The following is a 70294-nucleotide window of genomic DNA, read 5'->3' on the forward strand; positions in this document are numbered from 1 at the left end:
CTAGAGAGGTCGCGTCGACGGTAAACAAACAAACAAACAAACAAACAAACAAACAAAACGTCCTTCATGCCAAAATACATTTTTATTGAGCAGTTTGGGAACTAATCATTTATAGGCTGTACAACGTAAAGCAAGGAAAGTACTACGTGACAGCTCAATTTGTCGAACACCGTGTATTAACTCACTTTTTGTGCGCTTTTACTCACCTCGGTGAAGCCAGCTCCCTGGCTCGTTCACGTGACCGTGTTTTTTTTCATGCGCGTCTGGACGAAATGACGTCATCACGGCCGGACGTAGGTTAAAGCGTGTGCGCCGCCCCGGGAGGAAGAGCCGCACGCGTGATGTGTAGACCATAATGGTGGATAGGTAGGGGAACACACTAAAGCGCGGTAAGAGTAGCTCATCAACTGTTGGTTGATTTCCGGTCGTTATCTTGGACTCTCCGTACCCTTTGACTCGACAGCTGCAGCCCGCGTGGACTTAACGAGGCCCTGGACCACCACAAAATGCCGAATATCAAAATATTTAGCGGGAGCTCCCATCCGGACCTGTCTCAGAAGATAGCAGACCGCCTGGGTCTGGAACTGGGGAAGGTTGTGACGAAAAAATTTAGCAACCAAGAAACGTGGTGAGTTGTTTGCCCTCTGTTGGCGACTTTAAAGAAGCTTGTAACCACGGGCGCAACGCAAATGTGCCCGAGCGACATGTATTAATGTGAAACGTGGTTTCGCGGTGACGGTGAATGACTGGGAACTTGTAGTCCACGCGTGGCTCACAACTCAAGCTAGCTGGTCAACAACCTGGCCCATAATTATCACCAAAAAAAAAAAAAAAAAAAAAAAAAAATGCCACCGCAGCTGCTTCAAACTAGGATTGCAAAGTTATAACGCAGACCATCCTGACGCGGTCGTTTTCTGACTCCTCGTGTATCCTCCCATTTAACCCTTGTTCTGGTCACATCACACCTAGTCACAAGGCATTGTTTACTCTGTCTCATCTATCTCCTGCCTGCCGTCACGATGCCTCTAAAGTGCTTGTTTGTCTTGTCGCCTCTCTCCTCTCCCAGTGTGGAGATCGGGGAAAGTGTACGTGGGGAAGACGTGTACATTGTGCAGAGTGGCTGTGGGGAGATCAATGACAATCTGATGGAGCTGCTGATCATGATCAACGCCTGCAAGATTGCCTCGGCCTCCAGGGTCAGCGCTGTCATCCCCTGCTTTCCCTACGCTCGGCAAGACAAGAAGGACAAGGTGGGGGTGAGGGATATCCGTCTACTTACTTCTGTCATGCCATTTGCCGTCTAGCATCATGACAAGAAGCTTGCAGCCATTGTCCATCAGCAGCCACTCTCCAACGCATATTTACTTTCTCTTTTTGTTTGCTTTCCTTTCCCTCTTCTGTGTGCTTTGCTGAAATAACTGAAGCTCCAATATCAGTCTTTCTTGTGTAGCCATTCGCTTGTTATTTACTCTCATTTCAACATTTCAATCATATTTGCATGAATGGAATTTGTTGCACTTTGATCTCCTAAAATATAATTGTGTGTTAAATACACTGTTATTACCCAAGACTATGCAGTATCCAGGTCGGCAGTTGGGCCAAAGTTATTCATTTTCAAGTTATTGGACTGTTTTAGCTTCAACAAAATAAAGGCCTCTTTTTGCTTTGTCATTTGATATATATATATATATATATATATATATATATATATATATATACACACACACACACACACATACACTGAGGACTTATTTTTTCATATATGTATTAAATAATTGAAAGTTTCAGTCATGTTTTATATGATCAGTAATAATGTTTAGAGTGAAAAACGTTTGTAATATTTGACTGGTATAATTTAGCTGAATTGCTAAGCTCTCAGTTAAGTGTTATTTTTAGAAATGAGCCATGCTTGTTATCACGCTTATTCCATGTGACTGAAGAGATCTGTTTTCATTTCAGAGCCGTGCTCCTATCTCTGCCAAGTTGGTGGCCAACATGTTGTCGGTGTCAGGCGCGGACCATATAATCACTATGGATTTGCATGCCTCACAGATCCAGGTGAGCAGAACAAAAGCAGACCTAAACAGACGTGCATCCCACTCACTGTCCTGCCATTACTCGATCCTTTGAATAATCTGTTTGATGTGTATTCAAAACAAATGGATAGATGGAGCACGTACATTAGAAATCTGACTTCCATTAACCTGCGTTTACATAAATGTCAACAAAAGCTCCTGTAACCCCTGTGCATATGTCTTTATTATCTTTTCCCAGGGTTTCTTTGACATCCCCGTTGATAACTTGTATGCAGAACCGGCTGTGCTGAAATGGATCAAGGAGAACATCCCTGAATGGAAAAACTGCATCATCGTCTCACCTGATGCAGGAGGAGCCAAGAGGTATGCTGCTTGTCACAGGCCTTCGACCCTTGAGCGTAGCTTTGCCTCACTGTATCTCTTCTTTACTTTACATGAATCTTTTTGATGACTTCTCTGACAGGGCTGTAATTTTGCATCCACAAATAATTTTTGTAAATGCATATAAGCTTTAACTTATGCACCTTTTTACTTTTCCATTTGCAGGGTCACCTCAATAGCGGACAGGCTGAATGTGGACTTTGCTCTTATTCACAAGGAGAGGAAAAAGGCAAACGAGGTGGACCGTATGGTTCTCGTCGGAGATGTGACGGACCGGGTAGCCATTCTAGTGGATGACATGGCTGACACGTGTGGCACAGTCTGCCATGCTGCTGACAAGTAAGGCCCTTTTATTGACCTTTTGGAATTAATACATTTGAAACTTTACCATATAACAAAAGACACAGGCAGGTGGGCTAAAGTGTCATAACACAAAGAAATGATTACTGAATTCCACACCAAGACCTCTGTTACCAGATATATTCAGTCATGTGGAGACTTCTAATGCATTTTGCTGTTTTTCTCCTCTAGACTAATTTCTGCTGGTGCCACTAAGGTGTATGCCATCCTAACCCATGGCATCTTTTCTGGTCCTGCTATCTCGCGCATCAACAATGCCTGTTTTGAAGCTGTGGTGGTCACCAATACAATCCCTCAGGAGGAGAAGATGAAGCATTGTCCCAAAATACAGGTCAGGTGGCACTATCAGTGTCTTAACACATTTGCCAGAGCCAGAATATTTGTTGAAAATACAGAATGATGATATAAAATATCGGTATTTAAAAATAAAGAAGCAAATTCTCAGTATGAGATGTGTATGTCTTTGGGAAGCTGGTAGTTTGAATGATAAATGACTCGCAAGTGATCACTTTTTCTGTCTGTAACTATCCGTAACAATTTATTCTTAATCTGCCCCCAGGTTATTGACATCTCCATGATCCTCGCAGAGGCCATCCGTAGAACTCACAATGGAGAGTCCGTGTCGTACCTGTTCAGCCATGTTCCCTTGTAACAAATGAGATCCACCATCCACCGTGTGCTATTAACACCAAATAAGAAAAGAGGGAATTCCCCAATCCAAACATTAACAAAGATGATAATTAATGTTGGAAAAAAGAAAATGAATGAACTTTCTGTCTGTTACTAATGCTGACCCCACCTCACTTGAGTCCCTTCATGCGGTGTCCTTTCATGTCAAGGGCACCAAAGCAATCGCAAGCTACCAATTTAGGCTGGCGTATTTATTGTATATGGATAAATATGTATTTATCCACTGTGAACTTTGTCCTTCTTTCATCACATTTAGATACAGAGTTTCTCCTGACCATTTTACCCCTCCAGAAATAATTTCAGTCTGTTGAGCTTATATAAATTTCCCTGGCAGGGTCCAGTGGTCAGGAGAAGCATCTGGCATATAAAGCTGTTACAGTGCTTTTTTGTTACAATGAACGAGTGTAGTTTATCATGTTGCTGTTGTATTCTCTGCTGTTTGAGAGATTATAATGAATGAAGTGAATGTGTATTGAGCTAGTTTACAGTGCCACTGAAGCTCCACTCAACCAAGAGTGCCTCAACAGTCTGAAATGAAATGATGTTTTTTCCTCCAGTCCTGTTTCCCTCCCTCCCGTTGTGCTGTTTGTTTTCTTACTGGATGATGAGCTTACATGTGTCTTGGCAGGCTGTAAACAATATTTTAGGGTGTTTCTTTCAACTCTTGAGGTGCCCTCATTGAGTGGGGTTTGCCCAGTGTTTACCCCTCAAAGGTCTCCGGTGAAGATCTTTCTATAGAAAAGCTGTTGGGTTTTTAGCTTGGGGTCTCTGCAGGCTGGAGCTTCCTTCAGAAATGATCACCTGCTCATTTTATTTTTCTTTCCTTTTGTATGTTTGGAGGAAAGATTTGTCATTAATGTGCATAATCCAAACCTTGGTGTTTTATTTTTTCAGTAGGATGAATGCCCCAGTTATTTGAGGATGCATTCTTAATAAAACTAAATATGTGTAAAATCTTGAACATTGTGCTTTTATTTCTGGTTTCTGGTTCGGTTTAACTTTTGCAAACTATTAAAGCTACATACAACTAGGATTACAAGATACATGTTTTTGTTTGTTTGTTTTTATTGTAGCAGGAAAAATAAACAATACTTTTAATTGCATTAGATACATTACACCTTTAGTCCCTTGGTGGAGGCCACAAAAGATGGGATGTCCTCCTGAGAATGTTCCTTTTTTAAATGACCTGGAGAACTTTATCTACAATTAGAAACCCTTCATTTAGATTTTAAAAAGATTAAATAAGTTAATACAAATAAAATGATTCTTTATTTTACTACCAGATTTGAACTAGCAATGCATAGACCGGTTGAAACAGGATCATATTTGGAAGGAAAAATAAACGTAGTCCTCACAGTTGGGATTAGTTTACATTCTCACATTAAACTCGTGACCCTTAACTGCTTCTTTAATAACGACGTAAGCAAAGTGAGAAAAAAATATAGTTTGTCACTTAATAATCTGGAGAAAATACGCCTAAGAAAAACATTCTCACGTTTTTATCCGAAGAACGGGAAGGCTTTGATTGACAGACGGTGCAACCAATCCCCGACGACGTGACGTAAAGTCAGTCGTGACCAATGCTTATTCTCGACGAAGTGGGCTCATCAGAAACGGGCAGATAGATGCTGCTCAGTCCATCTTCTCTAGCACCGCTGCATATCGCCGACCCCACAGACATCCGCCGTAACCCGATTAAATACAAATCCTCTCCACGTGCAGTATTGAAATAGGATTAGACGCATGTGCTGCCTTCAACTTTCTGCAATGAACCGCGAAAAATAGTCTCCACCTTGAACGTTTTTTTAATTTTGCTTTCATTTTCTGAGATCTGATAAGGTAAGTAAATGTTTCTGATCACACACTATAAATTAAGTTAGTGTCTTTGGCTGTGGTTTTCCACCCTGTGATCTTTGTTTCATTCCTTGATAACCTGTCTTGGGTCAGTGCAAGCCTGACATGATTTGTAATTGAATTTTTCTTTGCTTTAAGAATGACAGGAAGTCCTGCCCGTAAACAAGATGAAGCGGGTGTTGGGGATCAAGTGTTTCGTTTCCAGAGCTATTTGCATGGAGGGATCTCGAGCTTGCTGTCCACCCTTCCTACGCTCATCGTCTTCCCTGTCTATAAGACTGTTTTCCGTCAACAAATCCACAACTCCTCAGTTCGCCAGGCAGTGGGACAGCTCTTCAAAGAGGGACCTGTAAAGCTCTACAGGGGTGTGGCTCCCCCATTACTGATGAGGACCCTGAATGGCACACTGCTCTTTGGCCTCCAGGACACACTCTTCAACCAACTCGCCCCATCATCTCAACATGTTATCTCTGCCTCTGCTCTGGCTGGGTTCGGTGCAGGTATGGTTGAAGCTTTGTTTTTCACTCCCTTTGAGCGCATTCAGAATGTGTTGCAGAACAGCCAAAATGATCGTCATCTGCCTTCCTTGAAGGGTGTTCTTGCGAGGCTGAATTCACAGAGGATAGCTTCAGGCTACTACAGAGCCTTCCTGCCCATCATGGTCCGCAACACCCTCGGCAGCGCCCTTTACTTTGGCCTGAAGGGGCCCATGTATGCTGTTATGGCAGGGCAGGGGCTCTCTCCAGTGACCTCCTCTTTCCTCACGGGTACACTGACGTCCATGGCAATCAGCTTGGGTCTTTACCCGCTGTCTGTGCTTGTTGCAAACATGCAGGCACAGGTCGGAGGGAAGGAGAAAGGAGCCGCGGCCTGTTGGAAGATGCTGTGGAAATCTCGGCACAGGAGTTTGGCTCTGCTGTACCGAGGAGGTTCGCTGGTTATTCTGAGATCGTGCATCACATGGGGTATCAACACTGCTATATATGACAGGCAGGAGAAGCGATCAGGCTAAAGAGACACCGACACACGATGGTGTGACGAGATTACGTTGACTTTTTGGCATTTTATGCGTTATATTCTTTTACCAACTATGCTACTCTTTCAGTGCACATTTGTCTGCAAAAAAGATATCATCCCCATTTTGTGCAGGTGCCCTCTTTTCAAGCTGTTTTCACTGCAGACATTTTGACTTATCATAGTAGGAAAAGCACTGGTGTTTCTGATGTGTGCCAATGAGCCATTGTGAGCAAATCGAGTACCCTGGAACTATATCAGCTAAATGGAATTAAGACATTATTCAATTCATTATCTACACCTGAGTTTCTCCACTCTTATACACCAAAATGTCTTCAGTGAAAGAAAATGTATTAAACAGTGCATCAGTGCAGTCATAGGGACATGATCCATCACCTGGTTCAAACCAACAAAGTGCCAATTTTATATGTCAAACTGCACTAGTAAGTTGACAACACAACAGCCAATATTTGAACCCTGGTGTCTGAGGTGCAGGGTGTCAACCTTTTATAGTTTTAGAAGATAACTTCCTTTTTGTCTTTAAAGTCATTTTGCACGTTACAGGAAGTTTGACTTAGCCACAGAAAACCGCTCCACAGTATCACTGTGATAAAATACACATGTTATGTGTACAGCCACACAGTAGTAAACTGACCTCTGTTTGTTGCATCACCATGCACTGGCCAAGCCTACTTAGGAAAGTGCAAACTTCAGGTTTTGGGGTATTTTGTGTTTATTTCTACCTTAATAGCATTTCTGTTTTTGAAACATTGCTTTAAACAGTATTTTGTAGCGGAGTTGTGTTGCAGGGCTTTGTGGTTTTGTATAATACGCTGTGGGAGTATACAGTATCAATCTCAGGTAGACTTTTTGACAATGGTTTGTTTTCTCAGGACTGTTGATTTCAAATGATGAGCCAGTTGATTTTTACTCCAGGATACCTGTTGCTGTTGTACCTTCATTTCTTAATCTTTTTAATACAGATTTTGCCATAGTATTTCTATGCTTTTGTTGCTGATATTTAATTGTTGTTCTGGACATTTAAAGCAACTGTATGTATTTTGTGTTATTAACACACCACTGGCCTTTTTAAACCTTTAATTGTCATTTATTTTTAAATGTTGTTTTCTAAATGTTAAACTCTATCTGATCCATCTGCTGTTTACGTAGCTGAACTATTTCCTTCTGTGCAAATCTCAGTTAAGTGCCATAGTAGATAGACCTCACAATGCAGGTTGAATGAATCAGAAATGTAACTGTTTTACAGCACTGTGGTACTGTCAACCAATTCATTACCAACATTATCAAGTGAGTTTATTTACAGTGTAGATCAATAAACTAATAAACCATGGATCCATTTTAATGTGAAAAAACAGTATATTGCCTGTATACTGAATAATGTAATGGTTATTGCTGAAGGTTATTTACAGATTTATTTGTTTTACAATGTGCATTAATAAATTTATCTTATCAGTCATACATGGTCAGTGTTTCATTTTGTACTTGCCGTTTTAATACTACGTACTTCATACATAATGGTTTGTCCAGTAGATGGTACTGTGTTAAAAATAAACACATGAAATCATCCCTACCAACCATGACAGGAGCTCGGTGCTCTGATCAGCCACAATGGCCGCTCATTCATTTCACCAGCAGGTACAAGGAGGGACAAATGATTTCACCACTGCATGACAAGAACTTTGTCCAAAGAGCAGTCTGTGATGTTACAGGGGAGGGCGGCGAGACACCAAGCGTGTCCAATTAAAATTCTTCCTCCGAGCTTTGGGAGCCAATGAGAAGGCAGAGCATCAGTGTCCATGTTGGCGTGCAGAAGGGCGTATTGTGTCTATGTAAACCGTTGGCTTTGCACGGTTAATACACAGGCGCATCTTACCTGTGAAAGACAAGCCTCACCGCGCAGCCCTGCACCCAGGTAAAGTGTTCTCAATTGTATCTCTTTATCAGCTGATGCACTCAAAGGTGCATTTATCATGGCAGTGAATTGTAATGTAAACACAATTTTTTTTTTTTTTTTTAAATTATTCCTATGCAGCAAAGGCTCATAATTGCTATGCAACCTTTTGCTGTAGGCCATAAAGCCATGCCAGTACAGTAGCAACTGTAGGCTGATTACTCCTTTACGCCGCAGCGAGCGTGGATAGGTTGTAGATACCTGCTCCGCACGCAAACTGCTCTGCATGTGGGACTGTTTGGATACTACGAGCTAACTTGCTCTGTACATGGCCGTGATTAATATTTGTATCTGTCACATTCGTACTGTGATGTTAAACACGTAATAAGCAGCCTTCATCCTGTGTAGTCCTCAGAAACGCAGATCTGTAGGTGTGGACCGTGAGAAACTGTACCAGGCACTGCCCACATTACTCCACAATGAATTCCCCTCATGCTGCAGTATCATATTGTAATCTAATGTTCCTGTTTTTTACATAGTTTTCTATATTGTTGCAAGGCTATATATTATAGCATTATGTAGGCTGTTTTTTGGTTGTTTTTTCTTACATAAGGGCCTATTTGTTGTTTCTATTTTTAGGTTCAATAAAGTATATCTGTTTCTGATAAATAGTGTATGGAAAAGATAAAAAAAAAAAAAAAGGGAAGTTGTTTTGCATTTTGAAAATGTGCTTTGTTGGCCCTGGTGCACAATCAGTATTTTCCCGATTACTGTCCTTGCATAAATGCAAATCGGTGTACAAGTACAGCATGTTTCCTTTTTATCAGGTCTCACGTGTGGCTCTGAATACCTGTAAATAACTGCAGTGTAACATGACATCACATTAGAGCTGTTTGTTCATTGTAGGGATGTGGGTTATGAAGTATGTTATTTGTTGTGACTGGCTTGCAGAACTCCAAAGTTCCGCTCAGTACTGTCTTGTTTGCAGCTTTATAACCTGTGTGGACATGTACTGCAGACAGCATGTTATCATGTCAATCAGATCATAAATTGTGGTAATGCTCTCATTTCAAGATCCAAGTGTTGATTAGGATCATCATTTCTGCTCTCTCTCACCACCTTCTCTCCATTAGACCTCTTCCAAAATGGGCGACAGCAACCCAGTCACTGATGAAGTGCCGAAGTTTAACAAGCAAAGTCTAAGGAAGACTAACACACAAGAAAAGACCTATTTCCCAACCAAGGAGGGTATGTATTTAAGACAAAAGAGGTTTGTCTCATTCGCTTTTGTTTCACATGTAAACTTTTCCTTTGCTCTTTGGTGGTTCAACTCGTCCCTGCCTATCTTTATGAAAAGCAACTGCAAACATTGCATCATTTAGTAACTGGAGCTACGCACCCAACGGCCTGAGAGCAAGTTCTTGTTCAACCTCTTCTTATTAAAACAACACATAACTCCACCTATCTGTACTTATCAAAAGATCTCTCCATCTTTACAAGATAAATCAAGAGGCTACAATGAGCAGATGGAGCTTCCTGCTATCTACCACTGTGGGGAAAAAAAATAACTAACTGTAGCAGCTTGATAGAGCAATGAAGTTGAGACCCAGGTGATAAACTGTACAGTATAAAAGCCTCACTCCAGATCTGGTGCAACATGAAGCAGCAACAGGAAAAGGGGAGTTAAATTGTGTCAGAATGCTCATCCTTTCCCTCCAGAGGCTCAGCAGCTCCCTGCTGTCTGACTCCTGCTCTTTCTTAATCTGAATGCAGCCCTCACTTGGATGTCAGTGAGGAGGCAGAGAAGCAGGTGGGACTGTTGGTGCATGTTTGCTTTAAATGAGCTTCAAACTGTGACATTTCACAGGAGAGCTCTGCTATGTTGCAGTGAAAAAGAGGAGCATGTTTTACACAGTGTGTCTGTCTGTCTGTCTGTCTGTCTGTGTGTCTGTGTCCGTGTCCATGTGTCACTTTGGGAAAAGGCAGGGTATACCCTGGAGAGGTAGCAAGTCTATCACAGGCCCAACACAGAAACAAACAACAATCACACCTATGGGCAAGTTGTGGAATCCCCAACAAACCTGACGTGCATTTCTTTGGATGGTGGGAGGAAGCCAAAGTACCCAGAGAGCCCGCAGGCACAGGGACAACATGCACACTCCACACAGAAAGACCCAAGCCTGGGATCAAACCCGAAACCTTTTCGATGTGGGGCAACACTGCAAACCACTGCACTGTTGTGCAATTGTCCCTTGTGTCCTTGTGTGGAGTTGTCAAAATCTGAGAAAACAACCCTTGTAACGTCATAAAGCTTACATAAAGCTTATTCATCACTTAAAACTGATGAATATGGAATGATGACCTTCACCTGTATAAGGATGACCCCATCTCTTGTCTCTGACTCTTTTGCATTCACACAGAAATTGAAGAGGAGAAGAAAGCCATGGAGGACGAGAAGAAAGCCATGAAGGAGAAGTAACTGAGACGCACCTGCCATGATTCCTCTCCTTCAGTCCTGCTCTGCCACCTGCTCGTCTTCCAGATTAGGCGTCCTGTCCATCATGTCCACCTCTGCCTCTGTTTTCTTTGTAACCATGTGTGATTAGAAATGGTGTTTGGGTCGATGCTATGGGGAACGATCTGTCTGTGATTCCAAGTAAATAAATGCAACGGATTACTGTGCTTTACCATGTAGTTTAGAAAGTATTGAATAGAGCAAGATAAAGATTCTATTAATGGAAATCCATCAAAAATATTGCAGTTAATAATACCATTTGTATGCCTTTAAATGGTGCCATTCAGGAAATGTTATGAAAAATAACAAAAGATGATATTTTTGTTTTAATAAAAATCAATGTGTCAAAAATGTTTTACTTCAGTTGCTGAAAGTGTCCATTGTGATAAACTGTCCTGCCACACCATCTTGTTTGTTTAAAATTTAAGTTAATTGAGCAGATTTGATAAGAACGTTATTGTCACTGTAAGATAGATATTGTCAAAATAACTGTCAGCCATGGGTGGCGAATGGAAATTTTGCATTTAATGTTTCGTTATACATTGAAGCTCAGTAATCAGAACATGTCTTCTATTGGTCCTCCCTAGACCTCCGGCTAGATGTAACATTGCTGCTTCAGTACTCAGCAAGGAAAGTCAGGGGAGTTTAAAAACATTGGATGATCAGAGTGACTGAGATCTTTGTTTGTATAGCTCTGCAGCCACATGAATTGATTAATAAGTAATTTCAGTCTTATGGCAGAATATGAAATTTCAAAGCAAACAAAACTGAACAAAAATATACATTATTTTAAGTCATCTATTGAAGTTACACATTTTCAATATTAGAAAGCACAAGGTTTGAGGTCAAATTGATGGTCATTGTTATTCTCTATACGCAGAACTGTGTATGAAGGGAAACAAATTCCAGTGTGTAATTATCTTGCATAACAAAGAAACATAACGAAGGAGCAAAAACATGGTCGAACATAGTCAGAAGCTGTTGACTTTACTTGCAGAACAGATTTACATGTTTTACCAGCATAGACAAAGGTGATCTTATTGTCAAAATATTTATCGACACTCTCTTACTACTTGATAATTTTATAACTAAAATAAGGTCCAAAATTAAACTCCATCACATTATTTAACCAGATCTTTATTTAGCAATAATGAAACAATGATTTCAGTTTGTTGGAGTGCATATTCAGTCTGCCCTACCCATTTGTTAATGATAAAATGAATCTCACTCATCCAGTAAAAAACCTCTATTTACAACAGGTCTATGCCTGCAGAGAGAATGACTCAGTTGGTCAGCTGCAGGTACAACACATTCCAGGTTGTAAACAACAATTAGAAGTTGAATTTTAATATATCAATTTAGCATCCACACACAGGGACCTCTAGTTACTAATTGCATGTCAAGTATAGAAAAGTAACACTCCTTCTTTGTACTGTGTTGCTTTTAAGGTGCTTTTGGAAAGCCTGTGTTGAAGGTGAAATGCATGAGTGACTGGGTATACAGTTTTCTCTCAGGCGATGTGTGTGGATTGCTTGAGAGAGTGCAGGCAGTGTTTTTTCCATGACAAGTCTGCTGAGACATGCTCATGCTACAGCATGACAATTACCTGATACCAAAGGCTTTATACTACCTAACTGGGTTTGGTTAGTTACCAAAATCATAAGGAGTTATGCAGATTTACAGTTTCCCTTCTGTTGTTGGGAAGCCCATTTAAGGTAATGATAAATAAATTACTTGAAAAAAAAACAACATCATATGCATGTTTTCTTTTTCAATGATCTTTTCAGGATCGGGCTTGTCTGTGTGGTATATGACAACAGACTACAGCACCACATCAAACAGAACACGAAAACACAACTAATTTATCAAACATATAAACAGACACTCAATGAACTGCTAAAACTTTCACTTGTTTTTGTGACAAAGATGCTATTCTTGTCTTTTGCCAAACAAGTTATACAGGTTCCTTTGGGAACACTAATGCTTCCTTATCTTCACCTTGTCCCCTAATAATAGGTAGAAATAAAGTAGACGTGACCTCTACTTTGTGTATCTCAACCTATCTGCCCATCTGCTGTATAGCTTACAGGCAATGAAGACAAAGTTAAGATAATAGCAAAACAACCACTGTGTAAACTACAGTTTGCAAAGACTTAATATTATTTTGCTAATCTTAACATCATTAACACATTTGATATATTCATATAAAAACTCAACCTCACTATCTGGCAGTTTTTTTATGCACAGATACAGTGAAGTCAAACATTGTTAATAAGCGTTCATGACTAGATTGTGTTCCACTCAGGATTTCTGGACCCCCTGTAGGTCCCATGCAGTTGTGTGAACTCCTGGGATCATGATTACCCTCCAATGGGTGACATACCTCTGACTATATCCAAATTCTGATATTCATTATAGATAGTCCAGTTTGTAATCTATTTTCTCTTTCTTTTGTAAAGCTTAAAAGTTTCAATCAAACCAAAAACATTTTGTCGGTTAACTCAAGTCATAATAGGATATATAACCTTGTTCTCTACTGCAGTTAAATAGAATATCAATAGACATCTGAAAAAGTCAACAGCACTTCTTCATTCAAACTATCTGTTTATATGTGGAAAAAAAATTACTGTCATTTCTCACTGCAGTTAGTCATGGCGCAAACATATTTGTTGGGTTTCCTACTTTCAAGCGACACCCCGTGGTTACTATATATACATATATATATATATATATATATATATATATATATATATTACAAAAAGATGTTGTTGCAGTACCACGTCTCCGCACAGGGGGGCGCTAAATGACAGGGAAAAACCCAGAGGGGGAGGGGCGAGCGGCGAGCGCCGCTGCAGGTCTGCTCACTGGGCTAACTAAGGTCCATCATCGAGCTAGTTAGCAGAGCGGTGTGGTGGACGCTGGTACTGATGCAGCAAGACGACATGGGTCACTAGCTGGTGACGGAGTCATCCCGGAGCCTGGACAATCACGACCGAGCCACGGGCCGTTTCAGGTGGTTGTAATTAGCTTCTCCATTCATGCTGGTGCACCGGGGGGGGAGTTTGAGCTGCGAGCGGCGGGCCGGCTCAGGTCATCAGCTCGCTGAGGGGAAAAAAAAAAAACAACGGCTCAATCACCGGCGCGGTTGTTTTTGTTGATTGCACGCGTAGCCAGCGACCATTAGCGAGCTATACTAGTCACGTTTGTCTCGATATAACTGCGTCGCTGCGGGTTTGTGGGCTCGGTGGCAGGTTTCACGATGCACAAGTGAAGCTAATTGTGCAACTGTAACTGCAGCTGCGGGGTCAACAGGCTATCGACGGGGGAAAAAAGAAAAAAAAGTGTTTGGCGTCATGTAAATAAGTGAACGTTAGTTTTAATTGTCTCCCGCGAGCTGGCGTGCTTCCGTTTTTTTTTTTGTTGCCGACAGATTTGAATGTAGTTGAAGTAATGAGAGGATGCTGACATGTGTGTTTTGGTTGGTTGAACAGTGCTGATCTGTTGTTGTGTTGCCAGTTAACTTGTCCTCATTCAACTGTCTCATGGTGGGTTGAGTGTTTCCTGCGCATGTGCCGTAACCACTGTTTGCTCCTACAGAGTGGCAGCATGGTGGTCCCGGACAGTGCCAGCGTGGTCCCCCAGCCTGAAAATGGAAGTGCCGCCGGCCTCACGGAGAGCTCCGAGCCCGGGTGCGAGGAAGAGGTAGGAGAGGGGGGTCAAGACCTGGCAGAGGTGGAGCTGGAGGAGGTCCGGAAGCTGCAGGAGCTGGTGCGCAGATTGGAGGTCCAGAATGAGTCCCTGCGAAACAGAGGAAGCAAGACCGTCATCCACAGAGGAGCGAACAGCAACCTGGCTGCTGTCAACTTCAACGAGAGGCTGACTTGTGACGGGGTGACCAACTCCCACCTCAGGTTGGAGGACAGTGGTGAGCTGAGCGGCACAGACTTGAAGCTGTCGCCGCCTCAGGACAGCAGCAGCGGTGAGGAGATGTCCCCTTTGCCTGTGGCCAACAGGCTGGAGGAGGAGGAGGATCGGGGTCCATGTGGGGGCTTTCTAAGGTTGACCTGCAGCAACGGAGCAGGACAGTCTGAGGGGCAAAGCCAGACACCAGAGAGCCCCTCTCAGGAAAGTTACGAGTCGGAGACCCTTGCAGAGAGCGACTCCGGGGTGGAGCAAACCGCACTGGATGAAGTGGATGTCCTAGATTTGGAGGATGAGTGTGCAGAAGTAGAGGACGAGGACAGTTGGTATGTCTTCTTATCTGCACTACCTGTCTCTGGTCTCTAGTTCTGCTTTGATCCCACCTGTTTGGGTTATTCAGAATCTATTTCTGTCTTTACCGGTGCTGCTCAACATTTGCAGATTAGACAAGTGGTGTTCACACAATGCGGCAGTGCACAGACGTTGCTACCTTCGTGGGACGTTTCCTGTTATGCTTTTGCTTATGTTAACCTCTGATTTTAATGTGTGTTACTCCCCCACGGGCCTGTGACATTATAGCATTAGGTTATTCAGATTTAAAATTAGACTCATTGCTGAGCTGACGCATTAACTGCCTTTTTTCCTCTTCCACACAAGCAAAGTGTGTTTTCTTGAACTTTAAAAGCGCTGCTTGATAATGGCAGTGACATTTCAAACACCAGTTCTGAGGATTTTCTGTAACCTGGGGAGGAAAATATGATGTTGGTAATTGAGAAAAAAAAGGGGCAAAAAAAAGACGAGAAGACAGAGGAGTCTGTGTGGTTACTTTCATAAGCAGATAACTTGAAAAATTGAACAAGGAGTTGCTTTTTATTCCTCTTAAACTTGACCCTGAGTTCTCGGGCCAAGATAAACCACAGGTAGACGACCTGTTAGACAGGTTAAGGTGAAGACAAAGGAAGCAGCTGTTGAACTGAAGCATTAATAAATATGCTGCAGTCACAAGACGAGTTGTCAAGGCAGAGAAAAGCAGTTTCAGAAAATTATTATTATTATTATTATTGTTATTATTATTATTGACTTGACCTTACACAGATTTTCTGCCAAGCCTCGTTATACAATCTACTAAAGATCAACCAAGCTGTAAGTGCAGTAATGACACCCTGAATGAAGGTGATGTTGAAGCCTCTAAAAAGCCTGTCTTATTTTGAAATATGATGGACTTTGCTCATTTCTTCCAGTTTTAATTGTTTGCATGTAACTACCCCAAAGGAACAGTAACAGGGGATCAGCTACTACTCATCCATATTATTGTTATGCCACCAGTTAGAGTAGACATGATTGTGTATGCTGTACCGAAAAAACAAAACAGTTACCATATTGTGTTCCCAATGGCTACTTAAGCAGCTGAGCCGCGGAGCTTAACAGTCAGACCATTCATGAGTTATTTTCAGTTTGGTATCATTAGCCATACCGTATGTGCTTTGTGAGGTTATCATCGCCAAAACATGAAGTAATCCTAATAGCAACATAATCTGAACTGCCCCGGGCCGGACGCTGCCGCACGGCTAAACTGCTTTGGGTGGGATTGTAGAACATGTGATCTGAGCCCCTCCCTGTTGCCCCCCCCCCCCCCACCCCACCCCACCCCACCCCCCACTGTGCAACAGGGACTCTATTTATTGATAGTGCAAGAGAATAATTAGGCTCTTAATAGCACACATTTAAAGAAGTAGAGAAAGAAGACTGGAGCTCCACTTTTGTATTTCAGCCCGTATTTGTATTTCAACTCAATTCAAAACTGACATGTAAATGTCCAATGTGCTCTGCATTTGCGTCCATTTTTCTTCTCGGCTGTTTGTTTACATATGGAAATCTTATTCAGAAACTTTTCAGCTTAGCAAAATGCCATCTTGGGCCACTTTGATTCCACACAAAGACTCAGTTTTAAACCCCCTAACTTTTGCTCTTCACACAGTCGAGCAATATAATGTGTATTTTATAACAATAAACCTGAATCTGCGGTTGATTTATGTCGATGAGGCTCCGTGATGCCGCTGGATGAATGCAGATGACCCGGCTCAGCTTTAGAGGAAAAGAGCACACGTTTTTGTGAGAGTTACTTTCGGATAACAGTAAAAGATTGTTCCATCATCAGTGTTAACATTGTAGTGACTACTGTTTGCAAACCAGCAACCCCTAATGACATCCTGTAGGGTGAGTCTGTGTACTCTGGAATAATTGTAGGATTAAGCAGTAATCTGAATGTAGCGACGGTCAAAGACCTGCAGTAACAAAGTATAATCAGCCCAAAGCACAGGAGGGTTTGTGTAGAAAGTAAGAGGCTGTTTCCATTCGGCTACTTCTATCCGGACATATGCGACCTGGCTGTGATCAGCATAAGTGCAGGTGGAAACACCCCCCACCCCCACCCAACCCTCCTACACACACACACAGACACACTCCCCACTGAGAAGCTGTGCTCTCTGGCAGGATGTGTGACCTGAATATTGGTTTCTGTATTGTTGCTCATTCCAATGGGAGTTGGGTCCCTTTGTGTTGGCCCAATGGGAAGATGATTTGTGCTTGATTGGTGCAGAACCGGTCAGTCCGGGGCCTTTTGTGTGTCCAACTCAAAGGATCAGCTCGTGTTCAATCGCCAGTGCAATGCTTGTGGTGACTTAATGGTTGTTTGCTCTCCCTGGGACAACATTAGACACGTTACAGAGGGCGTAGAAGCTGCGGCTGCGTAACACCGTCGTAGGCAAACAGATTTGTCCTTTTTCTAGACGCTACTGAAGATGTTTCTTGCAGTGGTGCGTAATTCAAACGGATAGCAGGAATAAAAGATGCCATATTTTTGTTATCCACCATCAGCATCCCTGGTACACCACTTAAATCTGAAATTCTCTCTCCAGTCGGTCTTTGGACACGAATGGTTTTCACACATTTCATGAGGAGCCCGAGTTCTCATAAACAGTAGATGAGGCAAATGTGGATTAAGATTAGACCAGGACCAGGTGTAGGCTATAAGAAAGTTGTTCAAAGATGCAGCGCTTCCTTCATGGTATTTGATCACTCACTGTTTGGTTTTATTACGTCATTCAGTTCAAACAAAACAGCCTGCTTGTCTGTGTGCCGGGTGCGCTGCAGCACAGTGTTCAGGTGTTCATTCTGCCTGTGTTGAGTCTTATGCCATGCACATTTCTGAAACACATTCCTACACTACATGGCTCGCTCAGTGCTATTAAGTGCATACCTTGCACGCCAACTGTCCACACTAATCTGAAGCTTGTTCTAATTTTCATTTGTCTACTTAACAAGCACATTTAATAAGAAGCAGATAAAGCTTTGTTCTTTGGCTATACCTCAGTTTTCCATCTCTTTCACTTCCCTGGTTTAACAATAAGTTTGTGCTTTCTCCCTTTAGGTTATATGTGTCTCCTAAAAAACAAGTAGTAGATCCAGGCCCGGACTCTCCCCTGAAGTGGTGCCGGCAGGTCCTCGATCATCGCAGCCCGGAGACAGAAATAGCTTGTCGGACCTTGATCAGCCGCTTGGACCAGTGTATGCATTTGAAACTCTTTCAATTATCTGAACCAAAGTAGTTATTGATCTGCCTTTTTATTCAGACCATATGCAAGCCCAAAGTTGAACAATCTTTCTTAATGCAAAGGAGCTTTTCTTTCCCTGTTTGAGAGATTCTAAACCAAAGTTCAGGCACCTAAATCAGCACATTCAATACTTGGATATGGTCTCTACTCCATTGTGTGAATGTGCTGCGGTCGTATTTACTGTTCACCCCTGCTGTGCATGTTCTGTCCTCAAGTTGTATGACAAAGCCTCAGTACTGTTGGTGGATGTGTATAGGCGTCTATGTGTGGACAGAAGTTTGCATCTGATCCAACAGACCTCATTCATTATGTATCCTCCTACATCCTGCACACTGCAGAACCTGAACAACAAAGCTATTCACACCAGGGCTGAATGTCATGAAGTCATAGGCTGGATTTCATTACCTTCCCCCTCTGGGGCATCTCTCCTTTGTTTTTTGTTTTTACCGGCAGCACCAGGCTATGAAACTACCTGGTGGCAAAAGAGCATGCTTCACTTAAAGTCCTGAAACTAGTGGGTTAGCAGTAAAGGTGCATGAAGCTTATTAGAAAAAGAAACACATCTGAATTGAAAACATTATATTTATATAGTAGGCTTGACAATATTGTGTCAAGTTGTTCTCATAACTTGTGTGTAATGATTTACAACGAACCTTCTATTACTCATAACATCACACTGTGTACATATTGGGCGGGGTGTATATTCCTCTCAGAATATCTGATCTCTCCTGTCCTGTCCCCTTCAGCGTCTCGATGGAGGAACATGTACAGCAGCCCGTCAGAGGCAGGCTCGGCAGGCGCGGCAGGCTCAGGCCTGATCTCTCCTGGGTACCACAAATCAACTAATAAATCCCTACTAACCTGTGGCAACTCAGGTATGGCATGACATTAACACACCGTGCTTCTCCTCCTCAATTTCCTCCTCAACACAAAAGTGGGAATAACGTCAGTTATTGTCAGGATGTGACTGACTGGTACATTTGAAGAACTACTCTGGCATTTTTGCACGATTTACCCTCTTTATCGTATACATGTACTGCACATTGCTACAAACCATTTTCCAAAACTTAATGTACATTTTGATTTGATTTTCTACCCCCTACCAGGTGACCTGTCATTTTATTATCTGACATTCACAGATGAATAAGGAAATATGACTTCCCCATACAGGTCAATGTGAAATTGGTAACTTATTGTATGACAAAGGTTGCTATTCCTCAGCCCACACACCTCCTCATGACAAACACTGATCTATAGCATTTGTCCAAGGTTTCAGCTACATCTCTGCACCAAGACAATAACGCAGGGAGCACTGACCAAACTTTCACATCTTTATGGCACCGACCGAATTGCTTCGATACGATCTAGTTCCAAAAAATGTGTTGTCACTGGGTACAAAATTTCTATACCATCCACACTACAGGTACATCCACACTTTTTGAAACCTTTACTACGTTTACGTGTGTTTTGCGAACACAGGCTCCACTTACTCTCTAGTGCTCTCAGAGTATTTTGGTGGCCTCCCCTACATAGATGAAATCACTTTGTTTTAGCTTTACTAAATTTTACTTGACAACACCTTATGTAATTTTTTTTGAAAAAATGTTTAGTCACATACCTGTCTTAAGTTGCACGCAGTACAGAAGGGGTCTCCAACCAGTAACTTGCGAGCTACTTGCAAGTATGTGTGCTTAATATCAATTTGTTATTGTCCACATAAAAGACGTTCCTTCAGCTGGTTTGGTGGAGCTCAGCTATGAATAAACGGAGCACACGGACTCTCATTTTGTAAAAGTAGCTCTCGGAGGAAAAAAGGTTGGCGACCCCTGCACTACAGTAACTGAGTCTCTGTGTACAATCAGCTAGTCGGTTAGGTACTGATATTAAAACCCATCCCTACATGTTGGTTATCTAAAAAAACAGACATGATATTCACTGTGACGACATTAAGCATTTTAACTTCTCTTTTCAAATTTGATCTTCATGTTGTGTTAAAATGAGGGGAAACCTGAGTGTGCCTGGTAGATAACACAAGTGTACTTTGGAAGATGGTCAGTAATTATGTAAAATGTATGTAATTTGTACATCAGGGGATAAAACCATTGGTATATTGAGCGTGTTTGGAAACACTAACCTGTGTGAAGTACACTGTATAATATTGGATCTTGACGTTGTGACAGTTGTTGTTAGTCACTCTACAATTGTTTGTTTCTCACAATATCTTGCAGGTCACTGTGCAACTGAGCAACAGTGCTCATTTTGTTTGGAAGACCTTTTAGATTACAAATCTTTGCATGAATTTGTAAATGCTTGGCTTGTGGGTGGTGATATTATCTAATCCCAGACTTTTTACATAACCAAATGCCGCTGGATGATGATGTTGTCTTTCATTTGTCTCTGTCTGCGTGTCAGGCCTGTGTCAGACAGACGTGCCTGGCAGGGCAACTTTGGTACAGATTTATCAGGGCATCGTCAGCAGACAAACCTCTCCAGAGTCATGCTGCTGAACAAAGCTGTAGTGAAGTCAGGGTGGAGATGCATGTTGATTTAAACATGCCAAAGTCCGACCGTAAATTCTTAAATATGGGCAGGGTCACTCTGAGGCCTTAAAATGCACATCCACCTGCTGAATATTAAATCCAAAGTTGTCCTGATGCAGGCAGTGAGTTATAACTCGCACACCACCAGCTACTTTTGAGGCTCACATCCAGGTTCTCGTTTTATTCTGGGCTACTATTGTTCTGAAAGCTAGTTATCACCCTGTGTTGAGTACAGTTCTGCCACCTTCATGGTGCACACTGAAGGAAAAACTGTCACTTTGTTTATAAAGAATATCATTGCGAAAGGTTTATTTCTGATCATTACAAATTGAACTCTGTGCAATATTCTGATAAGTACTTATGAGTGACTATGAAGGCGTAGTGGCATTGGTTGCTTCTTTATGGGGAGCGCTGCTGCTATAAATAACTTTCAGAAACTGTGGTCCCTCTTGTTGCTTTTTATTTGTGAGCTCCAGCTTGTTGTAACAGGGATCCCGCTGTGTTCACAGGTGTCACGAGCGTGCACTCAGCCCTGAGCTCCCAGTCCTCCATAGACAGTGAGCTCAGCACATCAGACGACTCCATCTCGATGGGTTATAAACTGCAGGACCTCACTGATGTCCAGATCATGGCTCGCCTGCAGGAAGAAAGTGAGTAGAGATGTCACATAATGTAAATGTCTTCGCTATTCACCGTTTATGGCAGCTGGACTAGCGTAGTTTCCTCGCTGCAAACATTTTCTTCCACTTCAAAGGGTTGAGATATTTTGACGGTCTTTTGAAGCCCTGCACAGTTTTCTGTGATTTTTAAATGTGCACGAGTCGTCGTGTATAACGCGTGTTTGCATGGCTCCCCGGATTTTTTTGGTGGCAGGTCTGAGGCAGGATTATGCCTCCAGCTCAGCGTCTGCGTCACGCCGCAGCTCCACAGCATCTCTGCAGTCCCTGCGCCGCGGCGGTACGTACAGCGACCAGGAGTTCGACACTTACAGCCTGGAGGACGAAGAGGATGAGTTTGGCTCCATGCCCCAGCGACGACATCGCTTCACCCCCTCGCCGTTAGGCTCACCACGGTGCCTCTCTCCCTCAACGTCCAACCACGGTCAGGAATACAGCAGCCGACTCGGGGCCCCGCGCTCAAGAGCACCCAGACGATCTCTGCAGGGCCCCAGTGCAGAGCTTCTCAAATTTGCGAAGAGCGAGGGTAGGCAGTAACCAGTAATAATCCAGCATTTTGGCCCGAGGTCAAGAAGATCACCGCGGAGATCACAGAGATTCTTGTGCAAAAGTTGTGCTGATATGTATTCTGTTGTGGTTGAATGCCTTGTATGTGTGTGGTTCCAGAGGAGTTGAGGCACAGCATGCCTAATCTGGCTCCCCGCACCAGCCTACGTTCCCTGGAGGCAGTCAGAAACAGCCGCAGCATGGAGGCTAACCTCCAGAGCTCTGGCAACCGCATGTCTCACCTGACTCACTCCCCCTCCACAGGTAACCCCGCCCTCCTCACCTGCTCCCCACCTCTCCACCGATATAACGACACCCGCATTTCCTCTCATATAGCCCCATGTCATTTTTATCCAACCACCTTTACCTCCTTTTAACCTCTGCGTATGTGTGAAATATTTTACCTCTAGCAGCGCAATAAAGCACTTTTTATTTTTAGGAATAGTTCTGCATCTTGAATGTCTTTAAAGGACATCGATGTAAAAAAGGCTTTCAGTGGTCTGATATACCAATGAAGATGTAACTTTGACAGTGCCGCACAAGTTATCATCTTTAACCAGCTCAGAAAATACGTGTCACAACTAATTAGATTCACAAAGCATCCCCAATTCTGCCCTCCTCCTTTCTCTCCTGAGATTCCCAGGTAATGTTCAGGTGACCCTCTTCTCACTTACCTGCTCCATGATTATTCCACTTCACCTTGATAATCCAGCGTTGCTCCGCCCAGGCTTGTCTACAACTCCTATATACCACAAATGGATTTCCCAACTTGTCTTAAAGAAGCAATCTGCGTTGAGACTCTGTCATACCACCGTGTCTCTCGTCCACTCCAGGTATTGCATGTAGTCGGCTGCGCGGCAATGGCCAGTCTCCTCTCTCCCTGCGGACTCCGGTCAAAGCCGTCAGTCCTGTGGTCTCCATGGCAGCTGGTCGTCAGCCGCCCAGAGGTTTACCTGTTATCCAAACGCCGCCTGCAGGAGGGGGCCGCAGGGTCCAGTCGCCAGGTTCCGCTAACGGAGGAGCCTTCGTACCCGGGAGGGCATCAACTGGGGGAGGAAGACCTGCAGTGGGGCGAGGTCAAGTGGTGCCGTCAGCCTCCACAAGAAGTAAACTTTCACACCCTCCCAGGAGGTGAGTGCTTACAAAGAAAGGTATTAAGGAATGGAGAGATGATAAAGAATGAGTCCTTTTGATAGCGGTACATTTGGATTGATACTTCCTATTTTCTTGACAGGTCTTTGGGCATGACTAAAATCTCAGATGAATCCTGGAAAGATGGCTGTTACTGAGTTCTCCCGGTGATGAAGGATGTTCACTGCTGCAACCCTCACCTGACCTCTCCCCATTACCTCTCGATACAAAGAACACAGCCACTGTGTCCACAACTGTGTCATACGACCTCTCGGTTCCCCCATTTCAGACTGGAGCGCTGGGCTGCACTGGATTTGTAGTTAATCTCTTTCCCTCGCATGAAACATTGTCAACCCACACAAAGAGAGAGGACGTGTAGGCAGACAAGAAGACACACATGCACACTCCACTTGTGATATGGACCAATTTGAGGCTTCCAGAAGAATTGTCAATTTTACTTATTTTTGTATGGTAATTGTGAGAAACTGCTGGAATAATAAGAGTTGTATTACTGTTCTGTTGGTCGAATTGATATGAAGACAATTTTAATGAAGATGTTGCTGGTTTGTTCCTTTTCTGTGTGAACTACTACTAAATGAAGGTGCTGAGTATTGCATGCTTGATTTTGTTGTTTTCCCTTAGCCCAATAAGCCTTTTCATCATTATCTAACTGCAATATGACAAATCTTCCACGTGTCCCACAAAGACCTGTGCAAATGTACGAATGTTTGAGTGGTTCATTCGTGAAATTATCTTTAGATTTGTGTTGTATTTGTGTTTTGCTATTTGCTTACACAGCAATGCAACTCCTGTAAACCACACTGCCCTTATGAATTATACAAAACTGGGAAAAAAAACAAAAAGGTTTGTGCCAAGGTGCATTACAGCTGCAACTCTTTAATTCCAGAAGTAATCTTGAGTCATTAAAGGTACTGTACTGAGTTTTCAAGGCATTTTTACTGCATATCTAGGGGTGGATTTGAGGTTTTACTTCTGGAAACCACTAATAAATAAAATGTTTATGCACAAAGGCCGTGTGCCTTAGTCAGCTATGCACCCTCATGAAGAGTGCCTCTGAAAAAAAAAAAACGAGGCGCTGTAATAAAAATGAATAAAAGAAAAAAAAAAAAAAAAAGACCCTGAAACTGTAATTGTATGTTTGTTTATTTTTATTTTTTTTAAATCCATGCATGCCAAGTCCAGTTTTTGTTTGCATCACAGGCTAATTAATCACACTTAGTATACAGTCCATCCCCAGCACAGCAGCAGGTACCATCACCAACTCGCGGGTATTTCCTGGGGTGCAGCCTCTTCTCAAACGAAAGCTCTCCGCTACTACCTCCACCCCCTTGTGACAAAAAAAAAAAAAAATGGCCTACAGGCCTCATGTGCGCGCAGCGTGCAAAAAAAAAAGCGCATTTATTATCTTTATTTTGTATTCGTCGTGTGTGTGTGTGTTGGATGTCTCAGAAGCAGCTCGCCTGTTTAAAGAGAACGACTGCGTCCGTGTAACTCTGCTCTCTTTATGCATGACGCAAATAGTAAAAGGATCAGCGGTAAACGAGGCCACGCATTGTCTGCCCCCCCCACACACACACACACACACATACACACCTCCCCCCCTCTTCACCCCCCCCCCCCCCCCCGCCCTCCCTCCGCTCGTCAGGAAGCAAGCTGATTGGCCGAGGCCTAGCAAAGAGCGCCCGGGGATCCAAAACTGCAGGCCGCACTTAGCTTACCGTCAAAAATAAACCAAAAACAATAACAGACAAATCTGAGAGGGGGGGGGGGACAGACGCCGGTAGAGACAGAAGACGACGTTATCAGGTAAAAATAATTTTGGATCGATTAAAAAGGCACGCGGAATAAGACTCGGGGGCCCAGCCCGGACGTAGCGGGCCTCTTTCAGCCCTCTGGAGGAACAACATGGAGACGATGCGGCGACGGAGCCGCTCCGCCTTTAGCTTAGCAGGCTAAGGCTAGGCCGGTCGGTCGTCGCGGGTTAAAAGCGACGGCGTGCGAAGAATAATCTCATGAAGCGTTTTGAGATGTCGCTTGTGTTGCGGGCGTGTTTTTGTTTTTGTTTTTGTTTTTTAAAAAATAATAATAAAAAAAAGCTTGTCACATTCGCGTGGTTGTCGAGTTCCTCGGATTTAGCCTTCATGCTAAAACAAAATGGCGCTCGGAGAATCAGCCCTAGCTTCGCTTTGCTAAGTTAGCCGCGGTGGGTGGAGGGCGGTAGCCGTCCTGGTACGCGTTGCATAACCGCGGTACTTTCATCATAACCCCCGAAAGCATGTGTTATTTTTTTTTTTTTTTTTTTTTTGTGCAAACACCGTAAGAGGGTTTGAATGGTTTGGTGAGGCTGCACAGTGTTCGTCTTTTACCCTGGAAACAAACAAAACAAAAATAAAAAAAATCAAGACCCTCATAACGTCACCACAAGACAAAACGAGACATATATTAGCCTTATTTTTGAATCGTCATGTGACGACCGTGCATTTCCTCCCACACAACAAAAGCAGGACTGATTCCTCCAGAGCCGATTTGCCTGCGAGATCTCGCCTTGCGTGCTTCACTGAGTGGGACAAGTCTTTTGTCTTAGTTTGGCTCCAGCCATCAGGCTCAACCAGCTCCAGGTGTAACATCGGCTACATGTCCCTCAGGTTTGAGACTGCGTGTAGTACCCGAAGTGGGCGATGGATGGAGCCGGTAGTCAACAACACAGCTGACCTCCTCCAGCGGGAGAAGAAGGTTTTCTACCTTCTGTCTTAACAGAGGTCGATGTTATGTGGTGAAAGTGCTTTGAAATAAACTATAACAAAATTTAAAAAACAACCTATGTAGGACGTTTATAGTTATCTGCCATACCATCAGACTGCAAAACATTAACCCGTGACATATTCTTTGTTGCTTTCAGTTTAACATCCCGAGTATGTGTACCAATTGTTTTTTGTTTTTTTGTTTTTGTTCCTTGTCAGAGTGATTGTTTACCTTGATGGAAGGAAGCTCCTCAGATATCCTGTTGGTTTTATTGTGAAGGTTTTGCCATCAAATGTGAAGGTATGTATTTAATACTGGCTGTGGTATCAATGTTTTCATTTTTAATAACGAACACAAACTAAGCGGGTGGCTAACGAAGTGTATACTGTAATTTTCAGTCTTTTTTTTTAACGGAGTAAAAACATGGATCAAGGAGGAGGGGTGTTGGAGCTACACACTCAGGAGCTGAAGATGCCCCATGCTATGATCATGCAAGACTTTGGTAGGTGGTTGAACAGGACAAGCTTGACACCAATATATGAAACATAGCATTTAATCTCAGCGTGCAATACGTAACCTAAAACAAATTTGTCCACATGTGTAAATAAAGTCAAAGCAGAAGTCTGCTTTTTGTAAAAATCTTGATGAGACCCTCTCCACGTAGCCATGCAGTTGACAGTGCAAATGCCATTGAGCTTAATCAACTGGCTTTTAATTGTACACAGACAACAACAAGAAGGTGATGCATCCTCAGAAACATGTAACCGGGGTTGTAGCGTTAGTTGTGATTTAAAAGCTCCTTCTAATGAACTGCTCTTTGTATCTTGTGATTACAGTTGCAGGCATGGGAGGTCTGGCTCACATCGATGGGGAGCACATTGTGGTGTCTGTGCCTGAGGGTATGCTTCTTTCTGATGTGATGACGGACGAAGGCATCCTGCTGGAGCATGAACTCGAGGTGGAAGGTCTGGAAACACAAGTGGTGCAGGGCCTGGAGACCGAGGTGGTTGAAGGACTGGAGACCGAAGTGGTGGAGAGCTTACATGCTGATGTGGAGGGCTTGGAGGCAGAAGTTGTTGAAGAACTACAGACACAGGTGGTAGAGTTGGAGGCTCAGGTTGTTGAGGGCCTAGATGGGGAGGTGGAAGTGGAGGGCCTGGAAGCCCAAGTAGTAGAGGGCCTGGAAACTGAGGTGGACGTGGAGGGCCTGGAAGCTCACGTTGTTCAGGGCCTTGAGGAGGAGGTGGAAGTGGAGGGCTTAGAGGCGGAGGTTGTAGAGGGTCTGGAGGTAGATGTGGAAAGTCTGCAGTCTCAAGGAGTAGAGGCCCATGAAATATCCAGCGAGGACATGGTGTCTTCCGATCACAGCGTAATCATGCCCGACAATATTCTGGGGACAGAGGTTGCGATAGAGGAAGCTCTGGACGTCCATCACCACCATGTCCTAACCTCAGACCTCATCCAGGACTCAAACCACCACCACGACGACATGTCAGACCAGGTGTTTGTGGCGGAGCTGCTCTCTGAGCACCAGGACACCACCCTGGACCACCAGCTTGTGTCAGAGGGGTTGATGGTGACAGAGGGCAACTCTGAGACCATAATCCATGAACAGCTGCCAACTGAGGCTGTTCCCTTGCAGACAGACGAGGACGATGATGCAAGAAGCAGCTCTGAGGATTACCTCATGATCTCCTGTAAGACAGCATGTCATTTTATAAAGGCAATTGACATTTATAAAGTTTTGTAATACGTTTACATAACCAGTGGTGTTTGTCGTGTTATAGTGGATGAGGTGGGAGAGAAGTTGGACATCGGAGACACTCCCCTTGAGATCAGCACTGAAGTAATGGAAGACAAGGAATCCAAGGAGGAGGAGGAGGACGGCTCTGAGGTCATCAAAGTGTACATCTTTAAAGCTGAAGCAGATGATGATTTAGGCAAGTGACCTCTTTCTTAGTCTCATGGAAAACAATGACTTGCCTCCAGATTCGTTTGTGTTCAAATAAATGCAGATCGTGGCAGAGACGATATTATTTTCTTCCATATCCAGGTGGAACAGAAGTCATAACCGAGGACGACTACCAGAATGGCCATCCTGATCTAGAAGCAGCATCATCGGGCAGACTGGGAGTCGGCCGTGACAAGATGGTCTACATGGCAGTCAAGAACCATCCGAAAGAAGAGGAGGATGATGACGATGAGAGTGAAGATGATGACGATGATGACATCAGTATGTTTATTTTGCGACAAAGCATTTGGTTTATTTTTTTTCCGACAGGTTGTGTTCCCTGTAAATTAACAGGAAGTTGAAGAAATGCTCTCCGACTGTTAAAAATAAATCAGAAGGAGGAGATTGCTGTATGACGGCAGCAAGATGTTTTTGTCTGTTTATGGACAGTTTTTACCGCAAATGTCACAAGTTGGATACACAACATGTTTAAAACGTGACAGTGGTGTCTAGCAAACGTAGCTTTTAAAATAACGAATTTTAGCAGGTCTCAAAATGAAATATTGTTGTCCGTCCTCTTGATAATTGAAACTGTCGCAATGTCTGTGCAGACAATACCATTGATCAGGTGAAGAATGGAGCGGCTGCACCTTTTCTGCAAATCCGTGAGGGGCTGGGTGCAAACCGTGCCCTCAAACCCAAAGCTAAGAAAAAGAAGAAAGGAGACACGCGGCAGTGTCAGACTGGTATGATCAACATTTACTACTGATGAAAAACGTGTGCTTTGCGTTTTCTTTTTTGTATCGCCAAAAACAATGAAACCAAGTGCCAAAGATTTCTATGATTGGAAAATTCACGTTGAAGAAACTTTACACTAAAGTTTGATTGCACTATTTTATGCTGTTTTTTTTCAATCTTCTCCTCCAGCTGTTATAATTGGACCAGATGGAATGCCTTTGACCGTCTACCCTTGCCACATCTGTGGAAAGAAGTTTCGCTCACGGGGCTTCCTCAAATGCCACATGAAGAACCACCCGGACCACCTCCTCAAGAAGAAGTACCAGTGTACGGACTGCGACTTTACCACCAACAAGAAGGTCAGTTTCCACAACCACTTGGAGAGTCACAAGCTCCTGAGCCATAACAGTGAGCGATCTCCAGAATATACTGAGTACACACGGCGCTACCACGAGTCCAGTCCGCTGGGCTCCGACAAGCTCATCGTCAAGGACCGGGAGTCCAAACTCCATCACTGCAAGTACTGCGATTACGAGACAGCGGAACAGGGTCTCCTCAACCGCCACCTGCTGGCCGTGCACAGTAAGAACTTTGCACACGTGTGCGTCGAGTGCGCCAAAGGCTTCCGTCACCCGTCGGAGCTGAAGAAACACATGCGGACCCACACAGGCGAGAAGCCCTACCACTGCCCGCACTGCGAGTTCCGCTGTGCAGATCAGTCCAACCTAAAGACTCACATCAAGAGCAAGCACGGTGCCGATCTGCCTTTCAAGTGCAGCCACTGTCCCCAAGCCTACGCTGATGCACGGGAACTCCAGCGTCACATAGAGATGGTGCAAGGCCACAAGACCCACCAGTGCCCACACTGTGAGCACAAGAGCACCAACTCCAGTGACCTGAAGCGGCACATTATCTCGGTTCACACCAAGGACTTTCCCCATCAGTGCGACGTATGCGAGAAAGGCTTTCACCGGCCGTCAGAGTTGAAGAAACACGCGGAGACACACAAGGGCAACAAGGTGCACCAGTGCCGGCATTGTAACTTCAATGCTCCCGACACTTTCACCCTGAGTCGCCATATCCTGTCCTTGCACACAAAGGACCTCCCTTTTAAGTGCAAGCGGTGCCGGCGAGGCTTCCGTCAGCCCGCCGAGCTGAAGAAGCACATGAAGACACACAGTGGTAGAAAGGTTTATCAGTGCCAGTATTGTGAGTATAACAGTACGGACGCTTCTGGCTTCAAGCGCCACGTCATCTCAATTCACACCAAGGACTACCCGCACCGCTGCGACTACTGCACCAAGGGCTTTAGGAGGCCTTCAGAGAAGAGCCAGCACATAGCCAGGCATCACAAAGACATGTTGATGTAACGTCATTGCGCACACAAACACACTCCTCTTTCCCAAGTAAATCTGTGTCACACACCCACAGTTCATTTTAGTGTATTAACAGAAACGACGGATGCAGGCAGTTGATGAAGACGACAACATTATAATTGCTGTTCTGTGTTCTGTGTTGTATTGGGTATAAACATCTTCCCCCAGGTGTAATGCAAGAACACATTTTAGATGTGGGCGAAGCCTAAAAAAAAAAAAAAAAAAAAAAAAAAAAAAAGACAGTGTGTACACTGAGTGGGACAGCTGTAAATTGTCTTTTGTTGCAGAAAATCACATATGAACATTTATTCAGGGTTTCAAATCTCTATATTTTTATACCCACTCAGCTGAAATGCTGCACGAAGATGACTGTGTCTCATAAACCAGAAAGCGGTGCTTTGTGAACGTCATGCTAGTTCTTCTTCAGTGACATGAGTACAGGAGACGTTCGCCTCCGCAGTATCGACTCGTATCTTTTTTCCTTGTTAACCAGCTTTTACCCTGACATTTGGGTTTTGAAAATGGGTTTTCATTGATGTTAACACAAACAGTGCATCTTGAAAAGATATTTCATTAAATCTAACAGTTGAACTCTCCTCATGTTGGATTTTCCTCCCAAGCTTGAACACTTGGAGTTCCATTAAATTAATCATGTATAAATATTATCGACTGTATTCTGTTAACTATGTCTTAAAGGTTGAATCATATTTTCTGGTATGGTCAACAGTGTCTAGCAAGGAGGAGAAGGCTGCCGTTGGTTTATTAGAATATCCCTTTAGTGTACACATTTCTGACACAGAGATCTGCTCTTATATCTGCCACAAGGGTGCAGATAATTGACCGGTGTATTATTATTATTGTTATTATTATTATTATTATTATTATTATTATAATATGAACATGACAGATGGTGGGCTTCACGTTCAATAACCCCTGGACTGGTTATACATGACTGCCACGCATATGTGTGACGTTGCCCATGACACAGATGTACTCCCAGCTAACCGTTTGATTGCAATCATGCCTTACATCTGTCTGTCTTTATCCCTTAAGCACTGCTGAACACAGCTAATCAGAAAATAAGTGATTTTTAACTCTCAAACATGCTGTATCCATGCCATTCTCTCAGAGATTATGTGTTTGAGTCAGTAGAAAGCACTTTAATCTTTTTTTTTTTTTTTTTTTTTTTTTTTTTTATATATATATATATATATATATATATATATATTTTAATGACAAATATAGTGGTTTATTATCTTGGGATATTTGTATATTTATCCAGAGATAATAAGCACCTGCAGAGCTTTGTGAGCGGGTAAAGGTAAAGATTGTTTTGAGTGTTATCTCTAGCAAGTGGGTGCGATCCATTACTTCGTCATTGAAAGTGGTGGGTGAAACCATTTATTGTTTTGTGATTGGGTTTTGTGTTTTGTTTGTGCTCACTAACACGTTTCCCAGACACTAGTCCTACAGTCCTAAATAACCCAACCCAAATCCCAAGCATGGGATATATTTCCCTGAAGTCGGTGGTCAACATATTGGCATTAGTCTTTAAAGTATGCACATATGCTGTCTCCATGAAATTAATTGTGGTATATATTAAAAAATCCCTGCATTTCGTGTACCTTAGTCTATATTTTCTTTCGGTCTGATTGTGGATAAACTACTGGTGGGGAAGAACCAAAATAAACAATTATCTTTTTACCTTTTTTGTACTTTCTGTTCAACAAGAAGGAAATCTTAAAGGCCCATTTAGAACTTTTACCACTATTTAACACCGGTATATGCACTTACACGACTGAATGGGTGTTTTTTTTTTTTAGCTCATCTGTGTTTTCTTGAAGAGTTTTCAACATTTTTTTTTTTTTTATTTCACGGGTCATCCCTTTAACTTAGGAGGAACGAACACGGTAGTGATCAAACCGCCGGACATCCTTTATTGTCCTTAAGTTTACTGGCTGACTTGATGCAAAGAGTACACGCAGGGTTGCAGTTCTCCACAGCTGCCATTAGCAGATGTCTTTATAGTTTTGAGCTCCAATGATTGTCTTCAGTTGGAGCGGGTCCTTTCATCAGCATTGAGTTCACAATGAAGCACATTTGTAGTGATTGAACAAGTTGAGCAAGCCGTTGATAAATGATGGAATATGCTCTGAGGTTCAGAGGTTGCCGAGTAAAAGGGAAGTTTTAAAGTTCCACCTCTACACCCGCTCATCATCCCACGTAACTGTGCAGAGATGAAAGATTTAGTGCACGCGAAGGCAGAGCTGAACTGCACTGCACCAGCAGACTGTATATTTTACCACTTCAGCGCGCATTGGAGAGAAAGAACAGCCCGAAAGCTCCAGATTTAAAATCCAAAGACACTAAAGCCTTTCAAAGCTTTCGGTTAAACTCATTTTGGGCATGCTGATGCATTCAGATTTTTCTTCTAAATGCTATGATGCAATCTCTCGGCATTAAGAACATTGCCAACCCAGCAAGTAGATTCGAAACATACTGTACCAGCGGAGGTGTTTCAAAGAGATCAGAGCCTTGATGGCTTTGCACAAAGCTCAGTCAACAGTGAGGAGGAAATGAGCTGACAGTTGCGCAGCTCTCAAGCCGGCAGTGAATCTGAATTGGTGTTTTCCAGTAAGTTCGAAGCCACTGCTTACTTCAGGAAGTCGTCACGCTTTGTAAGATCTGCCTCCCACTCGGGTTCATAATGTCTGCCACTTGTGAAAAAAAAAAAAATGATGGGACGAGAAGCAGTTTGATTCTATCATCAATCACCTTCTGTTGTTACAAGTGTCTAGATGTTAGAATGAGTCTTTTTTTTTTTTTTTTTTTTCTTCTCAGCATCCATCCTAACTTGTGGAAAGCAGGTGTTACAGTGAGCCAGCATGCACAGTATCAACTCCCTGAAACCGACGCAACAGCTAAATGGATTTCAGCCATCACTTATTTTGTCATTTCCATGTATTCTTTTCCGACTACGGCATGCAGCTGCAGAGTTATTGGAAAACGGCGCTAATGAATAGAACAACAGCTGCACACTGACTCAAAACCACACGTTTATTTCAATACAGGACATTTTGATCTGCAACAGGGGCTGAAATGCTGTCTCTTTGAATATATGTTAAAGTGGAGCTAAAAGCACGGCAGGAATGAGTTCATTTAACTTCAGAGACAGCGCGGTAAACGGATCAAATCGAAACCATGCCAGGATTGGATGTGAGCACCTTTTGCCTTTTAAACAGCACTGTGTCCCTCAGGTACACCTAAACAGGCTTTTTCGAAGTTCACCAGCAGGATGAGTGTTGCTTCTTGGAGAATCTGCTACAGTTCTTCATGTAATCCCAGACTGACTCCACGAGGCTGAGATCAGAGCTCCTTGCTCTTCAAGTTCCGTATGACTGTGGCTGTACGTTTGGGGTTGTTGTCTCCTGCTTCAGAACACATTTGGAGCAGATCCTCGTGCTCTTGCTTGATAGATAACAATCTAAATCCAGTGCTGTGAATGCGGGCACGCTTGAATCTGATAATGTGATTGATGGGACACTCTACAGCCGCTATCAATTCTGAAACTGTTTTCTATTTAAATTGAATATCCTGTTTTTTTTTTGTTTTTTGTTTTTTTTTAAAAAACCTTAATTTGTAACAGTAATTTCCTGTTCACACAGTGAGTTTCAGTCATGGTCTTACTTCAAATTCAGACCCAGGACTGCAGAATCGGGAGTAGGAAAGAAGGAAAAGATTGATGAGTGATGGCGATGAGTGTTGAATTCACATTTATCAAGAGTTGTATATTTTACAGAGATGATCTAATTTGTTTGGGACAAGTATCAGAGAAGGAGGAAACAAACAGACCTATTAGAAGATGGGAGTGGAACCGCTGAAAGAGACCGAGTGGAAAAAGAGGGAGAAACTGATTATATTAAAAAGTTGGGAGTAGCAATGGGTGTGTGAGGGCTGCTGGTTAAATGTCCACTTTAATTTCATTATTGTGAATTGGTTAACTCATCATTATGTAGTTTTATTATTAAAAAAACAACAACAACTGCATCTTCTGTCTTCACTGAGGCCCGTGGAGGATTTGACTCTTTTCAACACACTACAGTACGACTGTAAAACCTCACTTTGACGTGTTGTTGTTTTGCTTCCATGTCACCTGCCACGAAAGATACACGATGTCTCACGCTGAGGGGAAATGAAGCAGTACGGACGGGCACCGCGAAACACCTGAGAAAATGGATACAACAGCTTGGTCGTTTTTGTTGATCCCACAAAATATCTCATAAATCACTTACTGCTGCCGCTTGTCAGCGGAAACCGCAAAGATCAATTTGCAGACATGTCCATAAAGTCCTCCGCTAAGTGACGGCTCTTTTGTCGCTGCATTATGCAACAATTCCAGCTTGTCTGGTTGTTTCTTTTCTCTGAATCCATGTGTGTGTGTGTTTTGTTTTAGCTACAGCAGCAACAGTAAGCCCATTTTGCCTCCCAGGTGAGTATGCTGAGACACTATCTCTCCTCCCGTGAGTTGCAAACCTCTTGTCTGCCTATTTGAAATCAGCGGAGCATCAAACACACAGCGCTGTACACCTGACAGCCTCAGAAGGCCATCACTCTGATGAGAATTGACAGACGAACACATAATCCAGCTGCGGCAGAAGGTCAAACTCATTTATTTGATGTAGTCATTTTGTCCATATTTCTGCAGATCAGTGGGCCGCGGTGTGGGTATGATTAGAATAATGAAAGCGCCAGTAAAAGAACAAAAAAAAAAAAAAGCCAGGGTCACATGCTGATGTGCAGCGAATGAAAAGGGGATGAATCATACACAAATAATGCATAATGTAATCATTTCCAGTCACTGCCGTGGGTTAATAGTTGACAATAACTCCGAATATGTCGACGCGCATCACGGCATATTGTTCTGGGTTCTTTCGCTTGTCACTCTGGAGATGTTACACTGCATATTGCTCTTGCATATTTCAGTGAAGATGAACCCCGCGAACGGAGCCCGGACTGTGTCACGAACTCATCTCATTGGCAGACAGCACCGCCGCATTACCTCCGGACCCTGCGGTGGGCCACATAACCGGAGTCGTCCGATCCAGGCTGCCGGAGACGAGGCGGCAGCACTCGGAGGCAGCTGGAGACCGCGGGGCCCTCTGGGAAATCAGATCCAGATTGCTTGGAGACGGGGTGATTAGTCCGAGAAAGGGTCTAGTGGTGGAGAGCACACTACCGAGAGAGAAAACAGGGACAACACCAGGCAGCCTGGTCTCTGACTCGCCCATGTTACGCGCAGGTGTGTTTAAACTTTGATGCGCAATCTCATCAGTATATGTCTAAAATAGTATTCTACATGACAACTGAACCAGTGTGATGCGGTTCAGAGCCTCTATAAAAGCTCGTAAGTGGACCTCGAGTGCAGAATGGCCAGTTCTTTAAACTCAGTACTTGTGGATTAAGTGGATTAAAATCCCGGCATGTAGCAAGACATGAATTTATGACAGATGTGTTTATTTTACCCCATAAAAGCTAAAGGTTCAAGTTAAAACCACATCGATTCACCAATATGAACTTCTTCTTTTTTTTTTTCATTTAACAGGTTGAACCTGGAAGAAGACAAACTCAGATCTCAGGTGAGCAGAGAGAAACTTTCCCCCTTGGACAGATGAATTTGCAGTATTGCAGCAATGTCAAACTCTGCTCATAAATCATTCCTGCGCAGTGAAGGTGACGCCATCCCAGTGAAGTAACAATCAGTCAAACACATGTATCAGCAAAGGGGAATTTAAACTAGAATGCTTAGACCATATCTCTCATGATAATAATTTGCATTTGATCAAAATCACAAGTTCATGTTCTGTAAGAGAAATCTTTTGCTGTTCACTAGATGTCACTGTTATCCCATTCTTATAGGAGACACTGACTGCACTGATCATTGTGAGTGTTCCCAAAAATAAATGCATCAAAATGAAATGCATACCCACTTCCAAAGTCAGTGGATGGGCTTGAATGAGACTCGAGAAAAATAAGAACTAGGCAGGGCTGCGGTTTTGCTTTAAGATCGCTGTTTGTCCGGTTGAGCCCGCTGGGAGTGGGACGGTTGACATTTCAATACAACTTTCAGTGAAATTGCCAAACATTTATCACACTGACTCCACTGAGGGAATACGGGAGAGGTCCTGCACACTATTCTTGGTGGACAGAATATTTTGACCTGGATCACAGCAGAAGCGCGTCACCGCGGGTGGGCGTGGCTTAACGCGGGGGGGGGGGGGGGGGGGGGGGGTAACGTTGTGTCCTCCGTTACGCTGCAGTTCGAGTTCCAGTCTGACACGAGACAGGAGCAGAGGGACCGAAAAGCCGATCAGCTCGCGTACATCTCCACCCCCAGGTGATGGAGAAGACGGAGATCTTTTTATACTTCTTCCTCTGCTCCCACTACATCTTCAACATCGTCTTCGTCACGTGGGTTTTCAAGAGCTTGCCACCCGCAGATTTGACCAACTATGGATTGTCTAATTGAAGTTGGCCCACCTGATCCTGTTTGCACCAGGACAACCGAGCGAAACTAGAGCGAGTGAAGTCGTTATGAGCAGTTGTGTAAATGGTGCATTTCCTGCTCAGAGAACTGGTGTAAGAAGCATCATTTCATCCTCGGGATACCACATCCATCTGCGTAAAGGACATGGACATGACGGTTCCGTTCACCACTGCCTGAAATAGGTACCCACTCCGCGCTATGTTTTAGTAACTAAAGGAGAAAGCTGTAGTTAGAATAGAGAGTGTGCTTGTGCGCTTGTTTTATTTTATGCGAGCGTTTTTTGGGTTTTTTTTTTTTTTGCGCGCATATCAATTGCGCACCGCATTTTGGCCGCTCCGCTACTAGAGGCGATCCGCAGCGGGATCTGGAAACCTTTGAAAGGCAACAAGCCACACCAATCACTGTGAAAGGTTTTTTTGTTTTTTTTTGTACTGAGGACACAGTCAAGTCCTGCCATTTGAACTTAACTGAGAGAGTTTTAAAAGCTGCATTCAAGTGCACCTGTGTGGGAGGAGTGAACCATGGCTTTACCAGATGGTGGCATATCTGGGGAGGAGGTACCATTCCCAGAGATCATAGAGCTCAATGTTGGCGGACAGGTGTACATAACCCGCTTCTCTACCCTCACAAGTGTGCCGGATTCTCTGCTATGGGAGATGTTCAGTCAAAAGTCTGCCAAAGGGCTGGCAAGGGACACCAAGGGCCGCTTCTTTGTGGACCGTGATGGTTTCTTGTTCCGTTACATCTTGGACTACATGCGGGACCAGCAGCTGGTTCTTCCAGACCACTTCCCCGAGCGCGGGCGTCTGCAGAGGGAGGCCGAGTTCTTCAACCTGCCAGAGCTCGTCAAGCTGCTGGCACCCAAAATCAGCAAGCAGAACTCCCTGGGTGACGAGGGATGTCAGAGCGACCCGGAGGAGTCCTCACCTGGGATTGAGCCGGCCCGTAACCTCGGCTCCCTGGGTGCTGCCGCTGCCGCCTGTGCTAGCCTGGTGCCCGGCGCCATGGATGGCAAACGGTCCGGGTTCATCACAATCGGCTACCGAGGCTCGTACACCCTGGGCCGCGACAGCCACACCGATGCCAAATTCCGCCGGGTGGCGCGGATCATGGTGTGTGGGAAGACCTCCCTGGCCAAAGAGGTGTTTGGGGAGACGCTGAACGAGAGCCGTGACCCCGACCGCCCCCCCGAGCGCTACACGTCCCGCTATTATCTCAAGTTCACCTTTCTGGAGCAGGCTTTTGACAAGCTGGCAGATGCAGGCTTTCACATGGTGGCCTGTAACTCCACAGGAACCTGCGCCTTTGCCCATGAGCAGACGGACGACAAGATCTGGACCAGCTACACTGAATATGTGTTCTACCGTGAGTGAGACTATCGGCTTTGTTCCCCCGGTTCCCTCACCCTGTGATCCAGAGCCCCCACCCCCCCTCCGGCCTCCAGCCATCCCGTCTTTCTCTCTCTCTGATGGCTTCTGCACCAGTAGATGCACCGTAGATGTTTTGCCCCTCCACCTCTCTTTGCAGCCTCCAGATTTGTATCCTATGAACAGTGCCCAGCTGCTGCTCTGACTCTTCTTCATACCTTCTCTGCAGGTCCATTCTGCAGCCTTCCCCCCCCTCAACCCCAAAAACCCGCCCCTCCCTTCACCGTCAGGTCCGGCCCCTCGCTTAAAGCCGCCGCTACATCTAGTTGTAGTCCCCCAGTCCTCAGCCACAGCAACCGCACATCCCTCCCTGCAGAGACTGATACCATCTATGTACTATTCCCCTTTTGTACTCTCTATGTATTGTATCTGCCTTGGTGAAGCACAATACTGTATCCAAGAGCTAATCTTGTTAAATATGCGCCCCGGTGTGTCTCTGTGACTAGTGAACCAGTCATAAGGGGCATAAGGGAAAGGGCTTCAAAGAGTTGCCGTGATGTACACAGTGCTATACTCTGCCGGCTTACTTGAGCAGATCGGACTCTCTCCCGCTCCTCTAAACTAAATGACCAAATAATTGGACATCTTATCAGCCTTGAGGGCCGTGAGCAGCCCCAGCACAAGAAAGAAGTGTAATCTTATTTCCCTTCGTTTTTATTAACTGTGTCCAGCACCATGTGGTTTGGGAATGTGCCATATAGTTAATCTGTTCAGCTGTTGCATCGAATGAATGAGGGCTTAACAGCCACGCAGACAGGAAAAGACTGAAGTGAACTTTTTCATCTTGAAAGGAAAAAGTAGGATGTAGTTGTGTGAAGTCTCCTATTCAAAAAAAAAAAAAAAAAAAAAAAAAGGAGCAGGGTTTCGGTGGTAAACGTACAAACAACAGACTTTGATGAAAAAGGATGAAAGCTTAAATATCAAGAGATCTCGTAGACGGAAAGGAAGAGAAAGAAGTTGCAGGATGAAGTGTGTGTATTGATTGTGCAGTGGAGCTTTTAGTATTTTAATCACCCACACTGGGAGGGCAGAGGACACGGAAGGTGTTACATCACCTCAAAGCCCACTGCTGTATTTCACGCTCATTGTGCTTCTTTGACATTTCTTTGTTCGATTACATATTAAAAAGGATTCTTAGCGTGAATCACTTCTTGGGATTGGCTTACACCATGACGTTCGTAAAAGACAACAAAAAAAACAAAAAAAAAAAAAAGTGGTCGTCACCATAGCGGATCATGTTTTGGGTGTTCTGTAAACAATGATGTTATTCTTAATACTCAGTATTAGTTGAAGCTGCTGCATATTTGATAACAGCTCTCACTTACTGTAACTGAATACCCATGAGAAAGGAGTAGGATTATGCTGTAGCCAGCCAAAGCCCAATATTTTCTCACCGCTGTAGCAACGGGCATCGTGAGGGCAGTTTAACAGCGACTTCAAGTTATGAAGGAGCAGGTCAAGAAACGAGGGTTGTTTCCAGATACAGCCTCGGGACAGGTCTGCACATCATATACCTCAGACGAAAACACGCTTAAATCCAACAGGATCCAGCAGATTGCATAAAATGCAGACATGGTTAAGAAAATATCCAAAAATACAGATGCTGTAGTAAGATTAGAGGTTTAACATGAAGTGAATTTTGGTTTGAGAGTCAGAGTAGCGCAGGACTTCACCTGAGCTGTAAGGTGTCAGGTTGTAGTTTGATGTCTGGCGGTGACAGTACATGTATTCTGAAATGTCTAGAAATCGCAATATTGTGTTTCAGCGTGATGAAGTGCTGTTGACATCTGAGTCAATATGTTAGACGTGCTGCAGTGTGTCGCTGCAGCCGTAGACGACACTGAATTTAAAAAGTGTTCAGCAAAAAAAACAAAAACGAATTGATTTGTCAAATAAAAGATGTTTTCTTTCTATTCTGGTTGTATTTTCCATTCGTAACAAAAACCTTGATTTATTTATTTTCAGTTTTGAATGGCAATGAGCTCAAAGTAAAAATGTCACATGCCCTCCTATCACTGCAGTACTTCTCAGTGACAATATAACTCAATCACAAGTAAACCAATTCAAATTTTCTTCTCTGCATTTCCCATATAAGGAAATATCCTTGGACATAAACCCTACTTCATATTAAATGTTCATCTCTTTGCCCTCAGGCACCAGTTCCCCCATCCTTCCATCTGCTTTTCCACTGTTTTCTCCACATTTTTCCCTCTCTCTCTCTTTTTTTCTTTTCTTGTCCGCCCAGTCTTGTATGGAGCATTTGACCAAGAAAACAGAGCCAAGAAAGAAACGAGGACATGCACAGATAACAGGCTCTGTTAAAGCAGATTGCAAAACCCTTATTTTGTTGCCAATAATTGACCTAATTACATTGTACAGTCAAAATCGTGAAGAGGATTGGATGGAAAATTCCGGACTGCTGAACTGCTGTAGTATTTAAGGCTTCCTGCGGAGCAACAATTCGGCCCATTTCTAAAAGATTAGAAGTCATTTTTGTCTGTTGCCAATGCAGACAGTATTTTCACTGAGCGCAAATACAGACAGCAAAGTAGTCATAATTTACATTAGAAAATCAACCAGGCCAGACTGAGATCAGGTTTAGACGCTAATTGTGATGATCTCTTGGTAAGACAGGATTCACAAAAAGTGGTGAAAAATTCATGCGGCTCGCCGTCCTGGAAACTAGATGATTTTTGTTGCGGTCCGGAATGCATGACGAATCCTCCGAGACCGGGACAATACAGTGCCTGCCTGCAGTTTCTCCCCAGCCCAAAACAAACAGTCCCAGGCAGCAGCATTCCTCTCCGTCACTGTCCTTCGGCACACCACTGCAACACGGGAAGTGCCAAGGTCGGTCATTAGCGCGGGCGTGGAGAGAGACGTGGCTCATGTGTGAAATTTCAGGCATCAGTGTCCCAAACCGCTCTCCGTCTTTACCTCCACAAATTGCCTTGACTTGACATTCAACGGTCAATGTGTTAGAAGTGTAGACACTCAGACATTGAACAGCAGCAGCAGCAGCAGCAGCGAGGTGCACAGGCCAGATTGTGATGAAATGCTGCTTATTTTGTTTCCTGTTGGGAAACTTGTGACTGATAAGTGTAGCACGCCTGCTCGTGTGCCATATAAGAAACAGATTTTAGGTGTGTCACCATAGTGGTATGCCTGTGTTACAATAAAGATATTTTACCATGAAATGTTGTTTCTGTGTTCTGGAAAGAAAAAAAAAAAAAAAAAACATCACAACTGCAGATCACAACGCCCACAATCAATTAAACTAAGTCACATATTTTTGTCTATTAAACTCTCGCCATTACATTTCAAGGAAAAGAAGAAAGACTGCTTTCTGTTTGTACCTTCAGGCAGTGATTTGACCCATGTTTTGTTCCTGTGCTGCTATTGTCACCGCAGGCGGCTTTACATGGCAAACATGCTTTGGCTGTTCTGCTTTCCTCTCTTAGAATGATCCTTGTCTCACAGCCAGCTGGGTCAGTGCTTCCCCCATTAGGAAGAAGAAAGGAAGAGAGCAGAGGAGGGCAGGAACGGATGTACGTCGAAGGAAACAGGGATTGGAAAAGTGGGGCAAGGAGAGACAGAAAACTTGGTTGAAGCGAGAGGAGACTGGGAGGATATTTAACTGACGAGGATTTGGTGTTCCCACTCTTCCTGAGAAAACTCCACAATGAAGTGTCCTGTTATTTGGAGAGGTGCGGGATTGTGCTGACAAAGATGTCACTGGGCCATGTTGTAATGTGTTCCTCTGTGGCTTTTTAGCTCCATCAACACTCACAGAGGTTCTGTTACACTGCACCCGACAGATATAGATCCACGAGTATTACATCATCAGAAAGAGAGAAAGCTGATATTTAGTAGCAGGAAGAAAAATATATTTTCTGCCCCATCTGTATTTGAATCCCGAGCTATCCCTTTAAGCTGAAAACAACCAGCCAAGGTTCCCAGACTTCATCTTCTTTTATGAATAGAGTGACAACATCTTTTCTGAGTGTACCATCAGATGTGTCTGCGTGCTGCTGTTTCTGTTCATTCTGAGCGATCAGCTGCAACCATCTGTGGCTCCTTCTTGTTTATGTCTTGTCAGCCTTGATGCCTTGTCTGCTTTTGGATCTGTTGGCCAGGATATTTTGGCTCGGCTTTGTTTTTTTATGCTCACGTTTGTGCTGGACGTGGATTTTTTTTTTGGAGCAGATGTTTGGTTGGGCATTATTTGGGCCTCTGTGTCGGGTGGGTCAACGCTGGGGTTGGTATGAGGGCCACGTGGGGCTAATGAACCAGGTCCACTCCCTGTCTCGCAAACCTGCTGAGCAGGCAGTTGGCATCTCTGAATGTGCATCGACGCAAACACGGACACACACACACACACACACACACGCGCGTACAACAGGGGGAGGGACGTTGCTAGGATAGGATGTGAAACAACCCTCCTGTGTGAAGCTAATGACTCGGAGCTGTGAGGTTTTAGATCTAATTGGCTGCCTACTTTTCACTCTTCTTTGAGAACATTTAAAAATGCATTAGCAGGCAAACAAGCCATTTACCTCCCTCGCCCTCTCTGGACAGAAATAAGACGAACATGACAATACAGAAAGGCATCATTGCAGATAATTACACGGGAACGGTGACGGGAGGATGCAGCAGCCTCAAGCCCATCACAGTTTTCGTCACCAACATGTGACGTACACTTGTGTATACATCTTTTGTGTTTGTGTTCGTCCTTGATGACAACACGGTTCATCCACGCCTCTATGTAAAACCACGAGAGTACAGTAGAGCTGGCTCGGGGCATCTTTATCTCATTGTGTGTTGGGTTATTTATAGCAAGTCAGCCATTGAGCCAGATGTGTACCTTATTCACTGCACTGCTCTGTCCTCAAGCATGCGTGCACATGCTTGGCCGCTCCTCGTCTTCACAGAAGAACAGCTGTCGCACAACATATTGGCCCCCGAACACCAGGGGGGACTCCGTCACGCAAGGTCAGGGGGTGCTCATACCTCAGGGGGGGGTCAGCGTGGGACAAAAACTAGTGTCCAAATATACGGTACTATATCACCTCATCTCTCTGCCCTCATTATTATTCTCTTTGACTTTACAGACTTCTCTCCTCTAAGTTTCAAGGCACAGAAAGACAAACTGACAAATAATAACTTTAAAGCATTAGGGATGTGTGAATACACCAGGCAAAAGTAGGATGGGAATGAGGGAGCTTGAAATTAGTCACAGAAAGTGAGTCAAAGAGCAAATGGGGAGGGGAAAGCAACAAAAAGGGAAGTTGCAAAGTTCCACATGCAGGGACGACAAATATGTGAAGAGGCAAGAGCAGTTTGAAAGACAAGAACGGAGATTTAATAGATTGTGCAAAGAGGGGGGAAGCTGTAGCAATAACTGAAAGAGTAAACGGTTGGAGGTCCATTGAGCTTCCACTGCTTTCAAAGAATGTCACATTTCATTACAAATGCAACATATTACTTCTGCAAGTGAATCTTTGTTGATGCCACTGCTGGAATTAAGGTACTCCCGGACATTGGCGTGAGAGAGAGGATTGGCAGCCCCCCCTTAGGGCCCCCAAAGCAGCGGCCTCGACATGAAGTGACTGCTATTAACATTTCTCATGGTAGCACTTTATAATACAGCTCGAAATTTGAAACATAATTTAGTTGTATGAATCAGGGAACAGTTTTTCAAATCATGTGTTTGAATAAACCTGATCCTTCATACTTGCTTCTTTAACGTATCTGTGCCGAGGGGTCCGTTTCCTCACATCTAATATTTTTTAATTGTTCATTCAGCTAATGAGCATTTAGTTTCTAAAGTTTCTATGCAAACAAATGCCTCAAAATGGGAAATTAGTTCAATTGGATGAGTTTTAATTGCATGCCATCAATCACTGATGGGATGGGGGGGGGGGGGGGTGTTTGTGTGTGTGAGCTGTATCTCGGTTTAAGCGGTGAATTGTAAATGTGTCTTGTCAGTGCCGTCACTAGGATGGGATTCACCTCGGCCATCTGGAGTCTTGGGCTTTAATCTGCCCCTCTAATTATCAGTAATCTGAACAGCCAGGCTTGTCCTTGTTGCTGCCGTCCAAGGTACGGCTGGGCCCTGCCTGAAAGCAAGCAGGAGAGGAGAAGCTGGTGGCAGAAGGGCTGCAGGGGGCTGAGGGGTGCCAGGATGGGCTTTATAAGGGTTCTTAGGCAGGCTGGTTATGGGCTGGTGGAGCCAGGCAGCAGCTAAAGCAGAAGATAAAGAGGAGGTACATGGAGCAGGTGAATCAGCAGGACACTTGGATGGGATGGAGATTTGTGCAAGCCTGCAAAAATAGAAATAAAATAATAGTCCTTTCCAAATGCCTTGAAAAACCTTATGCTGGCTTTTTATTGATGACTTGCTGACACATTTAGTTCAAGCTCTTCCAACTCTTCCTCCATCTTCCCTTTAACTTTTCCTCCTTTTTCTGTATTTCTTACTCAGCAGTGGCTCTCCGGTCTCCAGCTGTTTACATCAGGCATTTCCTCTACATTATGTAGACTGACACATTTGTAATTGCTCAGAGACTTGTGAGTGCACTTCAATGATTTTGATATGGGCAACCGGGCCCGGACATGTAAACTTAGTCCGAAGAATATCGTACAACTCTGTCTGATTACAGCCTCGTATGTTTTTGCTTGATGGCAATCAGAGAGCAAAGACAATGGGAAGACTGTAGGAGGCGAGACTCACACTGTCATTAGGCGCCATGCAGATCATTTCACAAAGCAGAGTTGGGAATCTGAGCTGAATATGAGATAATTAGACATAAAACATGCTGCAATTGCCGGAACTATGTAGCGTGAACTCCCTTTAGAGCAGCGGGATGGAGCCATATGTCCAACTTCACACCAGATAAAATGCTGCTCCCACTCTGACGGGCATTACTATGCATTTGTGGGGCTCTGGCTCCAGCACATTATTGTGGTGTTACCATAGAGATGATGATGTCCTCTTGTTTGTCAGTCTCCCCATCCTCAGGCCACAACACCTGTCAGTGGCCACAGTGAATTTTAACAAGTACCCACAGGCCCATCGACCCGTTTAAACTCAAGGTAATTCAGTGACCGCTTAACAGTTCTTTTTACTCAGCTTCACTCTACAACATTGTAAGGCATTTAAGTCAAATTGAAATTACACTGTTAACCTTACATTGTCTCCGTATGCAGTTATTAGATACACAAACAGGTCAAGGAAATGTAAAACTACATTTGTACTGCAGCTATCTTTCAAACACATATTTGAGGACATCCAGGCGTAGCACTTTAAGTTACTACAAAATATGATGTTTTCTCTCGTTTCCAACAAGCTAACATGTTGCTAACAGTTCTGCTATTTAAGACATTTGTTCCTATAATCAACTTTTGGGAGAACCTATCAAAGGATTAAGTTCATCCAACGTTTAAGAACATCCTAGATTCCTGATTCCTAGACGCTACTTGTCAGCCATGTTATGTCCACACCTGCTGAGCTCTCTCAGCAAGTGTTACCTGTCTCCGTATCACTATTGTCTAGCTAACAAATCAAATTACACAACATTAAAACTATGAGTTGGGCCCAAAAATGTAATGGGTGCTTTACAAACTCAAAAGGTACACCAGACAAAGCAAACACCGAGGATTTACATGACGATAGCGTCGCAAAAATAAGTCAGTTCAGTTTGAAAATGAATGCAACTCTTTTCACATTTCCCACAAATAATGGAGTGCGTATTGCAATACCTTGTCATGGTTTTATTTAATCTGCGTGTGAGAATAAATTGGTGCGGTGTGATTTGAGTAAAACACAAATGAGTAGCACTACAAACCATGGAGGAGTCATTTTGTAACAGAGAGGTGCTAAACCCTGGCAACAGTGACACATTAGAGTTGCTAATAGCAGTAATGATGGCAACGGAGGGATGTGTCACATTGAACAGATGGGAGAGGCAGAAAGAGAGACAGAGAGAGAGAGAGAGGGGAGAGGATGTGTGAGAAAATGCTTTAGCTTTTGCATATATCCCTGGAGAAGTGGCCCGGGGAAAAGGGTTGAGTGCACTCTTTCGCTGTTCTCCTCCATAAGGCTTAGTGGTGGAGGAAAGGATGGAGCCCATCCCCCAGTGGATTATTCCTCCGAAACTGCTAAGCCCCCATACTCCCACGTTCAGGCAGCCCTCAAACACATGTATTCATTATGAGAGATCCTGAATGCACCAAACGCACAAGCGCACACACACAGTGGAGGGCATGTTCCTGCCAACCCCCTCCTTCCCCCCACATCTTTTCTCTGTCTTTCTCTGGCCTTCTTTCAAATGCCAGTGTATGACCAGAATAACAAACGCACATGCATCTGCCCACACACAACCACACCTACACAGTGTGCACACGCTTATGCATGCATGCTCAAGCAAACACAGATGACACTCGCTTGATCTCACACACACACGGGCTCGAGCACTCTCTGTCGCACACTCGTATTCAGGTATTCAGAAAGCCAAGGCGGTGGGAGAATATTCTGTGCCGCCTCCGTTTGACATAAGCAGCTTTTACTGTTATATAAATCGAGTTACTGTAATAATGAGCACTACTGGAGGAAAGAGTGCAGACCCCTGGGTGTCTTCGTATGTCTCTGCACATGTGTGTGCGTGTGTGTGTGTGTGCGCGCGTGTGTGTGTGTGTGTGTGTGTGTGTGTGTGTGTGTGTGTGTGTGTGGGTGTGGGTGTGTGTGTGTGGAGCGTCTGCCGCTGTGTGTGTGGCGTATTGTACCTGCATATCTCCGCATGAGGATGTACAGTATGAGAGCTTGTGAGAGAGATTAGCTGTTCATTTGAATTCTCATTTGCTGCAGCAGCATGCACCGTGGTGGTGAATGTATGCGATTTAATATTGTGTGACCGTGACTCTATTGGAGGCCTGTTGTTACCATTTCACTTGGTCTAAAGCTGTGTCTGTATAAGTGGAAATATGTTTATGTATCAAAGTTGAACCATCCAGCTGTAAACATCACAACAACAAGAAAATAATTCAGAAGTCTTCTTCTGGGCATTTGCAGTCAGCAGCTTTGCACCATTTTCTACAGAGTTTTTTTTTGTTTTTTTTAAAGGCTGTTTACTGTTTACACAGGGCAGGCATACAGAGCAGAGCAAGTCAAGATTCTCCATAATGGGATCATATAAGCAGTAGAGTATGTGGATACATAATGATCACACAGTACCATAAGATTTTTGATTGGCTTTCTTTCCCCAGTCCACCATGAACACGTCACAATAAATAAATACATGTATTTAAACATGGGTGAAGTTTGCTGTGACTTGCAGAGCCGATCTGAGGCTGTGTACCATCCATGGACTGTATGTAAAGGTGGTTGTAGCTTCCGGGTCTGAAAAATGAGGCCAATTCAAAAGTGCCTTCAACTGCGATGCCACCGAGGACCAGTACGGGTTGGCTCCAAAAAGGCTCTGGCTCCATAGACTCCCATTCAACTTCTCTCATGAAGTCCCTAATCAATAGATTTTTTTTTCCACAAGTCAATTTGGTGTCATTCGCGAAGGTATTACTATAATATTACTTTTCAGGTGGTCAGTCTGAAAATAATCCTGTCAATAATTAGACATTGGGCCTCAAAAAACAGTATTTTTGGGGGCATGTCTGTTTGATTGACAGGCCTGTGGTGCTGTCAGGTTTTCGCTATCAGTGGCCGGGTGTAGTGTCCTCAGGTTTCCAATTCAATCAAGTCAGATCCCCTCTCACTGCTCCCCAGCCTGTCCAAATATATTTACTTCTGGCTCCAAAATAGCAACATGGGGACAAAATGACAGCACAAATGTGAAATCTAGGCTTCACAACAACAGTTCACAAACCAAATGGTGACGTCATTGTTGGTCGCCACTGTGTACAGTCATGTAGACAGTGAAAATCAGAGGAGGGCAGGAGGCTGATTACCCATTCACTTGTTTCTAGGAAAACAGGCCATTCATAAAGACAGCAATTCACAATGGTATGTGGGCTTTCAAATACCACGAGGTACTGAATGTACACATGCCACTCTAGCTCTTCCGAGAAGTCGCACAGCAGCTACCTCCTCTTTCCTCACACAGAGATGAGATGAAAAATAAACACTTCGTGAAAAATGGCTTGTCAAGCTCCGGTCAGGAGGTTTCATGCCATCCGTTCAGTCACAGTGCTCCTTCTAAGATAATATGGACTCAAGCAAAGGGAAAAGGGAAATCGGATCATGCCTTGAAACTTTTCTCTACTCTGCTCATCGCTCATTTATTCTCCTTTCATGCTCAGCTCCTTTCTCTGCTAATTTCTGCTTCCAAAATGCCCCAACACGCTCTCGTGCCAGCATGTGTTTACTTTTGTACTCTTGGAGACAAAAACTGTGCAGCTGAAGGTTGAGGTGCTTGTTTCTATGCCAGTCACATGCTACTGACACACTCTGATAAGGCAAACAAGTGAAATGTAATCAAATTTCTGTGCAAAGCTCCACTGGCAGCTGAGACCTTTTATTCAAACACAACAGACACCTGAGCATGAAATTTATTCTTCTGCTTTTCATTTTTATGGGAATAGCTTTCTTGACGGATGACATATTAGAATATCGATGCTGCTACTACGATACCAATGTCTGTATATTGAATTTGTTGCAGCATGTTGTAGTTTAAAGACAAGAAGCGGGAAGAAACAGCAAGCCTGGCTTAAGTTTAAAAATGTGCCTACGAGCACCTTTAAAGATCGCTGCTGAAAACATGTGATCGTATTTAATCTCTACACAAGTTCTTATCCAGTATTTCTGTAGTGTCGCTAGCCAATATTATAGTGACGATAAAACTGAGAAGTTTTTTGGCAAGAAATAGTTTTGGACAGAGCCAGGATTGCTGTTTTCCCTCCTTATAGTCTTTGTGCTAAACTGAGCTAATCTGCTGCTGGCTTTCATTTTCATATTTAACATACAGACAATATTCTTATTTATCTCTCAGCAAGAAAGCAAAGAAGCTGTTGAATGATCTGAATTCAGCACAAAATACTTCAGATTTCACCCATAGGTACACTTCATCTTTTTGTCTTCGACAGGTACTTCATCGGCGATTTCCAAGGCAATGACCTCTGACCCCTCAGCTCCCAACGAAATGGTGACCTGTAAACTTGCTGCCGCTCAGTCTGCCACAGTGGAACCCTACAGCAGCACCAGCCGAACTCAAAGCCTTCCAGAAACCAGCAGCTGCACAAAGCTGGACATACTGCCTGTGGACTCTCCTCCTCCTCTGACAACTCCTGCTGCATACAGCCCGGCAGACCTCCCTCTTCTGCCACCTCCCTTCCTCCCTCCACCTCTGCCGCCATCCAAACCCTCCTCTACCTCCAGTCCTCCCCCTCCCCCGACGTCACCCCGCACTGAGAGCCCCCAGCGCCCGACCACCCTCAACTTACAGACGCTTCCACGGCCCAGTGTCAGGGAGAACGGTGGCCCCCCGCCTGGGGTGGATGAGGAGGAGGAGGAGAGGAAACTGCTGGAGGAGGATCTGAAGAAATGCATTGACGACTTCAAAAAGATACGCTTGCCGAGAGTCTTTCCAGATCGCAAGAGGCACTGGCAAAGTGACTTGCTCAAGAAGTACAATGCATAGAGAGCTTTGCTGTGGCACCACGGTGAACAAACGTCACCGGGCGAGTAGCGGACTCAGGCTTTATATTCACATTGCTTTCAAACTGTGAAGAGTGTCAGCAAGTTTACTTAAACCTGTGATGTAGTAGCTTTTGCATGTCATCAGATCTAAATTGTTTGATTGTGTGTAGTGCTTAGGCTGAGCTAGTCTAGCAATCACACATACACATTAAAACAGAGATGTATTTTCCCATCATAGAAAACAATATCCCTATAGAGCTTCTTTGTTCCGCACAACACTGTTTTGGAGTATTGAAAAAATATTTCTTATCATTTTCTTTTTACTCAGTCAAAGGATAATATATGTAATGTCATTAATTAGATTTCTCTGCCCTGCTCTCTGTACCATGTCCACTGATCAAACAAATGAAAAATGTAAGCAAAGTGTGAAATTATAGGCATTTGACCTTAATGATGCAAAATAAAAGAAAGAAGTGAAATCTCTGGTGCTAATCATCCAAACTATCTCACCTCATCAATATTAACCGTGCGACTTCAAAGCTGTTCTCTGGCTCTGATTCAGAAGCTCTGCAGTTTGGCTCATTTTGTGATCACATTATCTTCAAGCCAGCAATGGGAAGAAGTCAGAGGGAGAAATCAGTGTACCAGGAAGCGAAGTGGGTAATTACAGGCGGCCAGAATGTGGAATAATAATGACAATAATCACTACATGAACCAATACAGTGCCATTTGTTCCTCTATCTGCTCTGCATAAATATGCTATCAAGCTTCACTAATGAATTACCAGGTGTGTGTGTGTGTGTGTGTGTGTGTGTGTGTGCACTTGTTTTTCTGTCCCAATGTGGACTAAAACCTGAATACACACTAATGCACAGGGACAAAGCCGGAGGTCTCCAGGGGTAGAGTCTGCTTTTTGAGGGTTACGACTTGGTTTTAGGGTTTGAATGAGGTCAGGGTTCGGGTAAGGGCGAGCAGCAACCAATAGTGATGTCACCCAGTATTGTGTGAACAACCAATTCTGAAAGCCTTGAGTTTGATATTTTGGCTGTTTTCTAGATACAATTGTAACCAGCAGCCCACCACCAAATGTCCCATCTGCACCATAAACGAAACCCCTTTCATAGCAGGAAATATATAACAGCAAAAGTTGGCAGGTAACTTGTGTAATAAACAGTCAGCTTAACGTAAACTGTGTCCCCACAGTGAGGCTACAGGGTTCACACAACCTCCAACTTGGGGTGTTTTTATGTTAATTCCAACTGTGGACTCACCACTGGATCAACTTGGAAAGGCAGCAAAAAAGACACAAGATGGAAGAAAAATTCTGAGTTGCTTTGAGTCATATTTCTCTTTTTTCTGGGTGAATCGCCTCCACACACCTCTACCACCCGTACACAGAGAACACGTTCAGCAGCAGTCTGACAAATGAAGGCACACACACCAACAATCCTGCATTACCTTAAAAAAAAGCCGACTCCCAAAACTGTTGAACTAAAAGAAGCTTACTGGGATTCATAATTGTAATATATTGGCAGAATTTCACGTTGTTATCCCTAGCTATTACTGACAATACACAATAACAATAATAACTGGTGTTCAGCCCTGAATACACCGTACCCTCAAAAGTATTCGCAAAAGTTTCTGTCCATAATGACTCTAGTCTAATTACTTTTCTGCAATTTGAAACTAGTGAACAAAGTATTTTGTAATTTTTAAACCCTTTTATGATCATTATTCCTCCAACAGCATCTTGTTTCCACGAGAAGTAACCACTGATGCGAGGGGACAATCAAATTGCTGTTTTGTTGTGATTTACAAAAACATCCATGTGTCATTTTGGCTTTATATTGAGCTCCTAGTGAGCAACAAATATCACACAGAGGCTCCTGTTCATGCACAATAGAGTCCTGTCTTATTGAAGATGTTTTGATGTGTACTTTCTTTCTGTTGTGATCATTATATGTTCCGCTCTTTGCCTCATTTAACACAAGCAGAATTAAAGCTCCAACCTGTAGCTCTTCCTCTTGGTCATAATGAGGCCCGGTGGCCATTTGCAACATCTCAGCTCCTAATGATGTTGTCTTATCAGCTTCCATCAGTAATGTGCCTCCAGCCTGATGCAGTTCAGCTCTGCGCTGCTCGGGGTTAATATTGAGGTTAAGGAATTAATCCTCAAGTTGTTGACCGAGAGGGAAACTAAACATCATTAAAAATCTGACAAATAGAATACTTTTATCAGGCGCGCTGGTAACTGTTAAGCAGCAATAGATATATCCTCTTGCTCTGAGTAGAGGATTAGCTACAGATTAGGGTTTGTCACAGTCCTAAAGAGTGTCACAGCAGGCCCTCTCACCAGCTACACGATGACTACAATTTATACCATCCAGTCAGTCTTAGCTACAACATTTCACACCAACATCAACACTCAGGCCTACTCCTCTTGGCTACAAATTGCTGATAAATCCATAGAAAACGTTCTGCTTTGAAACTCATTAGAGATTGTTGCCTCATCAGCTCTTTTTCTTGAATTTCTCTCATCTTTCAACATTGGCTTCGACAGTGACAGTGTGCTGGCTAGACTCCCGGGCTCAGAGGACTGTCATCAGAACGTGAGTCAGGATGCATAGAGAGGATTGAAACAACGAGTCTTTCAGATTTTAAATTTCTATTTACTGTCGGAGACATGGCACAGTCAGCTGTGTTTGAGTCCTGTTAGACAAAACAGGCATTGCGTTTCCTGAAAACAAAATTTGCACTTTGATTTGCATTTAGGCCTCTCCATAAGAAACTGTTCACTCCTCAATTCTCTTTCACCCTTTGTCTTTTATTTTGGTATAACCCCTCAAAGCTGGCCCTTTGACTCATTATGGATGCACTATGAGGATTTGATCTGTGAAGTCGATAGGCTCAGCCCTTCAACAAAGGGAATACTTCTCCTTTGAAATGAAGAGGTAAATCAGTCTAGTGGGACCAGAACTGACAGAAAACACTCTTTCACAGAATATTGCAGCATCTGAGATCAAATCTAAGAATTGTGATTATCACTGAACAGAGGAAATCCACAGGGTTTCTTTAAAGTCCCTTCCTAAAGTTTTCACAGTGGTTTGGCACCCATCACACAGAAGAGGAAAATTGGGCTGATCAGAGGCCGAGACTTTAAATCTCTTCCTGTGTCCAAAGTGTCACCAATTGGAAGTGAAGATTTGAACTCATCTATTCATTTATTGATATAACGCTAACAAACATGTTAGCTACGACCTTTATGATACATCAAATATTAATGAGTAGTAAACTTAGTGGTTGCTGATTTGTAGTTGGTCCAAGCAAAGTGGGAACTGCAGTGTTATTGATCTGCAACTTCTTTGCAAAACCAGCATGATGTTAAGCTAAACTGAGGAAGCAGTCATCGCTGAAATGAGACAAGCAGACAGTCACGTTTGGACTAAATGACTGCGGTATTTCAGAAAATATAATTGAAAGCCAGTGGTTTCTTAAATTACTGTCCTTTGGAAGGCTATGCAACAACAACAATTATTTTTTCATTCAACAACGGCGCAGCATTTTCTCTACATTTTCGTGGTTCTTGTAGTTTGTTAGGTCTGCAACAATTGCTGCATTCAAATGGAACTCGAGAGCTTGTGGTTACAACATAGGAGGTGGTGTGTACCGTATGTTTGGCGTCCACATGGACGGTGTATAGAAGCCTCAGAGGCTAACAATTTAGCAAGCTAACGGGGGGGTATGTAATGGAGAAAATGCAAAGGCAAGGACAGAAGGACAGGCTGTTGGCAAGATCAATATTTTCCTCACACGTAGGCTATTAAGTTATGAAAACAAACTCTGTATGACCAAATTACAATATATTAGTTTAACATCCAACAAAAAATTCATTTCCATGGCCTCTGCCATTTCTGTAAACGTCAGCAAACAGGTCACAACTCGTGAACTCAAGGCTTACAGAAAAGTAGTGAGAAAAGTAGAGTTTTGACGTTGTGAAAAACACAAGCCATTCATATGGACTCTTCTCGTGTACACGGTAAATATGATCACATTTGAAGGGAGCAAAAGTGACGACTCTGGAGATTTCCTCCGCATCAAAGCTGTATCAAGCAGTCGGTGGGTTGTAGAGGGAACGGTGTGGAGGGCGGCGTTATACAGCAAGAGAGTTTTGGATTTCTGATACAATATGACATAATATTATCTGTGACAATATTACGAACAGCTCGCTGACATGGCAAAGTTACTGGATTAGGGTTGTATACATTTCTGCGTAGACTTTTGACACTTTCACAGTATTTGTCTAGCACCCACACCTACTTAATCATGAAAAAGGCTAAGTAAATTTGAGTTTATACAATGTTCGGTCTTTAATAGCCAATCAGAATAAAATGGGATACATTAGGTTTTCTGAGAGAAAGGGGAGGACTGACTCATCACAAATTCATCCTTTATTTTCAGGTAATGCCCAAGAACAGTTTTTGAGGAACCCCACTAACATCCCAGGCATCGTCATGCATCTTTTCTCCTCAAACGTACAATTTTTTTGGCCTTTTTGCTGACACACAGGGCACCTTGCATTTGCATGAAAGAACACCTTGCAGATTTATTTCAAATGGCCAGCAATACATTAGCATCTCATTTCTTCAGGGCATGAGTTATCTTCAGTACAGTCAGCTCTCTTGACAATTAAAGCACAGCTGAAAGTGATCCACGGAAAATATGGTGATGCAGGGAGGGTAGTGGGATATTTTAGTATTTCAGCAGTCAGGAAGAGTTTCACACTTGGAGATAAACTTTTTGTACGAGCAGTATATATAATGTGTGCTGATATAATGTGGCTTCAGGGGAGATATGAGAAGTGAGGCCTAATGCCTGAAATGGGAGCACTGAGCTGGAAGTCAAGCTGTCTAACACACTCGCAGGTTCATACGCGTGTGTAAAAATGTTAAACCCTGCAGTTTTCTAATTATCAATGGTTTAGGGTGACCTTAATCGACTGCTTTGTCACAATTATTTTAACAGGGGACACACCACTACTTTGGTCAGAGTAGTGCATTCTAATCAACACTGAGTAACTATAACCGTTTATTCTGGTTAAATCAAAGTAAGAAAAACGATCCTGATTCACACTCTTGAATCACAGACCAGACTTGCCTGTTGTGGAAGATATACTCACAAGGATTTGAATTTGTTCATGCTTATTAAAGATCATGCAGTAACCTTCAGTCACCAAAAATCATGTAAAGGTGTCCTGTAACGTAAACAAGACCTTCCATTGGCTCACACGTTTTGTGGAATTAATATGATTTTTCCTGAAAGTGATTACACCTGATTATTCAAACTTTATCTTGGAAGTCTAATTACTTTAAATCAGTCACTGCCAAGTGTTTTAATCAAATGTTGTGCAATCCACCTTGCGCTCTTTTCTTTCTCTTTCTCTTCAGGTGTTTCTGATGGTGTGATAAGTGGATGGCCCCGCCCACTTAGGTTATTTAAGGGGGGTTGAAGGAGAAGGTGCTCTCCCTCCCTATGTACCTTTGAACCATCCCTCTGGTTGATTACGCTCATTTGTATTTTTCTTTTGTTTGAGGATGGAGGCTGGGTGGTCCAGTTTTTTGTTTGTTTTGTTTTTGTTTATTAGTTTATTTGTCGGGGTTAATTCAGGGGGAGAAGCTGTGGGTCCGACGGTCCATGGCTTGGTTGGCCTACACTCTCCCCATCCTTTTGTTGTTTTTGGCCAGCCTCCACACGCTCATAATTTCACTTCGGTTTTTGATATTGCTCGTGAATAACTTTACTTCTGCCACACTTGTCCTTGTGTATGGCATCCTCTTCATATGTTGGTGGTCACGTGGTTGAGCCAAATGCTTTATTGTGGCTGTAAAACCACTATAACCTTAATCCTGTTGCTTGCAGTCTATGAGTATGCATGTAAGTGCAAACATGAATTTGTGTGTATGGGCAGAAATGGAAATCTTGTCCATGTATTTGTTACCCAGTGGATCTGTATTGCTTGAGGAAACGTGTGCTTGCACATAAATGTTCTTTAAACAAATGTATGTTATTTAATGGAGGACAGAGCTGGCTCTCCCTGGAGGCTGTCCACACAATCAGCAGGAGACACATGCTCTGGAAAGAGGCAGTAAAGAGGAGAAGAGGGCCAGAGAGAATATGTTAGAGTCTGTTCACAGCTTTTCCATTTCCATCATTAAAACCTGAAGCTTAATCCTGCAGCTACTTTAATCTCTTAATTCAGTCCCCTTTTTTTTTTTTTTTTTTTTTTTTTTTTTTTTTTCTCGGCACACTCCTGTTCCATTCTCTCTCTCTCTATCCCCTCACTGATTTAAAATCATGAATTTCTATAGATTTGGTGCAAAAGCTTTCACAGCCCCTCCACCACACACACACATACACACACACACACACACACACACAAACGCTTCCAGTCTTTCAGTAGAGTCACTAAACTTGCTTTTAAATCCTTTACATGAACATGCTTGCATGTGATAAGTGTGTATGGAGCGTTTTCTATGCTCATTTCTGCCGTCTCCCTGATTGTTGTCAACCCCTGAACATGATTAATGGCATGTAAGAGGATATACAACAGCGTCCTGGGTAGTGCTGTGTAATGACAGGGAAGCAGGCATGTGTAGATGAGCAGTGGTATTAAGAACATGGAAACATTAGATGACCTGATTACCAAGCATCACATAAAAGAGTGAATTTGAGGGATGGCACGACACATGGTCCGATAGTCTGATCTGTGAGCCAAGTGCTTGGCCTGCTACTTTTCTCTGGAAAATATGACATGGCCCGTCTGAATGTGAGGCACGTTGCCGTGTTGCTGAGACTGCTGCCTGATTGGTGCAGCATCCCTTGCTCTGCATAGGAATTATAATTGACCAAATGTAGAAACAAATATCAAGCAGGCTAAGCCCTCTTGCAGCATTGTATTATATTTATAAGTATTGTAATAATGGTGTAACCGCACATTAGAGATGTAAAAGCCATTGACGTCATTTCAAATGATTATGATTCAGCCACGTCATTTCAACAGTCGTCACAAGATGTTCTGTTGCTCATTGATGCTTTCCTCGTGTTCCATATTTTTCTCGCCCTTTTGCAGACAGTTGACAGTAGTTTTTGTGCATAGCAATGAGTGCCCTGCTGACAATGTTACCCTGCAGGCCATCTGCTGTCAACATGGAGGGGAGTGGAGCACAGAATGTAGCTTGACATGAGTTTAAGCTCCAGCAGTAGTGCCGTCTGGTTTGTCCTGTCCTCCGACTGGTTCCGTTTCTCAGCTTTGTGAAGTCCTGGATGGTGATTCAGTGGAGTCATGGTGAAAATATGAACATCAGACACACCGGAACTCTATGTATGCATAAATGAGGCAAAGCATCTTGCTGCTGGAACTTTGTAAAATGTTTTGTGAGGTAAATATGAAGTAGTATTACAAATATACAGTGCATCTGACAGTAGGAGACAGATGTCTTACTGATGTTGTTGTAAACAGCAGGCATGCTGATGATAATGATGTAGGAAGGAACTTGTGCAAAATGCCTGTTAAGTATAAGATATACAATTTTCCAGACCTGGCTATGTGATCTGACGCTTGGGTTTGCTTGACCACCTCAAGCATGTCAACAGTACGGAGCACTTGCAAGGCGGGAAATGCTCTTGACACCAAGAGAGAACACAGCCTTTTAAACGCTAATTAGCCCGTAATCCTATTTGACACGAGTTCACCTACAACGATATTTTAAATACAGTTAAACCTCACCTTGTTAGCTGCAGTCTTAATCTGCCATTCAACAACAACATAAACAATCCTGTTTCATGCGTAATGCATGATGACTGGATTTTCCTTTTACGCAGTTTCACTGAAGAAAAAAAGACTCATGCAAAATACATAACAGTGACTTGAGGGAAATAAATGATTTTGGAAAAATAAATTCTAATGAGTTTTTGTTAAAGACCAAATTTTCATCTAAAGATTTTACTTGCAGCATCAAACTGGCTTCAGATGACAAGTTTTTGGCCAATAAAATCCAAACATCAAACACAGTGCTGTCACCTGTTAAGTAGACTTTTGCATCCCACACGAACCCATAATCATTCTCTCCGTTATTAATTACTCATTCCTCTGTTTTGTGATCTTAAAAAATAAAAAAGAGGCCTTGAATTATACAGTACCATTGTTAATGTTAAATAGGGTTTATTAAGTCTGCCCAAAGCAGATATCATGCATTTTGTATGTGGCCTTGGACAGTTTGGCCCAAATCTTTTACAGACACAACTATAAAAGTTACAGAGAAAAAACAGCAGTAGTCGCAGTGCATACTGATCTGATTGTCAAAAATAAATCTCCAGTGTGCAACACTGACATTATTAAAACTATATTTAAAGAACTCCCATCAAAATGTCAGACTTTCAACACAGGAACTGTTGTGGCTGTCTTCATGTCTTTATTTTATTTTGGCAGCAACACACCCTGAGTTAAGTTCAAATATTGAATATCTTATGTTATTATTATTAATTGAATCATTATTTTACAAAGAAGAGTGCTTTTTTACTTATTTAGCACAGCATGGAAAAACGAAGGGATTATTAGGCTCATAGGGGAATGAGGAAGAGATGAAATAAAAATTCAGACTTGCAAATGATCAACATCCATGGACACAAACATCACATTAAACAACAATACCATCAACAACGAGGCTAGGGAGTCTACGGAAACTGGGCTGCAAAGCTGTGCTGTTTCTGGCAGAGGAGTTGTGGTGCATTGGGAACAGATAGTAGTTTCTTTGGCCCTACACACCCGCTGTGTCAGCCTGAGTCACTGCGCTCTCCTGGCATCGTGTACTGCTGAGGAAGCTCCTCAACACATCGAGGCAGTACATCATCATCAGTCCCTGTGTGTGTGTCTTTGTCTCCTCTGCAAGTGTCCCACGAGGCCCCACAAACTCTTCAGCAACAAACAAACAATGTGGCAACAACAGAGCCCGCTCAAGATCCCCACTGTTCCCAAATATACCCGGAACATTGTTGGTTTCCTTTCTCTTTGAATCCAAATGGGCAGGTTGCATTAGCGATGCTGTTTTCTCACCGGCAGACTGCCAGTCACACATCACAAGTTTACGCCTCAGAACACGTCCGGGAAAAACTTAAACTCGTTCAGCGCTTTGTTGAAATTTCAAAGTGCACATTGATATGTTTATACTAACGATCAAATAAATGAATAATTGAACGTTAGTGGATTGTGTTAAAAGGGATCCACAGATTTTGACCTTTTTTGTTTTGGTTCAACTGCTTTGGTTCACTCTCTCATCAATGCTATTTGGCGGCGTGAAACAGCAGACAAACAATTAGTTGATGAGCAGTATGTAACAACTAAAGAGACAGATTTTTGGTGGAGACCAAGCAAAGCAAAGTGAGCCTGTACAACCCTGTTCCCCAAAAAGTTGAGACACTGTAAAATGTAAATAAAAACAGAATGTGATGATTTGCAAATCTCTTTACACAAGGAAAAACTATATTGGATGTCTGCGATCTTTTGGTCCACAGCGGCACTGCATTGAAAACACAATTCTGTCATGGAAACCATTGCATGAGCTCAGGAACGTTTCCGATCGGGGCTTAAAGTCAGGATAATTTGACCGACCTGTTTTTTTTTTTTTTGTATCTTTCTTTTCTTTCTTCCTATTAAAATGTTCCACCTGTAGTAGATGTGTCTTTTCCTTTGAGTGGTCTGACTGTGGATGGTTACAGTGTGGGCAAAAAAAATACGATGAAGCTGAGCATGTCTAAGTGAGTGACATATGATCAGTTGTGCTTGTGAATGGGTTTTCCAATTCCAGCACTTGCAGCAGCCTCTCTCAGGTGGCCTCTCATCTTATTAAGGTGTCGGAGGAATAATTACCTCTAAATTAATTGGGAGGAAAGAACAATGCACCACAGAGCGGACTGCTCCTGTGTCATCCATTATGTATTGACCCTCTGACGGCTTTGAAGTGATCATCATACTGCTGTATTCTTCTCTCAGAGTCTTGTGAAGTCTCTATTATGGCCTGTGGCTGTATCTCTGTCTCCAACACATCAAGGTGAACGGAGAGAGCGCTCTCCCCTGCAGCCTTGGTTATTACAATGTGCAGACAGAATTCAATTAAAAAACACCACTAACAGAACATGTTAGAATTACTGAGATTTAATCCATCACGCTGAAACACTACTGCTGAATGTAACCAGTTAAAAGAAGAATGAATTAATGGATTAATGGAGGACTGAACGAGTCAAATGCTAATTCCTGCCCATTACCCCCGACATATTCTCAGAACTGCATTTAGAGCTTTTGTTTTGTTGCAAACCTCTAAATGAGAATGCATTTGACATTTAGCTCTTGTAGCCCACATTTGAGCACACTCTTTGACAGACAAACTCTTAAGTGTCACAAGATAATGAGCACAACAGCTATCCACATTTGAGGGTTCAAACCCGATTATAGTTTTTGGCAAATTACTAGGTCATCATTGTTTATAAAACCTGGGACTCAAAGGCTTCACGTCAAACAACAGCAACCAGGAAAAGTGGGCAACTCCCCCCAGCTACATTTAGGACTTTTGGGAGCCCCAAAAACATGTGATTTATTTTGTTGTTGTTTTTTTTAATTGTATTTATGGAAAAAAATTTAAGGAAATTAGCACTGCTGCTGATATCCCTCACTGGGAGTCGTGATTACTGCTATAGTTTCATCATTGTTCAGCCAAGAGCGTCACGGTATGTGGTGAGAGTGGACCCAAATGCAGCACGGACAACAGTTGGATTATAGGTAAGAATATTTATTTCCAAAGAACAGGTTATCCGGTAATTTGACTGAATGGTTCCTTTGGAATAATTCAGCACGTCAGGGAGGGTCGACTATGTGGCACCCGTGGCCCGACACAGGATAGCAGGCAGGATCACAGGATCACAGACAGGCAGACACGCTGGTAGGAACTACGGCAGGTGGAGGACAGACAGGAGAGTCAGAACCGGAATTGCAAACTATGCAAACTTGATTTACGGAACCTCAGCATAGTACCAGGTGAGGTTATTGTACGGACTGACGCAGGTGGAGTGCAGGACCGGGGTTCATATACTGCCAGGTGGTGACTACTGGAACGAGAGACAGCTGTGCCAACCTGATCACGTGATAATGGGAGGTGTCTGGAGGCGGGCAGGTGGACGAGTCCACACCCTCCAAACACAGATCAAAACAAGAACACATGACAGACCAAAACAAACAGGGGATAGAGACAGGAACATGAGGAAGAGGAGATAGGGGAAAACAAAGGGACAGACAGGGATCATGACAGAGTTAAATATTGAGAACATATTGTTATGTATTTTATGATATCTTTTTACTTTATTCATCAGTCACATACAAAATGTACACTTTACCACTGTTGACAGACATGCCCCAGCAGACATCAGTGAAACTTACCGGATTCACTTCCAATTTAAAAACTTAGTTGAACCTGGTTTATTTGATTTACTTTATGAGTGCTTTCTAAAAAATAAAAACAGGACATCCATGGTTTTTTAAGCAATGACCTCAGACCGCAACATATTTCCCAGGACGAAGTCCTCCACAGAGGACACAGTGTACAAGCCTCCCTGAACCTGTTTATTATCTCAGTGAATGTAATCTTACATGATCTATTGATCCGTATCTCCAGTCATTCAAAATTTCAAAAGGCCCATTGAATCATGTCAGTCATTTCAATATTGCAGTTCTCCTGTGGTTTTGGTGTAGTTTTGGGGCAATCCTAGATAATTGGATTTTATAACCTCAGACTGTCCCGCGAAAAGGTTTGGGGAAATTAAATTCTTCCTTGTGCAGTGAATCAATATAAACACAATCCTCCTCACTCTTAAAATGTGCTGGACATGCACAGAAAAGCAATTAACCCACTGCAGGAATTGATTTGGTCCACATCAGCTTATCTCTTTTGGCATGGCCAAGCTTTTACATACCCGCTGGGAAGATCAAAAGTTTTTCTTGTTTCAAAATCTGACAACATCTCAGGATTAGCACTGATTTTATCTTCACCAAGCAATTACCTGCTATGGTAATCAATGCACCACTGCTGCCTTTAACAGTCTGTGGAATCGCCTCCTTTGCAGGCTGCGCAAATTACAGTGATTCATCACAGAACAACACTGCACTGCTAGCAACGCTGAATCAATTCACGCATACTGTACACACACACACACACACACACACACACACACACACACACACACACACACACACACACACACACACGTCTTCACTGTGCTGTTGATACTACAGCAGCTGCTTGCTCTCTATTGTGGTGGAGTGGTTGCAGAGAGACCTTGATACTTCTAAACATATTATTTTAAATGGAATTAATAAATTAGCAGCTTGAATGGAGGTACACATCTGATACACAGATACATGAACACGAGTTGCCAACAGTAATACATGAGGTCGCTTTTTACAATTATTATCCTGGATACACTTCTAACTCATTCTGGCATCCTATATTCAGTGTCTACAAGTTGCAGTGAAACATAAAGTTGGCTGCACGAAGGCAATGGACAAAAGTCTTTGTTGGACACAGTGAATTAAGGACAATAGGCCTTGCCTGGTTGGATGGGGTTTGGAGGTCAGTGCAGCAGCCTCAGAGAAACCAATGAACTTCAGGATACAACTTCTGCTCCAATGAGCTGCAATGAACGCATCTGGATATTCTCTCTGTTCACTTTTTCCCTCCATCTTTTTTGCACATACAGCAGAGAAAATCAATAGTAATCCCACCCTTTTCTCTGTCCTGGTGACACCCGCCATGGCCTGCAAATGTAACAACTCAGATGCAGACATTTAAGACAAACACACTGCAGTTGAGCACTGCTCAACAGGAAGGAACGGAGACAGGAAAAGTCAAAACAGGAAAAAAATCTGTGAGCTTCCACATCTGACAGACTGCATATCTACTGGGGAAAATAAAAGGGAGGTGCACAGAGCAGTGCAGAATGCACTTCCTCTTCTGGTGTCAAAACAATATCGGAACCAGGTTATTCTTGAATCCGTGACGGTGCTTTGTTTCTGACACGAAACTGAAGTAGAGGATCACAGTAAGGGTGAAAGAAAAGGAACATCTATTATTCATTCAAATTACCGAAAATTATTTTTGAAAAACATCAAATGCAGCAAGAACAATCCCATTATTTTCTGTGTGGACGTTTAAGATTCAGATTACTGACCCCTTGAGTGAGCCACAGAAGAACAGATGTGATTCATGTACTGTATACACATTGTTTGATCTTTATAACTTGGACTGAACAAGCCAAATAAAATTCTGTAATTAGAGCTGATTGTCAACAGAAAAGTGAACACAAACAGCACAAACAACATCTGTCAACCCTGACAGAAAAACCACGTGAATTTCACATGTGCAAAAACTCATAATCACATGTACACAATGTGATTGTGTACATTTGAAACATGTATTTTGCCAATGGAAAACATGAGGTTTTGGAACATTTTCATGGTGTAATGTGGGAAGCCCATGTGAGTAAAAGTAAGTTCAAAAGTAAAGACCCAGAGAAAGCAAAAATAATAACTTTTCTATAATGCCTTCCTTAAAACAGATCCATCATATGATATCTCATAATATATTTCATTTCAGTCCTACTGTTTCATATCCCTTTTAAGATAACCTGTAAGAGGTGCATCTCACTTTCACCGCTGCATTAGCAAGAGTTTACAGAAATATTCAATTGAACGTGGGCATATGATTTGCTTGTAATTATCCACTCTTCATTTGAATGTAAAAAAAAATAGTGTGTAAACTTGTTACCTTTTGGACAGGATTACCATTTCAAGTGTAGGTGGGGAACACCACATTCACGGTTGCCCTCAGTAATTTAACTCATCACACTTAACTGCATTTGAACCATGAAATTACAGACTACAGACTGTAGTGCACATTTAGAATGACAACACAAAAGCCATTTGATGCTTTTTCTGCAGACTTGCTCTTCTGCTGGCTTTATTTTTTTTCTGTCATCATATTGTGTCCCCAAAATAGGCCTAAAACATGTGTCCATTCATAACTACCAAAAATGTTTTGACTACATTTTCAAATAAAGCTCAAACTTAAGTAAGAGGAGAAGCAGCGTTTCCTGTTGAAAAAAACTCCAGAGAGCCACTTTAAAATATGAGGTTGTCACTTCAGATGGGATCTGAAATACAGGAATGCCAGCAGTTCACAGAAAAGTGGGGTACTTGTGGTTCTAGTTATTACCAGGGTGCAGGTGAAACATTACCCATATGCTCGCTGTGGACAGGAGGAAATCAGTGAATACCAAAGGTAATATTAAAATCACCCTGTCAGATTCACCTTTTCTTCTTGTAGTTGATCATCATCATTTAAATTCAGTTGCCACGTTGGCACAAACGACACCCTAAATAGCCTCTCAACATGCTTTCTTCACGTTTAATAACCTGCAACCCAGACAGCGATATGAAACTGTTTCCTCACAGTGTGGGTGGATTACATCTGGTTCCTGTCTTCCTCTGTGTGGCAGACATGGGCTGAGCATCTTATTCTGCGCTCTGTTTTACACAACACAGATGTATATCTGAACAATATCCTCTGTGCTGTTCAGTAATCCAAACAGACTGGTGGATAAACACTACCCAGGCCAAATCCTTGGCTTTCGATTAGTCAGGGAAGTATTTATCTGACATTTTCTTTTGTTCGAACCCCTGAGGGTGAGAGATCAGCTGTGCCTTTCTCAGCAGCCCAATTTGCAGATGCTGCTGTTAAAGAGGCACTTCCTATACCTACAGGTTGTATGTCTGCCAGCCAAAGACATAGAAAATGAGTAGAAGTGGTTTGTCGTAGCCAGGGGGCTTTTTGTGTCAAAACTTTTGATATTTGGTCATAAAGCGAGTCTCTCGGCTGATGTTAAAATGAAAATGATGTTGTTATGATTTAGTGCATCTACAGTACATGAGCTGAATGTACCTTCTGTTCCTGGTAGAAAAAAACGGAAGACCAGATTAATCAGATTAATGGCGCAGTGATATCAACCCACACACAAATTTAACGACAACACAGCTACCAGTGAGGGAAGAAGCTCTCAGATCTTTCACTTAAAAAGGAAACGTAGCAATGTCACAATGACCTGATTTCAAACACTAACTGAAGTCAAAATGCTGATTATCAGCAAAATAACCTTGTCGAAAGTAAAAGTATTCATTGTAGCCTCCAGAATTTTAGAAAACTCTCTAATCTCCGCTGTTCTGGTTCTCTCAGTCATATCACATGATCTTCATCTAGAGATTGCCCATGGGATAAATTCGAAATGTTCATACATCACACCAACATGCTGAAGTTTAGTAACTTAAATGTTGCCATCTTAGTTTAATGTATAGAAAGACCCTGATCACAATAAACCCATCCAGAAATTGTTGAAATATTTGTCTTAAAACCCACAAAATGTGAAGTCTACATGAAAAATCCTGGCAATCACCAAAGTCAAGAGACATTCTGCGGACACCCTGAAAGTTTGAAGAAAATATTGTGTCGCTTCACCTGGCAGATGTTGAAATATGTCAGTGAAAAAGTGTAAATGTTGGCCTCATGATAGCAGTAGATAGAAATGAAGGGAACACCAAAGTCATCTAAATTTGTCCTGTTGACACCATTAATAAAATTTCATGGCAGTAGGTGGCAATAGTTGTTGTGGGCATAAATCTGGACCAAAGTTCTGGGCAAAACATTATTTTGCAAAGTTACTAGCAACAAAAAAGTACAATATTTGAAATATGGTGGAGTATAAAATGCAAGTAGCCAACTGGTTAACATTATACCAGCTCAATAATAGGAGTAGTTACACTTTTACTTTTCACCACTGATAGATACAGTGTACTGTAATGTAGACTGGAAATCTTGAATGAGGTCATTCACAGCAATATCAAATTGTATGCACAGACATGCCCATTATTTTATGGGGATACACAGTGGAGTGGCTGAGGGTAAATCCCTGAGCCCATGTTCGAGCCTTCTTAACTCCATATCATAGACTGAGGATTAGAGATTCAGTCATGAAGTCACAGTTTAATCTGTGACCAGACCTTTGTGTAAAAAGAGGCCTGATTCTTGTTTTGGTTTCAGACTGAAGGAGTTTATACTGCCTGGCGACCAGGAGACAAACAAAAGGTGAAAGCAGATCAGACCAGAGGGTGAAGCAGCTATCCACTGTTTACACAGACTGGGAGGGGGCTTTACGCTGTTTAACTGTAGATTTCCGCTCGGGCTCCAATCCATACGAACACGCATACCAGCCCGTGTATCTGCAATGATAACATTTACTTAGCTGCAGGTGGGGTTGTTAGCAAAACACTGTTGCAATAAATTTGGACAGATGGACTGGAGCTATTTCGCCTCGTGCAGCTTTGCCTTGAGCAGAGAAATCTCGCTGCTTCTACCCTGGAGAAAAGGAAAGTTAATGGAACAATTTATAATCACATCACATTCAGCCCATATGACAGGTGGCTTTGTAGGACTTTTGTTTCAAGCGCAGCTCTGTCTTTGGTTAGGAATGGCAGAAGGATCGGGTCTTTTACATGCCAGTGGGAACGTGTTGAGGGCTCAGATAGGAAGTGAAAATATGTCAGATCCTGTGCCGGATCAAAGCAGCCATCACTCTCGCTCTGTCAGTGTTAGACAAAATACAGACTGTCACATCTGGCTCGCTGGCTGCTGCCTCTGCAAAAGCTCAAACCCGCTCTGACATCTTTGTTATCTCTGTCATCACATTATTATTTTTGTATGTGCCTCCCTGCTATGCTCCTCTCACCTTTTGGTCTCTATCTCTTTTTTTTTATGATGAGCTGCAGCTTGAACCTTGAATTGGAGATCAGAGAACATTATTGCTTGTAAGCTCCACAGGGAGTAAAAAAGATAGTCAAAAACAGGATATCAGAGCCTGTTTGTGAGCGTTTACATATCAAGGAATGTGAATATAATGTATACCAAAATTGCATTTGCCTTGCCCAACAAAACAAAGGTCAGAGGTCGCCAGAGGTAGAAAATAAATTGCTATGGACAGAGTTATAGCTTCTATATGTAAGCACAGGTGTTCTGTATATTGAATTCGGAGAAAGACAGCATTCTGCCACCGCTGTGATTTGTTTGTGTGTGAAGGGAGCTTGTGGCATGCAATACTAATGGGATCTGATTGAGCCATGATCCCACTGAGGTGGCAGAGTTTCTCCCTTCATGTCAACCTAATGTTCCTTTATTCAGTAGATGAAAGGCATGTGGATGAACACCTGACGACTTTCCTTCCCTGTCTTCACCCTGACACCACCCGAGATGACTCTCAGGGTACAGCCAGCAAAACATATAACAGCACTTTGGCAACATCGTGTATTCCTCTTCTTCTCTTGCTTCTACAATTTCATGTTTATACACAATGTAGAAAAGATAGGAAAATGAGTGAGCGCTGCTTATTGCCTGACTAAAAAAATATCCCAAAATACCCTCTAATAATGTTAGATAATAGGAAGGTGACACAAGGACTGACTGCATCTGTCTCCTGTCTGGACAGGAGAATCAAAAGTGTACACGAGTGATTAAAAATACATTAGCGGGAGCAGCCGTCTCCCCACTTCATACTCTGCCAGTCCCAAGAGCTCTGGCAACTGATGCATGAAACAAGCTAGTATTTGTTTTGTTTGACGCAGGTAGCTTCAGCTCCCATGGGAGGTTTGCCATTAATGACTTCGCAAAGAAGGAGCGTAGGTGTAAGGGTTGGTTGGGATTAAAAGAGAAGGGAATAAAAGCAAGAGCAGCGGCTAATCACCAAAGGATAATTAGTCTTTCAAATTTATGCAGAAGTGTTCAGGTTTCGAGTCTGGAGAGATTTCATGCAATCTGCGTGATTTCAAGGTAACTCGGGCAACGACTGTTATTTATTGCAGTCGAACTATTGTTGCATCTGACGGCTTGAGAGCAGATGATGAATTTGATGTGCAAAATTATGCTTGAGGTTTAGGATTAATTGATTAAAGGAATTGAGGGAAATACATACTGCTTGGTTGTCAGGGCAACCAACATGGCGGCGATGCAGCGGCCCCTCTATCTCCTGATACTGCGGTGTTTAACTGTGTATCTTCATCGTGTGCATGTAAACGATTGTCGTGTTTGTCAGGACAACAATACAGTCGTCGGTTTCTGCTGGACAGAAATGGGACTTGTTGCATCTCGAGGGCCACACGAGCAGAGAAGCTTCGGATCCTTGGACTGCTTCGCCCATCCACCCAATCCAACAGCCTCAACTGCTGCTACCCTCCCGAAGTGGAGGCGTCGTGGGTGGTCTGGAGGGAAGCAAAAAAGGGGTAAGTGAGGAGGCATCCGGGCTAGGCTGGCAGCCAGCCCCTACAAGCCGGCTATCCCAACCATTCTCCTCGCTCTCTCCCCTCTCCACCCCCTTGCCCTATGGACTCTGAACTTTGTGCACTGTGGACCCATATTTGCACTACGTTGTCTGTTTTATTTTTTTGTTGCTGTTGCATGTTTGTGCCTTTCTTGTTTTGTCTTTTTGTTTGCACATAGTGGGACTGTGAGAAACAGTTTTTCGATCCATCTGTATGTCTGTATGCCACATGGTGGATTGACATTAAAGAAGTTGAAGTTGAAGTTTTCTGCTGAGAGACTAAAGAAGAACTACAGTTATCACTGTACAAGTGGTACAAGACTTAAGACATGGGGAAACAGCGAGCTCGGCTCTGACTGAAGCGAATGAAATTTACCTACCGACACCACTAAACTTCTCTCGCATTTGTTTATAGCTCCAGCATGTAACCTTAAGATACCAGCTTCAAAATCATTTGGATGGTATACTGATGGTAATTGGGAAAGTGGGCTGACTTTCACTTCCACTTCGTGCCCTGCACGCCTCCACTGCCAACACGTGATGCAGTTAACCTTCCTCAGCAGCCTGTGGACAGCCTGTGATGGGTAACTGAAGCCCAGCAGGGGATGAGCTTGGCTTTGCTGATGTTACAATGGCACTGGTCTTTCCATGTCCATATATTTTTCAGTGTATTCTTTTCTAGAAGTAAAAAAAAAGATCTACGGTCAATATGTAACCCCAGATTCTATTAGTACCTTTCCCTATTGGTTTATCCCCCCGTTGATGAGCAAAATTTAATGCCCCAGAATCCTGCAATTACCATTTGTCAACACAGACGCCTGGTGCCACTGCTCAGCTAATGTTGCATGTTGTTGCTTTAATTTGTACAAAAACGGAGGTGTAAAAATATGAACTTTTGGCATTGCAAGGGTATTTATGTGCCAGATTATTTATTGGCCAAATGCAATGAATTCCTAAACACCTCACCGTGTGGTTGTCAGGAGGCCAAGAACTTTCCGTCACATACCATGTTAATAAGCAAAGTTTTTGAGGAGCTGCTTTGCTTCTTTATGCCTGAGACAGGCTCACCCACTTTCCCACTGTCTTTATCCTAAACTAAGCTTAGAGGCTCTGGCTTCACTTATTTACGTACCAAAGCAGGAGAGATTCGTTCATGTAACTCTCAACAAGAAAGTCAATAGGTGTATGGCCCAAAATGTCTATTCTTTTACACTAAGATTCATCGTTTGCTTTGTATTGATTTATTAACTTGTTTGCCACTTAAAACCCACTCTGATCAATGTTTCCAGCCCTTATTCTCAATGGTTCCACAGCTGATAAGACCCCAGCCTCTCTCTTGGAGTCCATTTGTGAATCATTCTTAAACCTTAAACCTTAAAACCTTAAACGTGGCCTGTTTTCCCCAGATTGAATCCCTGCTCTGCTGGTCACCTTGCCCGCCAGTTATTCATGCCCTATTCAATCCTCAGCGTGCTTTATGTGTCGGGGTTGGAAAGAAGTGTGCCTGCTCACTGATAGTCCAGTGGGATAAAGGCGTCCACCGAGCTCCTAGCTTTTATTACCGCCATCTGTTTCCTCCGAGTGAGACCCAGCTGCAGCGAAATAACAGCAGAGCATTTGGGAAAAGCATCAGCCTGATTTTGGAGTCACAACACTCCCTCCATCGGCCTCTTTGCCATTCCACGTTGCATCTGGGTGTGATGTGCTGCATTCAAACCAAATCAGGCAATGTGGCACCTTCCTGCAGGGTTGTGTGGAAGTATGTTTGTCACTACATGGCTAATATGGAAATGTCATATTGTCCAATCCGGAAGGTGGCGGTAATGCACCTAAAAACTGTTTGTCAACCACTATAAAATAACTAAAGAGAAAACGTGAGATCATGTGATACAACGTCTGGGACTGCACGGCGATTAACGTCTTAGTACTTCTTCATGGCAGGATTGTGCAGCTCAAGTGATTGCCAGCTACATGATTGGTGTTATGTTGGGTTGCTTATCTGCAAAAATGTATTCTTGTTCAACTTTTTCCCTCATGACCTCTTCAGCTTTTTTTTAATGGACCCCATGCAGTCCCCACTCCCGGAGCCTTAGCTCCCCATTCAAATGAATGGGAGGACTGCTGGTTTTGCCACAATGGCAGATTTGGTGTGAATGCAGACTTATCGTTAGGACAAATCATGTCTCCTTTCCTGTCTGCCA

At 43.1% G+C, this 70294-nt stretch overlaps 7 protein-coding genes across 9 annotated transcripts; all 7 read left to right on the forward strand.

Annotated features, from left to right (window-relative positions):
* Positions 1-355: 355 nt before the first annotated feature.
* Positions 356-4428, forward strand: prps1b (phosphoribosyl pyrophosphate synthetase 1B). Of its 2 annotated transcripts, none has more exons than XM_069170419.1 (7): positions 356-628; positions 1067-1256; positions 1960-2058; positions 2275-2399; positions 2583-2756; positions 2949-3108; positions 3337-4428. In XM_069170419.1, the coding sequence occupies exons 1-7, from the start codon at positions 507-509 to the stop codon at positions 3427-3429; spliced, it is 963 nt and encodes a 320-aa protein (XP_069026520.1). In that variant the 5' UTR covers positions 356-506; the 3' UTR covers positions 3430-4428. The 2 variants fall into 2 exon arrangements, with proteins under 2 accessions (XP_069026520.1, XP_069026521.1); XM_069170420.1 differs by having other exon boundaries at positions 1067-1250.
* Positions 4429-5093: 665 nt separating this feature from the next.
* On the forward strand, positions 5094-7812 carry LOC138211693 (solute carrier family 25 member 53-like). Its single transcript, XM_069171752.1, has 2 exons — positions 5094-5306; positions 5460-7812. The coding sequence occupies exon 2, from the start codon at positions 5461-5463 to the stop codon at positions 6331-6333; it is 873 nt and encodes a 290-aa protein (XP_069027853.1). The 5' UTR covers positions 5094-5306; position 5460; the 3' UTR covers positions 6334-7812.
* Positions 7813-8158: 346 nt separating this feature from the next.
* On the forward strand, positions 8159-11115 carry tmsb1 (thymosin beta 1). Its single transcript, XM_069171751.1, has 3 exons — positions 8159-8268; positions 9381-9495; positions 10668-11115. The coding sequence occupies exons 2-3, from the start codon at positions 9393-9395 to the stop codon at positions 10724-10726; spliced, it is 162 nt and encodes a 53-aa protein (XP_069027852.1). The 5' UTR covers positions 8159-8268; positions 9381-9392; the 3' UTR covers positions 10727-11115.
* A 2506-nt stretch (positions 11116-13621) lies between these two features.
* On the forward strand, positions 13622-24517 carry LOC138211190 (SLAIN motif-containing protein-like). Its single transcript, XM_069170908.1, has 9 exons — positions 13622-13775; positions 14360-15009; positions 18114-18250; positions 19044-19172; positions 21347-21487; positions 21711-22040; positions 22181-22324; positions 22894-23191; positions 23295-24517. The coding sequence occupies exons 2-9, from the start codon at positions 14369-14371 to the stop codon at positions 23347-23349; spliced, it is 1875 nt and encodes a 624-aa protein (XP_069027009.1). The 5' UTR covers positions 13622-13775; positions 14360-14368; the 3' UTR covers positions 23350-24517.
* A 348-nt stretch (positions 24518-24865) lies between these two features.
* Positions 24866-31723, forward strand: znf711 (zinc finger protein 711). Of its 2 annotated transcripts, none has more exons than XM_069170402.1 (8): positions 24866-25018; positions 26173-26254; positions 26353-26456; positions 26791-27651; positions 27742-27894; positions 28008-28187; positions 28517-28651; positions 28833-31723. In XM_069170402.1, the coding sequence occupies exons 3-8, from the start codon at positions 26378-26380 to the stop codon at positions 30011-30013; spliced, it is 2589 nt and encodes an 862-aa protein (XP_069026503.1). In that variant the 5' UTR covers positions 24866-25018; positions 26173-26254; positions 26353-26377; the 3' UTR covers positions 30014-31723. The 2 variants fall into 2 exon arrangements, with proteins under 2 accessions (XP_069026503.1, XP_069026504.1); XM_069170403.1 differs by having other exon boundaries at positions 26371-26456.
* Positions 31724-34858: 3135 nt separating this feature from the next.
* Positions 34859-50089, forward strand: LOC138210955 (BTB/POZ domain-containing protein KCTD8-like). The gene is made up of 3 exons (XM_069170405.1): positions 34859-35318; positions 35622-35655; positions 49085-50089. Exon 3 carries the CDS (start codon positions 49111-49113, stop codon positions 49636-49638), a length of 528 nt encoding a protein of 175 aa, XP_069026506.1. The 5' UTR covers positions 34859-35318; positions 35622-35655; positions 49085-49110; the 3' UTR covers positions 49639-50089.
* Positions 36329-39903, forward strand: LOC138210954 (BTB/POZ domain-containing protein KCTD12-like). Its single transcript, XM_069170404.1, has one exon. The coding sequence runs from the start codon at positions 37085-37087 to the stop codon at positions 37934-37936; it is 852 nt and encodes a 283-aa protein (XP_069026505.1). The 5' UTR covers positions 36329-37084; the 3' UTR covers positions 37937-39903.
* Positions 50090-70294: the final 20205 nt, after the last annotated feature.

Source organism: Embiotoca jacksoni, unplaced genomic scaffold, assembly GCF_022577435.1.
Source record: "Embiotoca jacksoni isolate LCO1_2020_lvr unplaced genomic scaffold, fEmbJac1.0.p SCAF_5, whole genome shotgun sequence".
Lineage (NCBI taxonomy): Eukaryota > Metazoa > Chordata > Actinopteri > Embiotocidae > Embiotoca > Embiotoca jacksoni.

Bases quoted from the DNA above. Each gene is read 5' to 3' on its own strand.
- LOC138210955 (XM_069170405.1), top strand. From the start codon at position 49,111: ATGACCTCTGACCCCTCAGCTCCCAACGAAATGGTGACCTGTAAACTT.
- tmsb1 (XM_069171751.1), top strand. From the start codon at position 9,393: ATGGGCGACAGCAACCCAGTCACTGATGAAGTGCCGAAGTTTAACAAG. The intron at 9,496-10,667 runs GTATGTATTTAA...GCATTCACACAG, and splicing joins CTATTTCCCAACCAAGGAGG to AAATTGAAGAGGAGAAGAAA.
- LOC138211190 (XM_069170908.1), top strand. From the start codon at position 14,369: ATGGTGGTCCCGGACAGTGCCAGCGTGGTCCCCCAGCCTGAAAATGGA. The intron at 15,010-18,113 runs GTATGTCTTCTT...TTCTCCCTTTAG, and splicing joins GTAGAGGACGAGGACAGTTG to GTTATATGTGTCTCCTAAAA. The intron at 23,192-23,294 runs GTGAGTGCTTAC...TTTTCTTGACAG, and splicing joins CTTTCACACCCTCCCAGGAG to GTCTTTGGGCATGACTAAAA.
- znf711 (XM_069170402.1), top strand. From the start codon at position 26,378: ATGGATCAAGGAGGAGGGGTGTTGGAGCTACACACTCAGGAGCTGAAG. The intron at 26,457-26,790 runs GTAGGTGGTTGA...TTGTGATTACAG, and splicing joins TATGATCATGCAAGACTTTG to TTGCAGGCATGGGAGGTCTG. The intron at 27,895-28,007 runs GCAAGTGACCTC...TTCCATATCCAG, and splicing joins TGAAGCAGATGATGATTTAG to GTGGAACAGAAGTCATAACC.
- LOC138210954 (XM_069170404.1), top strand. From the start codon at position 37,085: ATGGCTTTACCAGATGGTGGCATATCTGGGGAGGAGGTACCATTCCCA.
- LOC138211693 (XM_069171752.1), top strand. From the start codon at position 5,461: ATGACAGGAAGTCCTGCCCGTAAACAAGATGAAGCGGGTGTTGGGGAT.
- prps1b (XM_069170419.1), top strand. From the start codon at position 507: ATGCCGAATATCAAAATATTTAGCGGGAGCTCCCATCCGGACCTGTCT. The intron at 1,257-1,959 runs GTGAGGGATATC...TTTTCATTTCAG, and splicing joins ACAAGAAGGACAAGGTGGGG to AGCCGTGCTCCTATCTCTGC. The intron at 2,757-2,948 runs GTAAGGCCCTTT...TTTCTCCTCTAG, and splicing joins GTCTGCCATGCTGCTGACAA to ACTAATTTCTGCTGGTGCCA.